The sequence below is a fragment of the Electrona antarctica genome, assembly GCF_951216825.1.
Source record: "Electrona antarctica genome assembly, chromosome: 11".
In the NCBI taxonomy this organism is placed as follows: domain Eukaryota; kingdom Metazoa; phylum Chordata; class Actinopteri; order Myctophiformes; family Myctophidae; genus Electrona; species Electrona antarctica.
Genome location: NC_136792.1, coordinates 912932 through 985020, shown reverse-complemented (window position 1 = coordinate 985020; position 72089 = coordinate 912932). Strand labels below are relative to the sequence as shown.

The window sequence follows — 72089 nt, the reverse complement described above, 5'->3', positions numbered from 1 at the left end:
TTCCAAAAAAAGGTATAACCCTGGCCTTCTTCCGTTAGGGAACCCTCGTCTAGAAGTCTGGTCTCACTCAAGGCGGCGATGTCAATGTCATAACGTCTGAGCTCAGAGGCAACAAGCGCAGTTCTTCTCTGTGGCCTGTCAGGGTTGTTGTCCAAAAGGGTTCTTATGATGTTATTTAACATGAAGGCCGCCAAAAACGAGGAACACGAGAACCTACTTTTGTCTCGTTCTACGCCAAACCCGAGAAAGCCGTGACTGGGGATTCCCCCATTATATGTTAATTTCAACATGCGCACCCATCGCTGTAAACCCCGAACGTCTACATGAAAGGACACCGCCACAGCACGTGATCAAAAACACCATGCACAAAGTAGCCAAAGTAACCAATTGTATCCAGTAAGCGTAACATTTTATTTAGTGTTAGGTAGTTAGTGAGTAATTATATAGTTTTCAATTTTAGTTTATAGTATAGTATAGTATAGTATAGTATAGTATAGTATAGTATAGTATAGTATAGTATAGTATAGAGAGAGAGATAGGCCATTGGTAAACAAACAGCCAAGCTCAAGAATTTGGAGAACGATTCATGATGTGATGAAACTGAACCGTCCTCCGGAGAAGAGAAGTGTCCCCCCCCCCCCCCCCCAAAGAAAGAAGAGACCCCGATTGCCGTCGATCCACCCCGTCCTCCAGAAGAAAAAAAAACGTCCCCGATTCCAGTGAAGACCCCCCACCCCGTCCTGAGCATCCTCCAAAGAAACTGAAGAAAGTGGCAAAAACGTCCCCGATCCCGATTGCCCCCCGATTATCCCCATCGGTGTCGGGAGTTGAGCAACAGCAGCGAGAGGTTGTTGTTCCCTTACCTGTGGATGTGCCCAGCCCCGGTCTGTCCACAAAAGGGCTCCGAAGAACCTCTCGGAAAACCACTGTCCGCCGTGCAAATCTGTACTTTGATGAAGAAACCGAAAGCGAGTTGGACAGTGACCGCGACCCCGATGCTGACACCTCGACCACCTGGATTCCAAGCCCCAGACCCCCATCGCTGTACGACACGGGTATGTATAATTTGTTTATCGTATAAAGTAAAAGTATCCTCACAGCGCGTACAGCTGTGTGTGCATGAGTGCATCTCTCTTCTTTCCCTCGCCCTTCCACCGTCCCGCCTCCTCCACCCAATGAACCTCCTCCGCCGCTACAGAATCAGATCCCATATATGGGGGTCCGTCGGCAAGGTAACCGATCTGCACCGATTGGTTACCAGATCGGTTACCATGCCATTCCAAGCAATGGGATTAGATTAGCCTGCCCGGTGTTGCCAGGGTTTGTGAGAGAAATAAGCAACCAGGTCCAGAAAAGCAAGCCCAGAATAAGCAATACAGTATATAGGTTGAGTGCCTAGTATAATTCAAATACATCAGCTATTTGAAAATAACAGATCTACAAGCTCACAATGCGTCGCGTTGTGACGTGTTGTGAGGAGAGGAGAGGAGAGCACCCCTTTAGGCAAGGAAAATAATTGTGGGGTCCTTGACATGAAAATAAATAAAACAAGCCCGAAGGTAGCTGTTGACAGGCTGAGTGTACCAGGACACAAACTGTACCCCTTGTAGGTTCAAGCTTGGTCGGTCACTCCCTCTGTCAGTTGAAATTGCCTTGTCGGGTTCCCCTCTACCGTTACAGCGGAAAATTCAGGAATATGTTGTGGTGCAGTCAAATCCTAGGGCAATACCGCGGCTCGCCGATAAGGCCCAGGAAATGTACTGTTCAGTTGAGTGAGAGAGCACCACTCTCTCCCTGCTACACGGCTCGCATAGAGAGAGGAGCAGCCCCTTCTCACAGGAAAAACGGCAAGAGTTCCCAGCGACTCGCCTGAGGAGACTACTTGCTGCTACTTCCCGGGGTAGCCTGCTGATCCACTGTCCACTGATCACTTGTCCAGCATACACGTGGTGAAATAGGGTTTGCAATATGGCAGGGGAAAAAAGGGGTTATCATGTTTATACATTACATTATATACATTTACTCACCGGAATAGATGAACAGAAAGCAGAAGTTGTTGTAAATCCAAAAAAGAGTTTATTTCTCCAGAAGATCAGCAAATATACGGTTTACAGGAAAAATTAATAAAAGACAGAAAAAACAAAATGATAGAAAAATACAGCGGGAAAAAAATGACTAAGATCAAATCAAAAAAAGGGACAAAAAGTACAATGTGACTGGGATCCTAATACAGAGAACTGCTCACCCAAGAGAACACTGTTAGAATGAAAAAAAAGATCCCCTCTGTCTCTCGCCTACCTCCTCAAATACCCCCCTATCCTCCCCTTATCTTGATTGATCATCTTTTTTGGGTCTGCCCTCAAACCTTGTTATTATAAACACTTCAACAGGTTAAGCCTTCTCCAAAACTTATTACCCGCCTGTTCACCTTTCAACAACAATGAGTCAGAAACCCCTAGTACACACATTGTAACATACTCCTAACCTACTGATTTAGCATTTTATACAAAAAGCACTGATTAATCACTTAAAACCACTCACTACTCTACTTTTTTTGGCAGGGAGGCGAAAATATCTTCCCCTTTCTTTTTTTGAAATTAAACTTTTAAGCCATTAAAATACAAACAATTTATAAGAACCACCTCCCATTCAGAGGAGATCCGTACATGAGTAACTGTTTGTGCCCTTATACATCACATTGTAACACAAACTAACAAAAAACAACATCTTAACATGCAACACAAATAACTGAAACTAAAAAATACCAATCAACCAGACCGCTCTCTGCTTTGAGACATGGGAGGGGCTGGGGTGCCACCCTTCCTTAAACTTTTGACCGTCAGGGGAGGGGGTAGGGAGGGCGATCGTTAAACCCTAGGTCAGTCATACACACACAACCTGTAACTTTACTATCTATCCCCTTTCTCTCCAGACTGAAGCACAGTAAAACAAAACCAAAACCAAACTTAACACAAACCTCTGAACAAAAGCAAAACCAAACTTCTGTTTCTCTTATTACGCTTATACAAGTTATCATAGTTAAATCCCACCCAACACTTTAGTGAACAACAAAAATGATCTCATCCACTTTAATAGTTGATCACCACTAAACCGTCAATCACTCTGCTATATCAGTGGGCCTGTTTGTGGATCTTCAATAGTCCATGTTCCTGCAGTATGGTCTCACCAAAGGTCCGCCCTGGCTCCCCCCGTTACCTCCCCCAAATCTGCCTTCAGATATGGCACCTTCGACCCTTCTCCTGAGCTGGGGTTCTGGCCTCCTCTGGTCGGCCCTCAGATCTCTATCTCTCCCCCCAACTCCAGCACTGTAATCCCCCGTAGATGGAGGAGGAGATTTACGAGCCCTGTCACCCTGGCCAGATCGACCCTCCTGCCCATAATCCTTTTGAGGTGACTCACGAACCCTGGTGTACACATTGTAAGCCCCGCGACCCCAATGTTGTTGTGCACGTTCACGCCCGGTATACAATCTGGGGAAATTCCCCTCGAAGGGGGAGGGCTGTACCGTCTGCTGGTTAGGCGGCCCCTTCTTCAGCTGAGAGTTGCCCTGAGAGTTCACTGGCCCCTGACCTGTGACCAGCGGTTGCCTCTCGCTACTTCCTCCAACCCTGGCGTCTCGCTTTCCACCCCTTTTGACTTGGGCCCAGGTAACTTCACCGAGGCCTACTGCCGGCCTGTTCACACCCCCTGTTGAAGTTTCTGGGGTCGCTTCTCTCATAGTGCTGGCCACAGGTCCTCTTGCAGCCCCCCTTGACACCTCTACTGGCGCCTTTTTATTCACCTCATCCTCACCCGGGTGAGCTCCCGGGGAGGCTTCCTTCCGGCTCATCACTCCTCTATTGACCTCCTTGATGGACCCCCACCGAGCTCCCAGTATGACTTCCTGCATAACTACCTGGACTTTTCCTATTGGTTTGATCGCCTTCACCTCAGCCCAGTATTGCGTCTCAGAAGACTCCAGTGAATATAGAGTTACCATCGCCTTTAGTTGCCCAGGAAGCAGTGGTACGGAGGGTACCACTGTTGAACATCCCAGAAAAGTAGAGGCATTTAACACCACTACTCTCCCATTCAATGACCAGCTCCTGAAAACCCCTCCCTTCTTGGGTGGCGGGTTAATCCCCGGCCTTATTATAGCGATATCCTGCCAGGTCATGGGGTCGGCCAATTTTCTCATGTCGAATCTGGACCCATCAGCCGCGAAGAACTGCACCCGTCTCGGCGGAGCGGGTGAGGGAACCGCCACTCGCCGTCCTTCCTCGAAGGTCGACCATACATCTGAGTCACATTCCCTCCTGATCTTCGCCCCAGAAAGAGGCACCCCAGGCCAACCCCACCGGCCCATTGGTGCATGAACAGGTGCAGGCCCACTTCTCACCCTAGGGACAGTTTCTATCTCTTCCTCCGAAGACTGCTCTTCCTCAGTTTCGGGAACCTCGCTGTCAACGGCGGGTTTGTCCTGGATCGAATGCATCGTGGGATACTCCGGATCATATAGCATTGTCGTCTCCCTTCGTGGATCGTAGTGCACTGTTTCGTCACTTGACTCCAGGTCCTCCTCATCCCCGAACGAGCTCTGACTGTCTATGATTATTTCCGCCCTCTCTTCCATGTCCTCCCCCATGTCCACCAGGCCCGGTGGAGTCAGGGGCGGGGCCATAAACCTCGTGTCTTTCCCCTTTTTTTTCCGCAGGATGATCTTGATCCCCTTCTCCGCTGGTAATATAGGAGAGGATCTAGTTTCCCCCTGTTTGAATGATGACGGGACATGAGAGACCCCCACTGGAGATCCCCCGTTCCCGGCATCCCGAGCTCCTTCCTCCGGCTCCATCTGCTTGCTTTTTCCCACTCTCTTCCTGCTGTCTGACTGAAGTGGACCCTCCATCTCCTTGTTATTTGGAGATCCAGCTACAGTCCTCCTCCTTGTGTCTCCTGTCCGCTGTCTGGATTGTTTCTTTTCCTTTTCAGCCACGTGTCCGCTACGCTCTCTCTTGCGGCTCTTACTCTCCTATGTAGAAAAGGGAAATTTGATGGTTAGTTTCCTCCTGTTTATCAATATTTACACTTTATAGTGGGGAATAATAATGAAAACCAGCAGATACGGCTCTTTATTGGCTACCGATCCTGCTCCAGCCCCCCCCGTCCTTGTCTGTTCTCTCTCTCCTTTATGCACAGAGAAAACCTCTCCTTATGACCCATTCCTGAATCACCCATCCACCCTTCACTTGACCCTTTCTCTTCCGTTTATTGCACTGCTTCCCCACTTTGCCCTCATTGGCCCACTGCCTTGAGACTAATAATGCAATAGTATGAGGTATAGCACACTCTTCTTGTGTGACAAGGTCCACTCGTGCCCATTTTAACACGCCCTTTCTGTATATGGAGGTTCTGACGTCCTGTCGGTCCTCCGGCTTCAATAATACTTTTATATCAGAATAGGCCGTCAACACGGAGTCCTCCTGTAACACCTGGAGTGTATCATTGGTAAATGGGAAATAAGCATCATGCTTAGGTGTATATCCTGGTTTAACCATCGCAATATCATACCAGGTGGCTACATCAAATAAAGCATCATCTTCTATTTTTACACCATTAACATAGTATAAGTGCATTCGATGAGGCCTGCTCGCTTCTCTATTTTCCACTCTTAACCGTGGGAGCACGGTGGAGACCTGATTTGTTTTTATCTTCACCGACCGAGGCGTAACCGGGGTAATTCCTTCCGGTTGTTCTTCACTGCTCTCCTCCCCTGCTAAGATTGTCCCTTCTGATGGTGTTGCACTCACCGAGTTTCCCTTATCGCCCTGCTCCTGTGCTTGAGTGATCTCGGCTTCTACCACCACCTCCACTCCCACCTGCTGGTCCTCAGCAGCCCAGGACAAATCTTCAGGCTGCTCCGCTTGAGGATTCCCCGATTTCTTGTCTCCACTGCGTCTCGCTTTATTATCACCAGGTGCCATCTCTCCCGCAGCTTGTCCTCCCTGGTCAAAATATATGGTAAGAAACACAGAGAACATTAGTATATTGATCAGAGTCTACACACGGGTTATACTTATGCATACACATACATATATATACTTTTCTGATATATATTCGTCTGAAAACGCTACTGACGACAAACAAACTCCCTTCTTCTTTTTATAATTTTCCCATGACAGGTGCTCCCCTGCCGAGTGCTTTCTTCTTCCGTTTACCCGTCATCAATTCCTTAACTGCATGCTTTATCACAGCAAGGACACCAATACGTTTCATGACGGCCAGCACGATTATAGCCAGGATAGCCAACACTATAGGCAGCACCCAAGCAATGACTTGTACTAAGGTTTCACGCATTCCCTGAATAGTACTCGCAATCCATCCGACTGTATCTCTAGCCAATTCACTAATTCCATCCCCCATCTCGATCGCTCCCGTGCCTATCATGATAGTTGTGGAAATAGTAGCGGCCTTCCACCAATTCCATCCTGCATGTGCGGGCAATGTCGTTCGCTGGGAGCAATTTCCCTCCGTCATGTTAATCATATGACTGTCCGGCCACAGACCCTGTAGTGAATAGTGTGCCGTAGTCAAACCCGCTTCCACTAACCCAGGTCCTGGAGATGTCCATGGGGCAAATAAGTCAAAGTCATGCTCTGCTTCTTGACTCTTCACCCACGGTGCTGTTGGCCTCTCATCATTATTGCAAAATCTATAATTAGCGAAAGACCACCGTCCCAGCAGATATTCGTTCGGTGGTGTGAAATACGGAAATCCCTCGCTGAAGATGCTCCCCCATACATTCTGCAATTTTGAACACCCTGGTCCATAGCTGCAATAATGTACTATTTCGGGAATAGCCCGAAATCTACTTCCGCTTTTGCTGCCCTTATATTCCAGGCCCCTTCGGCCCAATATCACACTCCACCGCTCAACATCAGAGGCCAAACTGATTATAGGGCTATCGTACCAAAACATTCTCGTCCATGCATTCTCTTGTGGCGGGGGATTCCTATCAGAATAATATTCTTCGGAGGGAGGATCTTGGCACCTAGATGCTTTTCCTCTATCATATTTCCTCCCCCAGCCTATCCAAGTCGAGTTATTCCTCAAAGGCACCACTGTGCGGGTCTGCGCCACATCAGCTAGCATTCCTGCCGCTTCCCTGCGAGCGAGTTCCGGAAAATAATCCATATCATAACAATAACTTCGGTCCTCTGTGGTACAATAGTCCCTGCTATAGTAACCAAATTGCGTATTGGGATATAGGCCCAGATAAGCTCCCCTTGCCCCTATGACCGAGTCTATTCCCAGCCTCAATGTCCATTGTTCCTTTCCCGGAGAAGCCAGGACTACTGGAGGTGGTAGAGTCAATGTAGTTCCCGCCGGATCGTCTAGGGGCAAGTGTTCCAAGTTTGGTTCTGCCTGTAACTTGGCCACCAGGATTTTCAAACCCCCAGGCCACGACTCACTGCCTATGTGTCGTGACATGTGCAGGTGAAAACCTGTGAACATCGCAGCAAATTGTTGATGGATAAACATCCGGACTTTATCTTCTTCGGTTTTGTGAGATGACTGCCAACACTGATTTTGATTAATCAGGTTTAACTCGTCATCTGTGAATCCCAGTCCTGCCAATTTGCTCCAACTGTTTTCCTCCCCAGATCCATCCCACACAGCTATTCGGAAACGCCTGAGTCTCTCCCTATATGGCAAACGACAAGTTCGATTTCCACTTTCTGGATCTGACCCACACATAGGAGCCAATGTCCCCTCTCTCATCTGAGAGATGTTGTATCCCAAATTACCATATTCATCCTGCATGCGTGTGATGATATCCGTGGGAGTTAATGCTTCAGCCACACAATCCAACAAGCGGTCCAGGATGGTCGACCCTATTTTCCCTCTTAGGGCTTCTTGTATTCTGGAATTCATAGTGGGTACCCACATGTAGTACAAACTCCCTGTTGATGTGGGGCTCTCCCTTAGCCATGACAACCCAGGCGGATAAGATAGGAGCTCAGAGTTGGCCGTACCATGTGCAATGACCCATTTGAAGAAACCTCCCTGCACCTCTCTGCCACATCCTGCACTTTCCTTCAGTGCGTCGGCCGGGTCACTGGGGTCAACTCTGTGTCTGTCTGCCCCTGCTGATGTATCCCGCTCTATTGTCCTGGAACCCACACTCCTCTCCTTTCGGGCCTTCCTCTTAATAGGTGGTTTAGTAGGCTGCTGTCGAAGTTGTAGCCACAACTGCCCCACGTGAGCTTTATGCGAGTATGGCCACCGTACTGAAGTAGTTATCATTCCGCTTACACTCCTATTCGTCCCTTCGGGTGCCAACTTTTCTTTGTCTTCCATGTTCACTCCCCTGTGACCCTCCACTTGCCGGAAAGAGCAATTTGCGGCTACCATCCATGCACCCCAGTGTAGACTAGGCCTCACTCTTTTCCTCACCAGTGCTTCCATACACCAGACAGGCCTTGGGGCTTCACTTAACATGAGTATGATCTGCAAAAGCTCCCCATTCCTCTTGTGTATGGCACTGTCATCAATCAAGTGGACAAAACTTCCTGCAAGGGCTTCTCGTTGTGACATTTCTATCCCTTCCCAACTCGAGTTATGGTCACATATTCTGGTAGGGTCACGCAGCCAACACATCTCCTCCTCCCGCCGTCCTTTGGTGGATAATAGGCAGAGGCCGTCAGCCACCGCCCTGATGGCCATTCCCCACTTCGCTTCTATCCCCTTGATCCGAGTCCACCTTTCTGTTAGTGCAGTATCAACATCATCTATGGTCACACATGGAAGAGGCCAGGACATCTTTAGTTGGATTATCTCACTTGCACTCTTCTTGAGTGTTCGGATCTGTTGCCATTCCCATTCCACATGAGAGTTAGGAAAGATCACTTGTCGCGTGGTTCCCGCGATCATAGTGACGAGTATTGCTATCACTCCCATCCATAAAGTGATATCTCTGATGACGTCTATTATTCTCCTCTTCATAGGTTTAGTAGCTCTCTTTATCTCAGCCGGTTCCATAGGTGCGTCGTCGTCCTCCATCCTGCGTCTTCACTCCCCTCACACCTGTAGAATAGATATAAATGTTAGTGACCCGTGACCCAGGAAATTCTCTTCCGCTCGCGGGCTAACCATTTCCTCAGCACTCCCCCTTTGACCTTCTCACTGTCAGGTTCATCGCAGGGGCAAAACCAAACGTGCATGGCCTTGATATTCCCTCTTCGAGATACATCCAAGATTATTTGGGTCTCCGTCCATTGATAATCAGATCGCACAGTAGGCTTTCGAGTCACCCCCTCCGTGGCATATACTCCGGCCTTGCCCACTGCTTTGGTCTCTTTTACCCTTATTTTCCACGTCAACATCTCCCTGCTGGTATGGAACTTGTGCGTGGAACACTCCGTGAACCAATCCCACTGACATGATGTGTCGTGTCCTGTGTCGAACAGAACTTTATCCATTTCCTTCCGGATCACTTTCCTGGCTCCCAGCATTGTCTTCAGGATCCCTTGCACGGTCATGTCAATGTCCAAGCCCTTGATTTTGTCACTTGTCAACACTTTGGCTCTTGACTTGGAATCACCTATTGTTAACAGCTCGGGTCCCCGAGAGAAACTGTGTCTCTCAACACGAGATGGAACCATAGGAGGGAAATTCTGGTTGATCATAATTTCCAGCTCTGACAAAATCAACAGATTCACATCTTCACTGCTACCATGGAATTGTATTCCTGCTTCGCTTTTGTGCGGACTACGGACGGGGGCGTCGCACTCCAATAAATTCCCCTGCCCTCGTTGGATATGAATGCCCGCATGCAGCTCTACCAGGCGATGAAGGTGGCACTTTTTCAATGTTATTCCATCCCAGGTACATTTGCATTCTTGTGCCAGGGTCTCATTCATGGATGGATAACCAGCGATCAATATCCGCGCTCCATATAGCAGACTACACTGTCTGCATAATAACACCCTGCAGTCCCTCGGTCCCTCTCTAGGGCCTATCTCTCCTTGGGCACGGAGAATGAACGATGGCCGGCCTTTATCCGGTACGATCTTAGGTTTATTCTTGGACAGTCCTTTCCACCTTACCCAGGCAGTTGGTATGTCACACAGGTTACATTTTCCAGGTGAATATGATCTCCACAGCAACTCTCTCTCCGGTCTGTCCACCCCGTATCCTTGCTGGGCATGAGTGAGTAATTCCTTGTCCCTACTGGCCCAAATATCCGTTCCATCCTTCCCTGGCGCGACAATTATTAAGGCTCGTACTTCTGCTAATCTCATAGCAAAAGGGAGCACGCTGCCATGAGTTGATGCCATAACTCCTTCACTGGGTCTTTCTGATTTGAAAAGGATGTACCAACCCGTAATGCTTCAACCTAATCAGATTGTTATCCACTATCTCCTCCACGCGGTCCTTCCCGTTGACTTTGGCTCCTGGGTTACCCAGCCCAGGTTTCCGTGACACCCAAACTTCGTCTCCTGGAGAGAAAATAGAAGGTAAAAAATGTTTAGTTCCCTTAAAGTTCCTTATTTTTCGACCCATATTTATTGAACAATGCATTTTCAACATGTGATGGGGCTCATCCCATGTGTTTCCGTGTTCATCAATAAACTTCTGAATATATTCTTTAGCGGTCCTCACTGCCCGCTCAGCCACCCCATTAGTGTGGGATTGATAGGGCACGGAATAAACTGCTTGTACCCCCACCTCTTCCAACACCTCCTGTACGGGTCTTGACAGAAAATAGGAAGCATTATCCATGCGGATCGTCAAAGCACCTTCCTCCTCTTTAAACATACGTGCCATTTCTTCTGCTATCTTGGCCCCAGTGGGGGTCCTGAGTGCACTCACTCTTATGGCTCCCGGCCCATTATCGACCAACACCAAAATATAGCGATTCCCCCTCCTGGTCCCCTTGGAAAAAGGTCCGGCTATATCTGCCGAGAAATGTTCTCCTCTTTCCTCAACTGCGATTTTTCCTGGAGTCTGAAAAGGTTTTTTAAAGCCCCCCGCCAAGGCACATTGTGGGCATGCGCTTCTGATTCTCTGGGACAACTTTTTAGCATTTTTTATTAACACGTGGTTATTCCTTAGCCACAATAATAAGCGGTCTGTTCCCACATGACCTAGCTCATTATGAGTCAATTTTATGATATGCTCACTTTCCGTCTCAGGCACTTTCACGTCCCCATTGGCCTGGACCCAGGCCTGCTGCGTCATCAGCCTGACCCTCTTCACTCTGTGCACTGTGTCTGTGCACTGTGTCTGGCCTCTCTCACATGCTAATGCATCAACATCCCGGTTCCCCTCATGCCAGTAATCCTGGAGGTTAGAGTGACTCTCCACTTTCCTCCATGTTACGTTCATGCTTCTGATTTGTTCCAAAATTATCTCCCATTGGACCGCATGTGAGAGAGCTTGGCCTTTGACAGTTTGGAATTGTCTGTCCTTCCAATAATCCAAATCCTCAATGCCTGCCCGGTAACAGTAGTCACTATCAGTAACTACTTCAACCCTCCTTATCTTTTTTTTATTACACCACAAAAAACCTTCTAGCAATCCAGCCACCTCTGCGGCCTGGGCTGACCCGGTCACCCAGCCTGTAGCCTTTTTTATCACTTGATCTTCTTTTTTCACAATATATGCCCATTTAGCAAAGTCTCCATCGCCTCCCTTTTTGCTGCCATCCGTGAATAGAATCCAAGTTGGCTTGTCGACTTTGACCACTTTTTCCGTTCGGATCTGCGGCCTTGCCTGCCCCGGACACTGCATCGTCACATCTTCGTCAATCAACATTAAATCCCATTTTGCCCATCTAGAATGCAAGGCCTTAGCCCCCTCCAATGACTGCTTGGAAGCAGCATGTAGCGCAGGAAAAGGGGTGTACACATACATTTTCTGGTTGGTCGACAGTTCCTTTAGGGTTCGATAGAATCTGTACACTCCACAGAGTGTCTGTTCTTCAGGCTTGAACTTCCTCTCTGTTGGGTTGAAAGAATACGACAAATATAGACACGGAAGCTTACTCTTGTAATTCTTGCATGTGAGGGTCAGACCCCCATCCTCTATTGATGTATACACTTCCAAAGGTAGAGAAACTTCCCTCTTATCTAGGGGCCTCGCTTGAGAGACCTTCTCCTTCACCCTTAGCACCAAATCGGAACAATCAGGACAGGTTGTTATCTTGCTTCTTATCATGTGGCCCTTTAATCTATGCAGAGGGGCCAGTACTTGTGATAACCCCTCCACATGATTAGAAATCCACTGCGCTTTCCCTAGTAATCTTTCCAACTCTTCCAGGGTGACGGGTATAGGTCCCTCGGCTATCTCCTCCAAATAGGACCCATTCACCTCCTTCCCCGTATCTGTGATATTAAATCCCAGATATTTTAGCGAATGTTTTGTGATCTCACATTTCTTTATGCCTACTTTCAACCCCGCCCTGGCAAGCCGCCCCAACACCTCTTCCAATAGGTCCAAATGCTTTGTCTCATCCTCGGTACTCCAATATACGTCATCAATGTATACGGTCACATCTAAACCCTCCAAAATAGTCATTAATGCGCTCTGAAATGCCGACGCGGCATTTTTATAACCCATCGGAAGTCGCGCCCAACCATAACTCTTCCCCTGCCAGGTGAAAGCCGTCTTGGCGGTTGATAAGGGACAAATATTTACACTCCAATAGCCATTAGCCATATCCAAAGAGGACTTCCACTTCAGATTTGGCAGGGTACGCACTGTGGCTGACATGTTCAATAGTGACCGGGTGTCACTGACAGACCGCTTGTTCAAAGCAATCAAATTGTGTACCAGTCTCCACGTCCCATCGGGTTTTGGAACACCAAACACTGGGGTATTCGTAATAGCATGGTCCAGTGGTTTCAAAATCCCCAGTTCAGTCAATTCCTTTATTGTCTGACTCAACTCCCCGACACTATCCGGGTTGATCCGGTGCTGAGACTGACGGGGGGGAACCGATCCTCTGATTGTGTGTGTAAACTCAGGGCCCATCGCCCCACAATCATTTTTAAACTGAGCGTATACCCCCTTCTTTAGGATTTCTCTTAATCTATCCTTTTGCGTACAGTCGGAATTAATGATTAGTTTCTCCATCTCTGCCGCGACATCAACTGGTTTCATATATCTTATATGCTTTATGTGAGGCACTCGCTCCAAGTCCTTCATTGCTAGTAGAGGCTCTTGTCCTGTGTTTACAACCACTCCCTCTATGCCATGTTTATGGCACAAAGGCAATTTAGTTGTTTGTCCATCAGCTAATTCCACCTCCACCAAAGGCCCAGTCTGCACTCCCCCGCTATGCACAGAAATGTCCGCTCCTGTGTCCACTGTATACTTCTCGTTTTCAATGGTACAGATCAATTTCCCTCCCTGCTCTTGGGTCCTCTCTGCCAAAAGTGCTACCAGGGGCTGCTGTGCTGAGTCAATCGTTATTAGGCGGCGGACTTGTCTGGGTCGGCTGTGGTAACTGGAGTTGCACTTTCCCCCGGATGATTGTCCCTCCAGAGCCTTCTGGCCTCTATCAACGCTGTACGTTCCTCGCGGGACATATTTTGCCACGTCTCGTCGTCCACCCGTGGGGGTCCGCGTGTGGATTGTCTTGGTATGGAAAATTTCTGCTGGGTTGTGGTCTGCGCGGCCCTCGGAGGACCGCCCTTGCCGTTTTTTGACTGTTCATTCCTGGGCTGACCTTGCGTTGACCTTTGAGGGTCACTATTCAGCCGAGACTGAGAGGGCCTGGAATTGGGCAGGGCCTGCTTTTTCTGCTCTGCTCCTCGCTGCCTCTTCTCCCTCACCAAAATGGATCTTGCATCATACATTTTCAGATGAGTTCTCAGTTCCTCAGCCGTCCAGTAACTCACAGCGGCTGCAAGTTCCATCCCTCCTGGCACTCTATTGAACAATTTCTCTAGCATCAAAGTATGCCTCTCACTGCGCGTCCGGCCTATCAAGGTATATGCTGCCATGGTTAAAGTTATTTCTCCCGTGGTTACCCGGGAAGCTAACTCCATTGCCAGCTGTTCCCCTAAATCCTGGCCCGGGGTACACACAGTCTCTTGGCACGCCTGCAATATAGACCACCCTTGAGGTATTTGCATTCCGTATTGGTTGTTTAAATAGCTTGATGCCCTGGGGTCCTCCAATATGGCCTGGTCAATATTTGATTCCAACAGTCGAGTCAGGTACTGTGACACCCCCTCCCCGTCTCGTCGCTGGGGAATGAGAGACTTTAAAGTTTTATTCAAAGTCAACAAATCCATCCCTCTCGAGCCTCCCATGCTCTGCCCGAATTGGGGCAAAGGGAGAGTGTTACCCGGAGTCGACGTCACTGGAAACTGAAACGCACTGTGAGTTTGTCCCAAACCTGTCCCATAAGCCGGTGTTTCTGGAGGGGGATTATAAACTTGCCCGGGCATGGCTCGATAGTTACTTCCGGGCAGATCCCTCACAACAGTCATTGTACGGTCTTGTATGGGGCTGTGGGGGCTTTCCTGCTGACCCGCCTGCCATGGCAAAGCCTGCCGCCTAGCCATAGCCTGGTCCCTTTTCAGCACTCCTTCCCTCATATAATCATATCCAGAGGTCATGTAGGATACCTTCCATGTTGACGGCACCTCCCTGGCCCCCAATATAGCCAGCGCACTGGGGGCCCGTGTTAAATTGTAGGCCTCCTCCCACTGTACCGGATAATAAGGATCGATCTGCTCTCTTTTGTAGCCGTCAAAACCAGGGGGAGGTTTTAACCTTGCGTTCCCAGGTCCACTGAGACCGGTCACGACCGGCCCCCATGGATCGCCGTCTACAGTACGGTACACTGGTTCTTCCAGAGGCGGGCCCTCCCCCAAAGGTCTGAACGGAATTGCCTTGGCGCTTTTATTACGCCCTCTCACCGGATTCCCCCGTAGGGGAAACCTGTCATCCTGTGAGCATGGGGCTGGAGTAGGCCTCCTCTCCACCCTGACCTCTCTCCTGGGGTCAGGGTCACGGGCCTCCTGGCAATAAGATACATTGCCCGGCTGCACCTTTGTGTTAACAAAACTCACTTTCAGCTCCTCTTCCGACCCACTCCATTCCTCTTCCTCCTCGGAGACCCCCTCCTCGGAGGAAGCCTTCCCTCCTTCTTGTGTCCCCCCCTGACCTATGTCATCCTTCATTTGTGTTTTATCATCCTCTGAGTCCACCAATATGACCAATCGCCGGGGAGACACCCTGTCTAATTCCAATATCGCTCTGGCCGTAGCTTGTGCCAGCCACCTTCCTCTCAAACCATGATATGACCCCTTTTGTGTCCTCAGGCGCAGAGTCAAAGTGGGCACTGCCATTTCCTGATCCTCCCATACTGACTCGTCATTCAATATGGAGAACAGGACCTCAGCCACTCCCTTTAGGTTAGGTGTATGTCCTCTTTTCACCACCATGTCCCGGTCCAACAAAGTTAAGTGTCTGATCTTTGTGTACCAGCGGTTCAGGCCATATGGTTCAGTCGTTAACAACTTTCCTTTTGCGATAGGAACATTGTCTATGGCACTCATCATCACTGCTTTTCCCCTCTTTAAACCTGCACCACCTAACCGCCTTATCTCGGCGTCATGGGCTTCAGTCAACATGAGGTCAGTGGATGCCAGGACAATCAGAGGTCCCCTGCTGTCCCCTATGTCCACTGCAGGGGAACTCTTGATCAGTATCACTTCCAGATTCTCCAAATTACACACTGAATCGGCTGTTATTGTTTCTGTGCGCTGCCGTTCCCTGTATTGGGGATAATCCTTTTTGAACGGGTTGGTTTCGTGGATAGACAGGTTACCCAGCTTTCCCCTCAGAGTCCTTTCTAGCTCTCCGTGGGGGGCCGAAGCCGCCACCCCACCCCCCTGTGGAGGATGCTGAGCCACCGGCTCCTTTCCCCCCCTCACCCCACCGGGCTCTGTGCTTGGATGAAAAGGGTTGTTTTTTCTCAAGTCATCGTGTCCGGTGACCCTCATCTCGTTCCCTGGGTCTGTCTTGTGTAATATTCCACCCTCTGGGGAAGGTGAGAGCACCCTTTCCGTCTCTTCCCTTCTCCCTTGATCCTGACGTATGGGCGTCCCAAAAGGCTGCCCGTATCCTGTGCGCCTGTCTTGATATTCCTTCAGGCGAATAGACTCCAAATATAAGGAGAGATACCTTGCGTCAAAGGGATCGGGTATCAGAATATCCACACATGCCTCTCCCAGACTGTCCTCCGCAGCCTCCAAAAGAGCATTCACAGATGTTTCCCACGCATGGCCATAGGTCCCGCACCCAAACAGTGTCATCACTATAAGGTGGCCTGCAGGCTCGCTACAGTGCACAAACACTTTCTCATACAGTCTCTTCAGAGCTCTATGACTCTGCGCGGATGTCATGTTATCCTTTTTGGGAATAGGCACATTCACGATGGCCACATAATGCTCACTTAATCCATAAGGCTTGGTTTGGAATAATTCCTCAGGGCCCAAGGGGTTAGAACCGCCTGGACCCACTCTCGTATCGCATTCCTGCTGAAACGCTTCCCCTGCCATATGTTTTATGGCCTCAGCCATTCCTCTGCCGTTCGTGAGCAAAGTATTCGCCGGGTTGATCAATAGCGCACGCTGGTGTGGCCGGTAGTCAGACAGCAAAGTGGGCATCACCCTGATCCTGTTTGCTGTGTCTCCTGAAATGTTCCCATTGGGTGCGGGAGTCCTCACTGTCTGTTCCTTTCCCCCCATGGGAGTTGACCCCGGCAGGAAGGGTCCGGACTGATGATCACCCTTTTCCTTCCTTTTTGCCCCCAGTTTCTCCCAAAAGGTCTGAGTGGTCTCAAATGGGACAGACACGTTTACTCCCAATGTCGCTGTATCCACATACCGAGCATTATCCCCAGTTTTTGCGGTAGTTCCGCCATCAACGTGCAGAGCAGGGACTTCCTCCCCGGCGCTCCGTTGTTGATTCAGTAAAGGGCTCGCTACACCAAAGTCTGATAGCCCAGCCTCTGAACGTGTCTCCCACCCTTGGGAATCAAATTCAAATACTGTCGAATTACTCTCATGTTTCGCACCGCCCTCCGCCATCGGGTGCATTCCAGCTCTTTTCCTTCGGTTTTTATCGCCTCTTGTCCTTCACAAGTTGTTTCTGACGTGATGGTAATTCCTCATTAAATCCACCACGGCCGCCTTTGGTACCAAATAAGGCCTTATTTTCACAAGTTTATGAATGGTTCTCTTCCGGATACAACATCAATTAGGCGTAGAGCTTGTTTCACTTTGGAATAGGGCTTTCCACCGTTTTCCACACTTGACCGGACAGACTGCCGGTGTCCACCCGGCTCTCTGTCCGTGTACTTCCTCACGCTTTACAATCACAGAACACAGCACGACGATCCCGCCTCCTGCGTCCTGTGTCCCAAACACAAAATGACACACTGTGCTTGTTTCCAAAAGACTAGCGGTCCGATTGCAAGGTTACGCGTACCACGCACGCCACCCAACAAAAAAAACCAGGGACGCCATGTTGACAGGCTGAGTGTACCAGGACACAAACTGTACCCCTTGTAGGTTCAAGCTTGGTCGGTCACTCCCTCTGTCAGTTGAAATTGCCTTGTCGGGTTCCCCTCTACCGTTACAGCGGAAAATTCAGGAATATGTTGTGGTGCAGTCAAATCCTAGGGCAATACCGCGGCTCGCCGATAAGGCCCAGGAAATGTACTGTTCAGTTGAGTGAGAGAGCACCACTCTCTCCCTGCTACACGGCTCGCATAGAGAGAGGAGCAGCCCCTTCTCACAGGAAAAACGGCAAGAGTTCCCAGCGACTCGCCTGAGGAGACTACTTGCTGCTACTTCCCGGGGTAGCCTGCTGATCCACTGTCCACTGATCACTTGTCCAGCATACACGTGGTGAAATAGGGTTTGCAATATGGCAGGGGAAAAAAGGGGTTATCATGTTTATACATTACATTATATACATTTACTCACCGGAATAGATGAACAGAAAGCAGAAGTTGTTGTAAATCCAAAAAAGAGCTTATTTCTCCAGAAGATCAGCAAATATACGGTTTACAGGAAAAATTAATAAAAGACAGAAAAAACAAAATGATAGAAAAATACAGCGGGAAAAAAATGACTAAGATCAAATCAAAAAAAGGGACAAAAAGTACAATGTGACTGGGATCCTAATACAGAGAACTGCTCACCCAAGAGAACACTGTTAGAATGAAAAAAAAGATCCCCTCTGTCTCTCGCCTACCTCCTCAAATACCCCCCTATCCTCCCCTTATCTTGATTGATCATCTTTTTTGGGTCTGCCCTCAAACCTTGTTATTATAAACACTTCAACAGGTTAAGCCTTCTCCAAAACTTATTACCCGCCTGTTCACCTTTCAACAACAATGAGTCAGAAACCCCTAGTACACACATTGTAACATACTCCTAACCTACTGATTTAGCATTTTATACAAAAAGCACTGATTAATCACTTAAAACCACTCACTACTCTACTTTTTTTGGCAGGGAGGCGAAAATATCTTCCCCTTTCTTTTTTTGAAATTAAACTTTTAAGCCATTAAAATACAAACAATTTATAAGAACCACCTCCCATTCAGAGGAGATCCGTACATGAGTAACTGTTTGTGCCCTTATACATCACATTGTAACACAAACTAACAAAAAACAACATCTTAACATGCAACACAAATAACTGAAACTAAAAAATACCAATCAACCAGACCGCTCTCTGCTTTGAGACATGGGAGGGGCTGGGGTGCCACCCTTCCTTAAACTTTTGACCGTCAGGGGAGGGGGTAGGGAGGGCGATCGTTAAACCCTAGGTCAGTCATACACACACAACCTGTAACTTTACTATCTATCCCCTTTCTCTCCAGACTGAAGCACAGTAAAACAAAACCAAAACCAAACTTAACACAAACCTCTGAACAAAAGCAAAACCAAACTTCTGTTTCTCTTATTACGCTTATACAAGTTATCATAGTTAAATCCCACCCAACACTTTAGTGAACAACAAAAATGATCTCATCCACTTTAATAGTTGATCACCACTAAACCGTCAATCACTCTGCTATATCAGTGGGCCTGTTTGTGGATCTTCAATAGTCCATGTTCCTGCAGTATGGTCTCACCAAAGGTCCGCCCTGGCTCCCCCCGTTACCTCCCCCAAATCTGCCTTCAGATATGGCACCTTCGACCCTTCTCCTGAGCTGGGGTTCTGGCCTCCTCTGGTCGGCCCTCAGATCTCTATCTCTCCCCCCAACTCCAGCACTGTAATCCCCCGTAGATGGAGGAGGAGATTTACGAGCCCTGTCACCCTGGCCAGATCGACCCTCCTGCCCATAATCCTTTTGAGGTGACTCACGAACCCTGGTGTACACATTGTAAGCCCCGCGACCCCAATGTTGTTGTGCACGTTCACGCCCGGTATACAATCTGGGGAAATTCCCCTCGAAGGGGGAGGGCTGTACCGTCTGCTGGTTAGGCGGCCCCTTCTTCAGCTGAGAGTTGCCCTGAGAGTTCACTGGCCCCTGACCTGTGACCAGCGGTTGCCTCTCGCTACTTCCTCCAACCCTGGCGTCTCGCTTTCCACCCCTTTTGACTTGGGCCCAGGTAACTTCACCGAGGCCTACTGCCGGCCTGTTCACAGTAGCTTATAAATAAGAGGACATGGCAACCCTGGTATTCATGATACTGTGTGGAAGATGGGTGTGAGACTGTGAGTGGGACAACCCTGTGAAATGAAGACATTCAGCCCTGTATCATGTAAGACACAATAAAAAACATTGATTGATCATTTTATTTCACAGTATGTATAATCAGTACATTTCAAACAAGCACACGTCAATACAAAAACTGATATCTCTCCTTGCTTGGAATGTCTCACTCACACAGCCATCTCATCAATACAAAGGAATGTCTTGCTCAACACAGCATGATTGATCATTTCATTTCACAGTATGTATAATGAGTACATTTCAAACAAAAGCACAGGTCAATACAAAAACTGCTACTTTGTGGACGAAACCATGATAAAGCACTTGTTTACAACAGGGCCCACCATTTTCAGTTCATCAGAAAATAGGACATTTACAGCATGATTGTGATAGTAGCAGAGGTAGGAAAATCACATTGCAGTATATAAAAAATAAAATATCTAACACACGATGACAGAAGAGAAGAGCCTTTTGTAAATTGCTTTTGTGTATGTGATGATTTTATTTCAGATGATGAGTGTGCTGATGGGGAAGCTGGTGTCACATTCTTCGCAATCTGTTGGCCGTTGCAGAAGTAGGAACTTTCTGTACAGTAAAAACATTTAGAGCATGATTGAACAGGATAAATATAATTCACAAAAGACATTTGATATACTGCATGATTGCAGTATATAAAAGATACAAGATCTACTACATGATAAGAGAAGATATTTTTGCTAAATGTTTGATAAATGCCTACGTTGTAAATTGATTTTGTGTACTATGATTTATTTATTTTTTCAGATGAGTTTGCTGATATGGAGCCCAGTCAGCCCACGTCTCATTCTGCACATTCTGTTGGCCATAGCAAAGGTAGGAAGGAACCTTGTGTGCTTCTGAGTGTGATGTGCTCAGGGTGGAAACAAATGGATTTTCTGTTCATTATTCCATCTACTACTATTACTACTACTACTATTTATACTGTCAGATCCAGAGGAAGGGGAAGAGGCTCCCACTTCATCCACTGCTGCCGTGCTGGCTGTAGCACAAGTATGAATTTACTTTATTAGTCAGAAATGTAAATGGCACAGAATACAGTCAAATATTTACCACACAAAAAATGTATTTCTATAATTCCAGGTGGTAACAAGCCAGTTCAGTTGTCCTCCACACCTTCTACTGTTCGCCGTAAAGGCAGTAAGAAACGTAAGGACCTTTTCTGCTCATCACACATTTAGCACACAAATAATTTTAAAAAACATGTATTTTTATGATACAAGTATGTATTTCTATACATGTCAAGGCCAGCTGAGCCATCCACAGCTTCTACTGCAGTCCCACCTGTTCGCCGTAAAGGCAGTAAGAAACGTAAGAACCTTTTCTGCTCATCACACATTTAGCACACAAATAAAAAACATGTATTTTTGAGTGGTGCAGCCACTCCAAGGAACAGCAATGTGTGTCCCTATGTCTGTCACATCCAGCTGTTGAGCTTCACAACCCCCCGGGGACCCCCACAGAAACTATAACAATAAAAGTATAGTTGCACCACTCAGTTCACATTGGTGTGATTTTATGGTAAAATAATGTATTTCTATCATTTATAGGCATGCCAGAGACAGTTTGGTCTGACCAGATGACGGACTGGCATCCAACGAACCTCCCCTTCACTGCCACTCCCGGGCATCGTGGTGCTGCTGCTGAGCTCCAGTCGAACAACCCTGTCGACTTCCTAGACCTGTTATTAACCGATGAGCTGCTCACACACCAGACCAACCTGTATGCTGAACAGAGAACCCCGACTGACCTGCCACATTCTAAACACCACGCATGGGTACCAGTCGAAGTGATGGAACTGAAGCGTTTATTTGGGCTGCTTTTCCTGATAGGTCTGGTACAGAAGCCAGAACTGGAACTTTACTGGGCAACGGATGAGCCAACAGCCACCCCATACTTCAACAGGACCATGTCCAGGAACAGGTTCCAACTCATCTGGAGCAACCTGCTGCACTTCGCCGACAATCACAATCTTACAGAAAATGAAAAGTTGCGTAAGATCCGCCCTGTCTTGGACTACCTTCTGGCAAAGTTCAAGGAGATGTTCATGCCAGGCAAGGACATCAGCATTTACAATTTAGGCATTTAGCATTTAGCATTTAGCATAGGGGACTCTTCTCTGGCGTGGTAGGCTAGGCTTTAAAGTGTACAACCCACCAAAACCCATTAAATTTGGCATAAAGTCCTACATTTTGGCAGACAGTAAGACAGGGTTTTGTTGGGCCATGAAACCATACAGTGGCGGGCCTGTTGTACCTCTTACTGGGCCTCGTGACGTACCTTTGGTACAAGAGGTAGTTGTCTTCCTGCTGTAAGGGTTGACCGGTTTCTGTTACCGGCTCTGGATGGACAATTATTACAATTCGGTGCGCCTCTGTAAAGTTCTCCTGGGTCTGCAGATCCACACCTGTGGCACTTTAAGGAAATGGAGAGGGGAACCAGAAGACATCACAGTGTCCAGGCCTTGCTGAAGATGGGGGACACGGTCATGCGCCACGATGACAATGTCATGGTGGTGGCATTGTGTGACAGGAGGGTGGTGAAAATGATCACTACATTCCACCAGCATGCAATGGTACAGGTCCTTGAGAAGCAGGCAGGCCAGAAAGACAAGGTGGCAGCAACAAAGCCAGTGTGCATGTGAGAATACAAGCACTGCATGAATGGTGTAGACAAATTGGACCAGAATCTGGCCTACTATTTCTTTGTGAGGAAGACCTGCAAGTGGACAAAGAAATTGTCATGTAGATTTAAATGTACAACACCTATGTCCTTTACAAGGTGAAGAACCCAGGCAGCAAAAAAGCCCTGTATGGGTTCATTCAGAGTGTGGTGACGTCGTGGACCACCCTGAGAGAGAACAGGAGAGAGGAAGAGGAAGAAGAAGGGGAAGAGGAAGGAGAAGATGAAGGAGAAGATGAAGAAGGAGAGGAGGAAGGAGAAGAGTATGAGGAAGAGGATGAGCCCGAGCCCCAGTACCAATACTGCCCGAGGGCACCACACTACGACCCACCTTCCAGGCTTGATGGCAACCAACGGCTCCATCAACTGTTACTCCCAGTAACAAAAAACAAGAAGTACCCAACTAAGGCGTGCAGGGTACATATCAGACAAGGGAAGCACCGCAGAGAGACAAGGTTCCAGTGCAGCCAGTGTCAGGTCCCTTTGTGTAGAGGCCTCTGTGACATGCTGTACCACACCAAAGCAAACTACCAGGACTATCATGTAGACTAAACTGTTTTTTGTCCCCCCCCCCCCCCCCCCCCCCCCCACACACACACACACACACACACACACACACACACACACACACACAAAAAGTGGTTTTTATATCACTTTTCATAGCAAGGCCCATTATTTTATCCATCCATTAGATATTGCCCACAATTCCATGCTGTATTGATATTGGCACCATAGGAGGGTCCATTGTATTTGTATTTTATTGTATTTATTGTATTGTATTTATTGTATTGTAATGCATCTTAATTCATTGGGGTTGGATTAGATTTCGCCCACAATTCCATGCTGTATTGATATTGGCACCATAGGAGGGTCCATTGTATTTGTATTTTATTTTCCATATATTATATTATTTATTGTATTTCCATATATTATTTTATTTATTTTATTTATATGGGGATCATTGGGGTTGGATTAGATTATAATACATGCTGTATTATTGTTGTTTTATTATTGTTATTGTTGGTACTGTATAAATACAGGCTGCAGCAGTGCAGTCTGGTGCAGTACAGTACAGTACAGTACAGTACAGTACAGTACAGTACAGTACAGTACAGTACAATACAGTACAGTACAGTACAGTACAGTACAGTACAGTACAGTACAGTACAGTACAGTACAGTATGGCACAGTGCAGTGTGGCACAGTACAGTATGGCACAGTACAGTGCAGTACAGTACAGTATGGTACAGTACAGTATGGCACAGTACGGTACAGTATTGCACAGAACAGCACGGTATGGTACAGTGCAGTATGCTACAGTAATAATAAATTATCACTTTGAATGTAAAACTATATATATATAATATATATATTTTATATATAGTAAAGTTGAAGTGTGATGTGGCTAAAATAAAAGGGTCACTGTCAGATGACAGTGCTGTCTATTCTATTCACTATTCTTATTGATTGGACGAATCGGTATTCAACTGTGAATTACATAATGGAGCATGGTAGAAACTCACTTTTTTTTGGATTACAGTATACATTCTATGTATTCTAAGATATAGCATGTTCACAAAGTCCTAACAGAATGGATGTTATGGATGTATATTTCCCAAAACTGTGTCATGTCATAAATTGATTTCTGCGAATGCATCCACAGAACATCCTCTGCTGGGACTACGTGAACATGTAGATTCGGTGTCACAGACCTTTCACTCGTTGAAATACCATGCTGCATTCAGAGACTAATATTTACACAATGGAACATAATGGAATATTTCTTTGTTTTACATTAAAGTAGACAAAATTATCTTTAATTTGATGTGTGTATGTAGCCATAATATAACCTAGCCTAGCTAACTACAAAGCTAACTGAAACTTCAACTGCATTTAACTCTGAATAGTGTTTTCAGGACCATGTTTTTTGTGAAAACACAATGTATTCAAGTGTTGATACCTACATAACAGAACATAGTTATCAACTCAGTTTATTTTCCATTAAAGCAGACATTCTACTTCTTCTTTTGAGATATTCCTTATAGCCCCACCAGAGAATATTCTATACATTTCTAAGAGTAGGGGATTTGCCCCTAATCCCTGGCATTAGAACTACCTATTTTGACACCTCTGGCGGGAAATGTGTTAATTAACCCAGGCCTTAGAGGCAATTTAAATAACACAAGGTTGAAACATTGCAATAACACCAATTGAATATCACATGGTTCAATGGCTTGGCAAGTTAGCTGATCTTATCGTTTATTGTTTATTTGACAAGACTGTCAATAGCGTAAGTTTAATGCCTTTAATCCTGATGTCCAGTTTCCCTGTCTACAATGATGTGACATAAAGAGTGTTTGTGTGGGTGTTTGTGTGGGTAGAGTGTGTGTTTGTGCAGTCACTAGGCTAGGTTTTGTAACCTGCAGTGTGTGTGTGTGTGTGTGTGTGTGTGTGTGTGTGTGTGGTGTGTGTGTGTGTGTGTGTGTGTGTGTGTGTGTGTGCGCGTGCATACATTACATAAATTACACAGATGCATTAAAATACTATATAAAATGTATTCACATAAACACAGCAACAGTGATCATCAACAGTAGGGAAAAGGTGAACTATTTAAACATTTTCTTACATTCACATTTTTCACATTCTACATATCCACACTGCCGGGTGGAAACCGTGTATGTCCAAACTGTCTTTATTTTTTTATTATAATTATATCTCTTGTATGTTTTGAAATATGTTTTTGAAAATATTAATCAAAGCAGCTTTAACCCATTGAAACCAGAGGCCTTCACAAAGTAATGCTGTTTGACACAAAGGCTAAATTTGCCAATTTAAAACCGATACATAATTTGCATCTTACTGTACATACTTTAGTATAGTATAGTATTTTGACCCAAAGATAATGGGGAGTGCACATGGTTTATTGTCAATATAGCTCTAACATCAACAAACAGTCTCTAAGGGAGGGTAATCAACTTCTCCTTTATCCCAGATAATAGATGTTTGTATATCTGACTAGATGTAGTTTAATATGGTAGAAAATTGACTCTATTACTAACAAGGTTATCAGCAATATATATATATGTGTGTGTGTGTGTGTGTGTGTGTGTGTGTGTGTGTGTGTGTGTGTGTGTGTGTGTGTGTGTGTGTGTGTATATACAGTATATATATATATATATATATATATATATATATATATATATATTAATTTGACAGGCAATTTATTTCACATTACAAAATATATATATTATTTTCCAGTTCATTATTTTAAACTAAATATTATTATTATTATTATTATTAGTAGTAGTAGTAGTAGTAGTAGTAGTAGTAGTAATTGAATCTTCTACTTAATCTACTATCAACTTCTACCATCAGAGATCCGATATATCCATATACATAAAATACACACAAATAATCTGTTTTGACATTTAATTTGTGATTCTACGTCTTGGTGGCACCTCGACCCATGATGGACTTCTTTGTGTTTTTCTCAGGTTTCAAAAGGATTATGTAACACTTTGGTCCAAACAGCGCCAGCAAAATGCCCAAACCAGATGCTAGAATAGCAAACACCTCCACTACATCTGCATATTTGCCTGGAGAGCTGATATATGCTGGTATGAAGGCTATCCACACGGCACAGAAGATCAACATGCTGAAAGTGATTAACTTGGCTTCATTGAAGTTGTCTGGAAGATTCCTTGCCATGAATGCTAGGACGAAACTCAGGAGTGCCAGTAATCCAATATAACCTAGTAACACCGCAAAACCATATATTGAGCCAACATCGCACTCATGGACTATCGTTTCAGAATAGTATTGTGTGTTTTTATGAGGAAATGGTGAGGCAGACACAAGCCAGACTATGCAGATTATTGCCTGGATGGCAGTAAGAACCAGAACTGTTCCTCTCTGCTGCATAGCACCAAAAAACTTCATGATGTCTGCACCACCAGGCTTGGAGGCCTTGAACACAGCCAGCACCACCATAGTCTTTACCAGGATGCAGGAGACACACAGCACAAAGCTGATCCCAAATACTGCATGCCTCAGCTGACAAGTCCAGAGTCTGGGCCGACCAATGAACAGGAGTGAGCACAAGAAACATAGTTTGAGTGAAAGCAAGAGTTGGAAGCTGAGTTCTGAGTTGTTCGCGCGGACCATGGGCGTCTCTTTATGATAAACAAAGATCCCCAGGACAATAGCACAGACAAATGTTCCTAGCAATGAGATGGTTGTTAAGGAGATTCCCAGGGACTCATGGTAGGACAGGAACTCAATGCTCTTAGGGACACAGTGGTCATGCTGGGGACTGGACCAGAAGTCCTCTGGACAACTGGTGCACTCTGTAGAGTCTAACAAATAGGACAAGATTAAAGGGACAGACACGTATCTTCTTATAACCTTCTGTACATATACTGTAGCTACATTATGTAACCCTACCTGTCTCATTGCTGAACTCTCCCTCAGAACAAGCAATGCAGTCGTAGCAGCAGACAGGTTCTCCTTTCCTTCTGGCCACACGGGTTCCAGGAGAACAGCTCTCACTGCACACCGACCGAGGAGGCTACAGAGGAAAGTAAAAATGATCAGTTTAAATATAAATTTCATTCACATCATGAGCTCAATTAAAAATTTTAGAAAGCTGAAATTACTTTTGCAGATTGAAAGTTCCAGAAGATTATGTCTTCATCGAGGGTGAATTCTTCATCTCCGGAGGCTGTCATCTTGACCACACCTACGTTGTGAATCTTTGTGCTTCCATCAGGGAGCCACGCCCAGTTCAATATATCGAAGATTGGTAAAGCATCACCATTCTCATCAAAGTATACACGATCACCACCAGATGTGGTGAAGTTGACCTTTTCCAGGTAATAGAGAAGCTAGAAATGGTGATGAGCAGAATCATGAAGAGCAAGAGACTTTAAAAACATACTTAAGGATCATATTATGTGCCCAAGTCACGCTACACACTATTTGGGGATTTAAGCATTGTGCAAGGGGTGTTCCTGTTGCTGAGTTGCTATCTTCCACCACCAGCCTCATTACTAAATCATGTGCTCTACCCCTTACATTATGCATTGCCTTTGAACAAAACCATATTCATAATGTCACCCACATTTGTTGAGAATTAGGAGTGAGGAAGACTTCTGCATCTTGTGTGACTATTGCATAATGAAGAGAGGCATGACCGCATTGTTAGACAAGAAGACACAGCGGTAAACGTGTATTTTATTTAAAATACGACATTCAGAAGAACATGTGATTACCACCTGCCCCCTATACAGACCACCTTCAGAAGAACATGTGATCACCACCTGCCCCCTATACAGACCACCTTCAGAAGAACATGTAATTACCACCTGCCCCCTATACAGACCACCTTCAGAAGAACATGTGATTACCACCTGCCCCCTATACAGACCACCTTCAGAAGAACATGTAATTACCACCTAACCCCCTATACAGACCACCTTCAGAAGAACATGTGATTACCACCTGCCCCCTATACAGACCACCTTCAGAAGAACATGTAATTACCACCTAACCCCCTATACAGACCACCTTCAGAAGAACATGTGATTACCACCTGCCCCCTATACAGACCACCTTCAGAAGAACATGTGATTACCACCTGCCCCCTATACAGACCACCTTCAAAAGTCAGCCTCTTCAATGTAGGAGAGAGTGCAAGTGCATTTTTCGGCAGCGGCATCTGCCGCGGAACACCAGCGGCAGTCGGTAGTGTTTCCCGGCGGTATCAGTCTGTAACTCTACCCCAAACCCTTACCCTTAACCATAACCGCAAGCACGACGCAACGCATGTCGGACCAAACGCACTGCCGCAGAAGTGAATGGCAGTCGAGTGTCATAATCCCCCAGCACATGCTGCTCCTCCACCCCCCCACGGCAGCGCCGCGGCTATTACCGGCAGTTGCGGCGGCTGGACCGCGGCTGCCGAACGGACCGACAGAGCAGCGGAACGGAGCTGTCATAATCCATCCACCTACTCCGGCAGCTGCCGGTCTAACTTTATAAACCCCACATGGTTTTCTAAGTCTCACCTGCACAACCTAATAATGTGTTGTTCTTTCAAATGTGTTGTTTTTAAATGTGCAAATAAACAATAAATAAAAAGAATCCTACAGGTTAACTGAATTAATAACCCACCTGCCATGGCTGTATTGTCTGCAAAGTGGCACAGCTGTGCCCAGGGAAAGGCCCTCTTCCTGGCACACACTGCAACATGTCATGGAGGGCGAGGGCCAGAGAATACACAGCCTTGTACACATTGTACTCTGGCCTGAGGTCAGACACATCCAACAGGGTAGTTTCTGCCAGGTCCTCTTGTCCAGTACACACCCTTCCACCAGCGTCCACCCACTCTGGTGGAGGGGGTGAAAATGTACACTGAAATGTGTGTTCCCAAAACTGCCTCACCTGAAAGAACACAATTCATTCATAAGAATACCTGTAAATACAATTAATCAATGAATGTATTGATTATTCACTTCATTCACAGTTTGCAGATACTACAGTGGTACAATTATACAATGGTGCAAAAAGGTTAACACAACATGTCCTAAGGGCTTGTGTCCATTGTGGTCCTGTATTCAATTCATTGAGACATTTAAAGACATACAATTAAATAAATATACAATCAAATTAAACAAAAATACTTACTACGTTATCCTCCTGGTCATTGTCAGGACGTATTTTTAAGAGAAAGTCCTTGAAACCTGGTATCTCTCCACGACGGATGGCAAAACCCAGGGTGCCTCTCAGGTACGGCAGGTAGTGAGGAGATTCGAGATAACCGTCTTCCCACCAACTTGCAGTGGCAGGTAAGATCCATTGCAGACCTGTCACATTCTGCTGAACCACCTGTTCATCGTTTCGAAAGAAATGAAAGGCATGTCTTTCTTTCAATACATTCTCATTTTAGATTATTCTAATTACGAATCCCTGAATTAACATCCTCCACAGATGTATCGTAACACAAACCTCATCCAAGACATTATACATATAGGGCCCGTATCCAAACATAATGACCACACGAGCTGTGGACGTCTTCATCACAGAGACAATCCTCTGGAGTTTATCCAGGTCATTGTGGAAGGGCAGAGCCTCTGAATAAGCCACACAACCCAGACCAGACTGGTCCAGACCAGAGTGAAATAATCGGGCTGCGTCACGGCCACCATCATCATCACTGAACAACAGTCCTACCCACGTCCACTCGAACCACCTCATAGTCTGGAGCATAGCTCGCACCTGAGTGGACGAACAATGGACGGAAATGTACTTAGGTTAGATCATACAGTACATGGCCAAACGGCGGCACAGGGGCCACATGCGGCCCCGTGTTCACTTATGTGGCCTGCAGGTTAATATTGGAATACTGTTATATTATTGATTTCAGCAGTTACAATTCCAAACATGCAAACATGACCCGCTTTAATTACATCTATAATGGTCAAGATTAGTAGCATAATTACAATTTCAATTGTCTTTTTATTTCCAATGCATTTGAATTTAAGTATACGTTTAATTTAAGTTAACATAAGTATAAATAAATGCATTTGAAATTAAATACAAATGTTAGGCCTACTTTTCAGGATTCCAATTAATCTTAGCAAAAATAGCAAATAATAATTCAGGAGTCTGTTAAAGAATAGCTAAAATAGAAGATCCCAAACTCAAAACGTGTCGCAGTGCAACGCGTGTTGAGCTAGAATGGAGATAAGATATTTCTACCCAACAGTATATGCAATGTGACCCTCTAGAGTGAGTGTGGAAATATAGTGGCCCTCTGGAGTGAGTGTGGAAATACAGTGGCCCTCTGGAGTGAGTGTGGAAATATAGTGGCCCTCTGGAGTGAGTGTGGAAATACAGTCGCCCTCTGGAGTCAGTGTGGAAATACAGTGGCCCTCTGGAGTAAGTGTGGAAATACAGTGGCCCTCTGGAGTCAGTGTGGAAATACAGTGGCCCTCTGGAGTGAGTGTGGAAATACAGTGGCCCTCTGGAGTGAGTGTGGAAATACAGTGGCCCTCTGGAGTCAGTTTGGAAATACAGTGGCCCTCTGGATTAAGTGTGGAAATACAGTGGCCCTCTGGCTTGTCAATGTGGAAATACAGTGGCCCTCTCTCTGGAGTGAGTGTGGAACTATAGTGGCTCTCTGGAGTGAGTGTGGAAATACAGTGGCCCTCTGGAGTCAGTGTGGAAATACAGTGGCCCTCTGGAGTGAGTGTGGAAATACAGTGGCCCTCTGGAGTGAGTGTGGAAATACAGTGGCCCTCTGGAGTCAGTTTGGAAATACAGTGGCCCTCTGGATTAAGTGTGGAAATACAGTGGCCATCTGGCTTGTCAGTGTGGAAATACAGTGGCCCTCTCTCTGGAGTGAGTGTGGAACTATAGTGGCCCTCTGGAGTGAGTGTGGAAATATAGTGGCCCTCTGGAGTGAGTGTGGAAATATAGTGCCCCTCTGGAGTGAGTGTAGAAATATAGTGGCCCTCTGGAGTGAGTGTGGAAATATAGTGGCCCTCTGGAGTGAGTGTGGAAATATAGTGCCCCTCTGGAGTGCGTGTAGAAATATAGTGGCCCTCTGGAGTGAGTGTGGAAATATAGTCTCCCTCTGGAGTGTGTGTGGAAATATAGTGGCCCTCTGGAGTGAGTGTAGAAATATAGTGGCCCTCTCCTACATCAAAGTTGCCCACCCCATGGGTTCGAGTATTCCAGTTTCTGAAACATGAACTATTAGATACCAACACATCTATTGTTATAGAAGTTCACCTGGAAGACAAAACTTGGCATTGTTCTGAAGAAGGATGGGAACTGAATCCGGTCGCTCAGACAGGAACAACCAGCATAGTAACTTATCTGGAAAAACAGAATTAAAACAAATACAAAATATCTATTCTGTAAAGTACTAGATCATAGGTATTCAACAGTGCGTCTGGTACCCTCAGGGCAGTGCTACTCAACCTGCGGCCCCTGCTTAATGTATCTGCGGCCAACAATTAAAATATAATTAGTTCAGTCAGACAACTCACGGATAGATTTACCAATATTTATTACAGAATGAGTAATGAGTGTGCATATGATATTTGACATGGCGTACGGCTCTGCTGGATTTTCTCCCTGCTCGGCACGATTAAGCACCGACATAAAACATTAAGAGCAAGGAGATAGTTCAGTCAGGACAACTCAAGAATGGATGGAATATATATTTATTGAATATAACATGAGCAATATATTTATTATGGTTTGGCGATGTATTGGATCTGCTTTTTAGGTACTCAGATCAAGCGCATCAGTCCCGACCATAGGGACTCTTAATCCCCCATACCTAAACAGTAGATCCAAAACGACAGGTGGTAGCTGGGGTGGAGGTGGGTGAGCAGCAGGTTTGTATACAGCAGCACGCTGATACAGCAGCAGGTTTGTATACAGCAGCACGCTGATACGGCAGCAGCAGCAAGCAAGAGGAGGAATGCAAACCTCCGGTTAAAGTAGCCGGTATGAAGATGGAGTGAGTGTGTGATTGGCTGAGTGAATCATGTGAATGAGAGCGTGATGCTGAGGCGGCCCAATTAACGGCCGGCAGCAACTGCACTGAGGTTCCCTGACTGAACTTGCTCTGCGCATGTCTACGACAGGCACAAATGCTCATATATACAATAAAAACCCCATGAGGGGCTTAAATAACAGAGCCCACCGGTGGTGGTGGGAAAAAACATCACATACAACCAGGAACCATATGCAGAGGAAGGCAGGAAGAGCATGCAGTCTAGTGAGCTTAAGTAGCCCGCCCAATTGGTCAGTTATTTTCACAAGTTTTGAACAAGATTTTTGTTATTGTATTGTAAAAGGTTGTATGGCCTGATGTCAACTTAGTATTAACCACTTACTTTATCACCTGATAATCTGTTCATTTTATGTTCTCTTCACATTTTGTGAATGAAGCCTCATTTTGGTCCAGCCAAAATTTTCATACGTCTCCCCCTTCTCCTCTCCATCTATTGGCTCCCGGTCGCTGCCCCTCCCCCTTATCCGCTCCCTCCATTGGCTCCCGGTCGCTGCCCCTCCCTCCCCCTTCTCCGCTCCCTCTATTGGCTCCCGGTCGCTGTAAGCGTACATAAGGTGATTAATGATAGTTACCTATAAGACAGCCTGTATTGCACTTATTTAATTCATGATAGATCATCCATGTATATGCATAATGTGCTTAGATGCCCAACAAGCAGCTTCTGAAACCGTTTGGTTTATCCTGTCAAAAGCTCAATACGTTTCAATGTAGCATAGGAAGATAGTGGAAATAGCTACTGTAGCTGGCAATCATTTCCTTAATTGCAAAAATGCACAACACTGTGCCCAGGTTTCTTTTTTAATCTGAACTGGTTTTCTGCAGTAAAGACAAACATTTCCAGATGTACAAACATGATTCTTTCCAATATGTGGTGGCGAAAATGCATATACACACTATGGTATTGATTAATTTAATGTAGCCGACTAGTCAATGATACTTACCACTCTAATTACCACCTGTTCTTCACTGACAAACTCATTAGAGACTGCCGACTCATGTAAACCTATTTCAAACTGTGTGAGTTAACTATAGAATAGAGTCCATTTAAGGAATGAACATCTCTTGTTACTCCTGAAACTCTGTACACTGCTAAAAGTATAACATATGTGTGGGACATGTGTTTGGGGAGTGCTGGGGGAAGCTCTGGAGGGAGACACTAGTCTCTCTCCGGTGTGATGACATATACAATAAAATAATGGAGTTCAAATCCTGATGGTTGAGTCCTGCTTCTTCCTGATGTTGTTTACTTACTAATAGTAATATCAAAAGCTGCCAGAACAAATACTGTGGAGAGGATGCTGGCCAGAGAGATTCGGATGTGCTGTTTGAGAACTTTACATGTACTTCCATTGGCAATTCATTAGAATGCAGTGCATTGTCAGAAACAGAACAGTTCAGTAGATTGTCAGTGCATTGTCAGAAACAGAACAGTTCAGTAAGGGGGCATGTCAATGTGTTATATGTAAATGATCCTGAATAGATATTGTTCCTCTGCTGGACACTTATTTTCAGTAGCAAAGCAGTAGCATTAACATTAGGCTAAACTAAACCTGCAGGGAAAACATGCATTTTCAGATTATGTTCTATGTCTTTCAAACGGCAAAAATACCACATTTAATATTTATCATATTATAGATTTGGAAATAGCCAAGTAAGCAAAATTAAATAAAATAGGCTATGGTGAAAGGGGATAGGAAACTTACCATGGGCACTCTGTATACACCTAATATTCTAGAGACGGTAATAGAACTTTTTGAGGTACTAGGACCCACAATTCCAAGTACTGGAGGCGACCCAACACAGCTCTGATCCAGTGTAAACTGCTGCTCTCTCCCACTGATCAGCGACAACGCTGCAGGGACTGCAACTCCAAGCGTTAAACATGTGTCATAGCAACGGTATCCCAGAGTCACATTGGGGAGCAGGCTGGGGTCTCTGTTGATCTCACTGATGGCAAAAGCCATGACCTGAGCCATTCTGAACACTGGAATGTAAAAACTAACAGACACAATTACACTGTTACAATTTACAATTTAGGCATTTAGCAGACGCTCTTAATCCAGAGCGATTTACATTAAGCAAGAACAAAAAAGCATGGGAATACATCACATATATAAAATGCATTTATCAAGAAACATGCGTAAGCTAAGAACGTAACTAGAACATATCTATATAATGACACTATACATATAAACTATACATATAACTATACTATGCTGTACATATATACTATTAAGTGCTATGACTACATACAATGCAATTATTGTGCTGTCTACATGACATGCTATAAGTCTGTTTCAAATGCTATCTAAGTCTAAAGAGTCTAAAAAGTGCTGTCTAAGGGGGTAGGGTAAGTGCTATGGGCCATGATGGAGTCTGAAAAGGTGGGTTTTCAGACTACGGCGGAAGATCGGGAGTGATGCTGCAGTTCTGATTGCAACGGGAAGTGCATTCCACAGTTGCCTTGAATATCATTGCTGTCGGGCAGAAACCATGTATCTCCATATTTAAAACGTTCTGTGTAATAAAATGTAAAACTTTTTTGAAGAAAATATTTAAGTGAAAGTGCTTGTGACTAAATAATAACTACCCTAGATCCATCCAAACACATGTTCTGAGAAGGTTTCCACCCGACTATATATTTGTAGAAATATACACATCAACTAATCATGTTTCTATACATCAAAACAAGGTTGGTGTTGTCTTGCTGGCTATTCGTGATACTCACCGACTGCAGGAGGGCTTCTGTTCCTTGGACTGTGTGAACGTCAGCTCAGGGAACACAGAGCCCAGGTGTAATGGAAACAAACCACCCAGAAGCACATCTCCAGCCTTGTACATTCCTCCATGAAACGGTGCCTGTAACTCACAAGAAGAGGAAGAGGATGAAGACAAAGGAGAGAAGGAAGAGAACATCATCAAGTATGAAAACAGTTGTATGTCTAAAGAAGCCCTCATGACTGTCCTCCTCTGTCTAACAACCCCCCCACCTTCTCCATCCATTGTCCAGTTGTTTTATACACAGTGCTGTGCCGTCCCCTGTGCCTGATGATGACATTACGTAATCTTTCACAACACCGATCTGGGCCTTTAGGCACACACAGAGGCAGGGCTTAACATTTTTAATTTATTTTAATTTAATTTAATTTAATTGAAGTAACAATTCACTGAAGTACTGTACTTAAGTTCAATGTTGAGGTATTTCTATTTCACTTGAGCATTTGTCATTTCCAATGCTTTTACTTCTACTCCACTACATCTCCAATCCCAATATTGTACTTTTACTCCTCTACATTTATTTGGAAGCTTTAGTTACTTTGTAGATTTTGATTATTATTACAAAACATACATTAACCACTTCAGCCTTATATACATTTCGGCCATCTGAAAATAGCCGATTGCGACGCATTGTGAGCTTGTAGATCAGCTATTTTCAAAAGATTTTTTAGACATTTGAAATGGGCTATATTCTATATAATGAGCTACTTTTACTTTTGGTACATTATGTATATTTTGATGCCAATCAGATGCCGGTCAGTGGCAGGTTGGTGGTCAGTGGCAGGTTGGTGGTCAGAGGCAGGTTGCAGGTCAGTGGCAGGTTGCCGGTCAGTGGCAGGTTGGTGTTCAGTGGCAGGTTGGTGGTCAGTGGCAGGTTGGTGGTCAGTGGCAGGTTGGTGGTCAGAGGCAGGTTGCAGGTCAGTGGCAGGTTGGTGGTCAGTGGCAGGTTGGTGGTCAGAGGCAGGTTGCAGGTCAGTGGCAGGTTGCCGTTCAGTGGCAGGTTCGTTGTCAGTGGCAGGTTGCCGGTCAGTGGCAGGTTGGTGGTCAGTGGCAGGTTGGTGGTCAGAGGCAGGTTGGTGGTCAGTGGCAGGTTGCGGGTCAGTGGCAGGTTGCGGGTCAGTGGCAGGTTGCTGGTCAGAGGCAGGTTGCCGGTCAGAGGCAGGTTGGTGGTCAGTGGCAGGTTGCCGGTCAGTGGCAGGTTGCTGGTCAGTGGCAGGTTGCCGGTCAGTGGCAGGTTGGTGGTCAGTGGCAGGTTGCCGGTCAGTGGCAGGTTGCGGGTCAGTGGCAGGTTGCTGGTCAGAGGCAGGTTGCCGGTCAGAGGCAGGTTGCCGGTCAGTGGCAGGTTGCCGGTCAGTGGCACCTGGAAAATGTGGGCACCATAAAAACTGTTCAGCTCTGAAGTTGTTAATCAGAGCAGTGGTCAGTCCTCCCCACTTCTCAGGTGGCCACTCCTGATTACCACTGAAGTGTGAGGGAAAACAAGAGTAAAGCCCAAGGCATCTTCAACTCACCAGTTGTGTCCCAAATGACAGTCCCTTAGTTGAGTGATGTCATGCATGCAGGCACGCACGCACGCACACACGCACGCACGCACACACACACACACACACACACACACACACACACACACACACACACACACACACACACACACAATGATGTTATTTAATTAACCCAGGCCTTAGAGGCAATTTAAATAACACAAGGTTGAAACATTGCAATAACACCAATTAAATATCACATGGTTAGCTGATCTTATCGTTTATTGTTTATTTGACAAGACTGTCAATAGCGTAAGTTTAATGCCTTTAATCCTGATGTCCGGTTTCCCTGTCTACAATGATGTGACATGAAGAGTGTTTGTGTGTTTGTGCAGTCACTAGGCTAGGTTTTGTGACCTGCAATGTGTGTGTGTGTGTGCGCGTGCGTGCGTGCGTGCGTGAATGCATGCGTGCGTGCATACATTACAGAAATTACACAGATACTGTGTAAAATACTATATAAAATGCATTCACATAAACACAGCAACAGTGATCATCAACAGTGGGTGTCGGGATATTTATGGATCTGCGAGATTTATTCTCAGACATTGGAGTAAAAAATATACTGGGTCAAATTGATTGATCAATGTGTAGTTCTCTACTGGAACAACTGTAGAGTGCTGTGGGTCTCTGGGCCACATTCCAATGCATCCAATAGTATGTAACCGGTGAATGGGGGTCTGCGACCTCTTATCACCTTCCTGTCGTCGTAAGAGAGGCCATTTATGACACCTCCCAGAGGAGTGTGAATAGTAGGACATGTCAATGCAGGATGAAGTAACTATCTTTAATTCCTTTATGACACCTCCCAGAGGAGTGTGAATAGTAGGACATGTCAATGCAGGATGAAGTAACTATCTTTAATTCCTTTCAATTGAGTAATGTGTTCTAATAACCCATCATATATTGGGTTGGTAAAAAGCCTAAATGATAAATATCTGTAATAATCTAACAGTTTAATCTAGCCTAAGGTCAGCAGTGCAGCACAGGAAGCTGGCTGCACTGGTAACCTCTCTCACAGAGAGGAAGGCAGAAAGAATGGTGGCTTTCCATTGGCTTAGAGATGTGCAATGGGAGGGATCCTAGAGTTCTCTGGGTGTTTAATATACTGACAGAGACAATGATAGCCCCAGATTCAATCACCATACCATCGTAACATGACGCAAGAAGCCAGCAGAGGCCAGCGGTAATTTAAATGCTATATATAATTGTGCATTATTAATAACTTTAATTACTTTAATTACTTTAATCAGAATTGAACGTATATTCTTTGTCCTTTTGAACTAAGTCTGCATTACAACAAGGAAGCTAAGTTGTACCAAGATCTGATAGTCCTGAGACAGGGCCGATTCTGGTCAGCTTAGAGTGTTTAATAGTAGCTATAATTCCTAACCATCAGAGCAGGGTAGAACCAGACCAATAGGACAAGCTCCAGGGTACTGAATTCATCTTGTGTTGGGGGAAGTGTGAACAGAACGTGTGAATGTATGTTATATGTGTTTGATTAATAATGAATTAATAAAAACCCTATAGAAAGCACGTTTGAGTTCGTCAAAGATAAGCTATTATTGGGACATTTAGTTTACAACTGTGCGTATTAGTCTCTAACAATCTGCTTGTATCTTGGGCTGGTCGGAGCCAGGCTCACATCGCCAAATAACCGAACAGTGGGGACAAGGTGAACTATTTAAACATTTTCTTATTTAAAATGTCCACAGCAGTATTAGCACAAACAAAGTTTTGTAACCCTTCTTTTTAGCTAATTTTGCCCTAAGCCTCCTGCCCGATGGCAACAAGTCAAATTCAGAGCGAAGAGGGTGGGTAGAATCATTGTAAATCTGAATTGCTTTTTTGGTTATGGAGCGGTTGTATATGTCCTGAAGTTGCAATGGTTTGTCTCCAATGATCTTACTTGCCTGGTTGACTACCTGGGTGAGCTTGTTTTTATCTCTAACTGAGAGATTCCCAAACCAGGACACGATGTTAAAAGTGAGAACACTCAGTGAGTGATCTATAGACCATGGTCAGCGTGTATTTACTAGCATTAAAACGTATCAGTTTCCTGAGAAGATAAAGCCGCTGCCTTGCCTTTTTGTAGATGTTATCTGCATTGGTCTGAAAGGTGAGTTTATTGTCTATGGTCGTTCCCAGATATTTAAAGTCACTGACCTGCTCCACTTCCTCCCCACTCATAGTAACAGGCCTAAAGATGGACCCTGAACCCTCTGCTCCTGCCCCCCCTCCCAAACACAGCTCCTTGGTCTTAGTGACATTAAGGTCAAACCAGGTGGCAATACGGTCGATGTGCTGGGAGTAGGAGGGACTGGAAACGTCCTGCAGGCAGGCAACCAAGGCCATGTCATCAGCGTACTTTATGAGAGAGAACTCTTTGTTGTTGTATTTCAACTCATTTGTGTAAAATAACAGAGGGGATAAAACGCACCCCTGTGGAACGCCAGTGTTTAGGACAAGGCAGTCAGACAGAGTGTTATTAATACAGACTCGTTGGGGTCTCTCTCTCAGAAACTCCCTAATCCACAGAATGACATTACTACTGAAGTCCAGGTCACACAGGCGTTTTAGGAGAAGACAGGGTTGGACCGTATTCAAAGCAGAGGAGAAGTCCATAAAAAGGACACGGACATACTGTATGTTTTAGGCTTGTCTAAGTGACTATATGTATTTTATCCAATAAAGTCAGAGTGGCAACCACTCAAAAAGAAGATAGCCACTAGGTGGCACCACCGCACTTCATTCGGTTGCCTTTTGACTCGCAATGTTTTCTCATGCTGCCAATAAAGCCCTGAATAGATTTGTATTGAGAACAGAACGGACAGGACAGGACAGGACAGGACAGGATAGGACAGGACAGGACGCTGAAATGGCAACTTCACATTGTAAATTGTTAATAGGCCTGATACAGTACCAGTAAGACACCTGAGGGAGTACAGGTGTGTTATTAGGCCTATACAGTACCAGTAAGACACCTGAGGGAGTACAGGTGTGTTAATAGGCCTGATACAGTACCAGTAAGACACCTGAGGGAGTACAGGTGTGTTAATAGGCCTATACAGTACCAGTAAGACACCTGAGGGAGTACAGGTGTGTTAATAGGCCTATACAGTACCAGTAAGACACCTGAGGGAGTACAGGTGTGTTAATAGGCCTATACAGTACCAGTAAGACACCTGAGGGAGTACAGGTGTGTTAATAGGTCTATACAGTACCAGTAAGACGCCTGAGGGAGTACAGGTGTGTTAATAGGCCTATACAGTACCAGTAAGACACCTGAGGGAGTACAGGTGTGTTAATAGGCCTATACAGTACCAGTAAGACACCTGAGGGAGTACAGGTGTGTTAATAGGCCTTTACAGTACCAGTAAGACACCTGAGGGAGTACAGGTGTGTTAATAGGCCTATACAGTACCAGTAAGACACCTGAGGGAGTACAGGTGTGTTAATAGGTCTATACAGTACCAGTAAGACGCCTGAGGGAGTACAGGTGTGTTAATAGGCCTATACAGTACCAGTAAGACACCTGAGGGAGTACAGGTGTGTTAATAGGCCTATACAGTACCAGTAAGACACCTGAGGGAGTACAGGTGTGTTAATAGGCCTATACAGTACCAGTAAGACACCTGAGTGAGTACAGGTGTCTTCAGGGTACAGGGTTTGATGAGGTCAGATCAACACATGGAATGTCAGAACAGGTCAGCTCCATATATGGAGATCTAAGGGTGGCAGTGGGGGCACAGGGTTTGATGAGGGAGGGCCCAGTTAGGGCCGGGACTTAATTTTCGGGCCTGTTAACAACTCTAGTTTTCGCCGGCTGCACTAATTATTTTGGGGCAGCAGGCCCTTCTAGAGTTTAAATGGACAGGTATCAGTCAAAAGGGAGACATCGAGGAAGGACGGATGGGCAAGGATCAACATATTGAATGTCAGAACAGGTTCTGACATATATCCATATATTAATATTGATGATCAGGCATCTCCATATATGGGCTTATTCGCGACAGCAGGTCACATTTAATATATGATCCAGATTTACTATCATACCTGATGATGTCATAGTGATGTCACGAGACCTGGGCAGAATATATGGGGATTTTGAGTACACTGACAGACAAAAAACGCACAATTCCATAGTTAACTTCGAACCATTGACATCATCGTTAGGCTGATTTTCAAACAATATTTTAGATTTTTATTATCGTGAGAACGATGGCTTCCATTTTCACATTGCAACTTTTCAGGACTAAAAAGCCTGCATTTTCTATTAGCTTGGATTCCCCATCGATGAAGTCACTGGTGGACGGGTTTCTGAACTGCCCACAGCCCTCCTATGAACACAGACAGAGTAGAAAAACATGGTGCCATTTTATCATGATTATCAGCAAGGATTAAAGCTTGTATAAAATAGCCTACACTATCTGGGTACACATCTGTGAGAACTGTAGCACTTTGAGATTTTGACGAATATAAAGTGCGTTATAAATAAAATCCATTATTATTATTATTATTATTATTATTATGAATGGCTAAGTTATAGAATATAGACTAAAAATGAAAGAGGCCGCACAGGCACAGCTCGTAGTCACGATGCCATACAAATATATTTTTCCAATGTTTCGGCAACAAGTTGCCTTCTTCAGTGTATCCCCTAAGTAAGTTATAGAATATAAACACAATAAAAAGCAAGACAAGTACCTGTTCCGCTGAGTATGGTACTCAGCGTTTGGTTTCTATTAATGATTGTGCACTGCATAAGTTGCCAATAATTCTCAGTACTAAACATGGGAGTGAGGGCCTTTCACTGGGCCTTTCACCCCAAAGCAAGCCCTGACATTGCTGAAGTTAACAGGGAGTTGTGAAATGTGACACCTCTCCATCTCAATCTTAAGGAAAGAGAACATGCAGATGTGTGCATCAATGATTGTCTACTAAAACTCCTCAAGTTATCAATAATACCATTGAATGTCTAATTATTGTAATGTCAGCAGTAATGTCATGGGTTGAACTAATCTATAATCTTGGAGTGGAGTCAGACAAAGGACTGAGGGGGGTTGAAATTCCTTCCTCACAAACTGCCATAGATGGGGAGATAACACCCATGCTTCTCCACTGTCCACATGCACAGTCCAACACTTCCTGGTCTCTCAACCTATAGTTAAGGTTGGCACAGGGAGGGCTGTTGCCAGCAGCCAATGATGTTAAGCTGGTTTAGACCTGCCCACAGGGCGGTCCACTAGAAACAGAGGTTTTAAAAGGCCTTGCGCCGGTTTCAGTAAGTTAAGAGTAAGATTCAGCAACCAAGGAATGAGTCCACGCCTCTCCAGAAACCTGGAGAAGATGAGACCTCGGATGGGGAACTGGTAATTGTTTATACTCTGCCTGCTACCTCTGTTAAATACAAATGATTAGAACGTATTATGGGAATGTAACAATGTATATTCTTTTGTTCCTATCTATTTCAGGTTTAAAATCTATGCCACTATGCCTACGCATATACCACTATGCCTATACCTGACACTAACATCTGTCCATAAGACTACTCATAATTGGTTATAATGGACACTTTTCACTGTCTGTAAATAGCTCAATTAATCTGTTACCGTGGCTATCCAAAACCAGGGCTAACCAAAGGCCAATTCTGTGCAGATAAGCCATCACAGATGTGTTTACTAAATGTTGTTTGTTGTATCCGATGAATTAATAATAAAGTTATAAAATACACTCTGTAGTACTTACGTATTTTGGCGTGAATATTAACTACGCTCTTCTGAGATCTCAAACGGGCTTCTTCTCCCTTAAGTAAAGTGTGATAACCACAGAATGCTAAAAAGATGTACAGTACCTGTTCTATAGACTATGATTTATTAACTCATTATAGCTAAACGGCATCAGCATGTGAGTCATGCCAATGTCATTACAAAGCACGAATTACAAATTACAAAGCGGCTTATCCCAAATGTGGTGAGAAATGTAGGCCTATCGTCACTGAACTGAATATTACTGTTATATAAAAAAAATTCAATGTTCAATCTTCACATGTATTAATTAAATAATTGCCTAATCGCAATTATTTAAGATAATCACAATAATTTGTGCATAATCTTCAATTGTTTCCATGTTGAAAAATGTCCAATATCTCTTGTAGGCCTATGTTTTGAAATATGTTTTTGAAAATATTAATCAAAGCAGCTTTAACCCATTGAAACCAGAGGCCTTCACAAAGTAATGCTGTTTGACACAAAGGCTATATTTGCCAATTTAAAACCGATACATAATTTGCCTCTTACTGTACATACTTGTAGTATTTTGACCCACAGATAATGGAGAGGTGCACATGGTTTATTGTCAAAATAGCTCTAACATCAACAAACAGTCTCTAAGGGAGGGTAATCAACTTCTCCTTTATCCCAGATAATAGATGTTTGTGTCTCTGACTAGATGTAGTTTAATATGGTAGAAAACGGACTCTATTACTAAAAAGGTCATCAGCAATATATATATATATATATATATATATATATATATATATATATATATATATATATATATATATATATATAAATTTGACAGGCAATTTATTTCACATTACAAAATATATATATTCTTTCCCAGTTCATTATTTTAAACTAAATATTAGTAGTAGTAGTAGTAGTAGTAGTAGTAATTGAATCTTCTACTTAATCTACTATCAACTTCTACCATCAGAAATCCGATATATCCATATACACAAATAATCTGTTTTGACATTTAATTTGTGATTCTACGTCTTGGTGGCACCTCGACCCATGATGGACTTCTTTGTGTTTTTCTCAGGTTTCAAAATGATTATATAACACTTTGGTCCAAACAGCGCCAGCAAAATGCCCAAACTAGATGCTAAAATAGCAAACACCTCCACTACATCTGCATATTTGCCTGGAGAACTGATATATGCTGGTATGAAGGCTATCCACACGGCACAGAATATCAACATGCTGAAAGTGATTAACTTGGCTTCATTGAAGTTGTCTGGAAGATTCCTTACCATGAATGCTAGGAGGAAACTGAGGAGTGCTAGTAAGCCAATATAACCTAGTAACACCACAAACCCAACTGTTGATCCAACATTGCACTCATAGACTATCTTTTCAGAATAGTATTGTGTGTTTTTATGAGGAGTTGGTGAGGCAGACACAAGCCAGACTATGCAGATTATTGCCTGGATTGAAGTAAGAATCAGAACTGTTCCTCTCTGCTGTATAGCACCAAACCACTTCATGATGTCTGCACCACCAGGCTTGGAGGCCTTGAACACAGCCAGCACCACCATAGTCTTTACCAGGATGCAGGAGACACACAGCACAAAGCTTATCCCAAATACTGCATGCCTCAGCTGACAAGTCCAGAGTCTGGGCTGACCAATGAACAGGAGTGAGCACAAGAAACATAGTTTGAGTGAAAGCAAGAGTTGGAAGCTGAGTTCTGAGTTGTTGGCGCGGACCATGGGCGTCTCTTTATGATAAACAAAGATCCCCAGGACAATAGCACAGACAAATGTTCCTAGCAGTGAGATGGTTGTTAAGGAGATCCCCAGGGACTCATGGTAAGACAGGAACTCAATGCTCTTAGGGACACAGTGGTCACGCTGGGGACTGGACCAGAAGTCCTCTGGACACACGGTGCAATCTGTAGAGTCTAACAAATAGGACAAGATTAAAGGGACACACGTATCTTCTTATAACCTTCTGTACATATACTGTAGCTACATTATGTAACCCTACCTGTCTCATTGCTGAACTCTCCCTCAGAACAAGCAATGCAGTCGTAGCAGCAGACAGGTTCTCCTTTCCTTCTGGCCACACGGGTTCCAGGAGAACAGCTCTCACTGCACACCGACCGAGGAGACTGCAGAGGAAAGTACAAATGATCAGTTTAAATATAAATTTCATTCACATCATGAGCTCAATTAAAAATTTTAGAAAGCTGAAATTACTTTTGCGGATTGAAAGTCCCAGAAGATTCTGTCTTCATCGAGGGTGAATTCTTCATCTCCGGAGGCTGTCATCTTGACCACACCTACATTGTGAAACTTTGTGCTTCCATCAGGGAGCCACGCCCAGTTCAATATATCAAATATTGGTAAAGCATCCCCATTCTCATCAAAGTATACACGATCACCATCAGATGTGGTGAAGTTGACCTTTTCCAGGTAGTAGAGAAGCTAGAAATGGTGATGAGCAGAATCATGAAGAGCAAGAGACTTTAAAAACATACTTAAGGATCGTATTATGTGCCCAAGTTACGCTACACACTATTTGGGGATGTAAGCATTGTGCAAGTGGTGTTCCTGTTGCTGAGTTGCTATCTTCCACCACCCTTACATTATGCATTGCCTTTGAACAAAACCATATTCATAATGTCACCCACATTTGTTGAGAATTAGGAGTGAGGAAGACTTCTGCATCTTGTGTGACTATTGCATAATGAAGAGAGGCATGACTGCATTGTTAGACAAGAAGACACAGCGGTAAACGTGTATTTTATTTAAAATACGACATTCAGAAGAACATGTAATTACCACCTAACCCCCTATACAGACCACCTTCAGAAGAACATGTGATTACCACCTAACCCCCTATACAGACCACCTTCAGAAGAACATGTAATTACCACCTAACCCCCTATACAGACCACCTTCAGAAGAACATGTGATTACCACCTGCCCCCTATACAGACCACCTTCAAAAGAACATGTGATTACCACCTGCCCCCTATACAGACCACCTTCAGAAGAACATGTAATTACCACCTGCCCCCTATACAGACAACCTTCAAAAGTCAGCCTCTTCAATGTAGGAGAGAGTGCGAGTGCATTTTCTGGCAGCGGCATCTGCCGCGGAACACCAGCGGCAGTCGGTAGTGTTTCCCGGCGGCATCAGTCTGACACTCTACCCCAAACCCTTACCCTTAACCATAACCGCAAGCACCACGCAACGCATGTCGGACCAAACGCACTGCCGCGGAAGCGAATGGCAGTCGAGTGTCATTATCCCACTAGTTTCCCTGGCAGCTGCCGCCCCTTCTCCCGGCAGTTGTTACCGGCAGTTTACCGACAGTTGCTGCGAGAAGCGGCGGCCACGGATAAAGTCCTCCGCCCCAGAGATGAGGACACAAAACTGAGCTGGCATCCGGTTTTGTCAACTGTTCTAGTTTTTCAATGGCATATTTACATTTCCCTTAATATTATTTTATGAGTTTTCCTTATTATTCTACATTTGAAAAAGATATACTGTGATCTCATCAAAGTCTTATTCAATACATCATTTTAACCTTAGAATCCATTTGATGATCAAATCTAGCAATTAAATGTCTTCCACTCTACACACTACACATACATTTTTTTCTACTAATATGTATTTTTTTTCTTTTTCATTTATACTGTGAATCTATGCATTGTTATATTACTAATGTTGCCAAATTATTCACGTTTGATTTTTATGATTTATTTGTATTTTTGTTGTTAAATAAGGTGAGATTAACCTTCTAAACCCCACAGGGTTTTCTGAGGCCTCTTTTAGACGGCGACCATCTCCAGATAAAACGGTAAAGTCCCGTTGCGTTCTCAGTTTTTATTGACCCTTTACACGAGAACGCACACTTTATGAAAACGCTATAATATCGCTAGGTGGCGGTAACGGGCTGCCAAATAGACCAGTCACCCACGTTATGCACAAGAAGAAGAGCCAGCTCCCCCTTCACGCAAGTTTCATTGTTCCCCGTGTCAATCACACTACAACACACACTACAACTTAAGTACACACTTCAACCCCCACTTTTCAATGACTTACATAGCTTGCTGTGTTAGGTGTTAGACTACGAGACCATTGTCTGCATTGGCCGTGAGTTCAAGCCTCAAACCGGACAGTTTTTCGCGATTTTTGCGGTCACTTTATTTTCTCACATATTAAAAACGCTACCAGCTTAAAGTTAGGAATAAATAATACTGAGGTAAATGTAATGTTAATTAATAGGTTAATAGGGGAGGGTGATTCCTTTTTGTTTAATCACCTGGGGAGGGGACTGGATTTTTATTTTCATTCACAGGGAGGGTGATGGTGGTGACAGACAGCCCAGAGCATGCAGGCAGAGTGCGCCACGGGAATTGGTTATATATTTTATAATACATTAGGCTACATAAACGCTGCTGCCGCGGCTGCCACCTATCACAATTAAGGCATTTTATTTACATCATGGTTTTACATTCACCATCGCTGATGAGCAGCGCTTTGTAGGCGAGGAGGGAGGCTTGTTCAGGAACTCCATTATATCATAATTATATGGCTCTGCATCAATGTAATAATATATGCGCTGCGAGCCAACCTGAGCCATGACGTCATAAGTTTTGCGGATTCACCGTTTTGCCTGTTTACACGGAGAAGGGATACAACGGCGTTCTCAAAGATTTCCACTCTGGGAGGTGGTTTCACTTTGATGCGTTTTCACCTCCTGAGAACACCCTTCTCGTCTAAAAGGACCCCAGCAAACGATACTTTATTTTGCCGTTTCTTATGAACACCATCCTCGTCTAAAAGCCACCTAAGTCTCACCTGCACAACCCAATAATATGTGCAAATAAACAATAAATACAAATAATCCTACAGGTTAATTGAATTAATATCCCACCTGCCATGGCTTTATTGTCTGCAGAGTGGCACAGCTGTGCCCAGGGAAAGGCCCTCTTCCTGGCACACACTGCAACATGTCATGGAGGGCGTGGGCCAGAGCATACACCGCCTTGTACACATTGTAGTCTGGCCTGAGTTCAGACACATTCAACAGATCAGTTTCTGCCAGGTCCTCTTGTCCAGTGCACACCCTTCCACCAGCGTCCACCCACTCTGGTGGAAGGGGTGAAAATTTACACCGAAATGTGTGTTCCCAAAACTGCCTCACCTGAAAGAACACAATTAATTCACAAGAATACCTGTAAATACAATAATCAATGAATGTATTGATGATTCACTTCATTCACAGTTTGCAGATACTACAGTGGTACAATTATACAATGGTGCAAAAAGGATAACACAACATGTCCTAAGGGCTTGTGTCCATTGTGGTCCTTGATGGATAATTTTGAATTATTGTAGATCTGTTATTTTGTGGGATTTGGTTACATGTTCCCAATAACTTTGTATCTTCATGCCCTGTGTGCCACTGAGTTTACATCTCACTCTTCCCCAGCTGGCGGGTAGATAAAGAATTGTTTTGTTTCCCGATTGTCTGCCTCTCTGGTGAACAACATGTTTTTCGGCCTTGGTACAGTCCCGTAGCAGACAAATTGTCTCCTACTAACGTTTACTAGTTGTCAGTAACTTGGGCTGTGAACTACATGTACTTAAAGAACTACGATTCCCTTCGGTCACACTTCCGGGATTTTACCGGAAGTATAATTTGCCACGTATCCCAAGTGAACCTCCCGGCAATAGGTGTCGCCATTATTCACTTTTGGTTACCCTCTGAACTCCAAATGCATTACTTCCCCATGTCAAAAGGATGTTATGACTTATGTAGTATAAAATATGGTCACTGATGATGTGTCAGTGAGAGATCTTTTTAGCGCTGTACGGACCTGCCATTTCTCTCCCGATGTAATTGGTAATATATATCAAATGGAAAATCCTTATAGCTCTGGCGTGTACTGGTTCTTCTGTGTCTGTGTCAAAATCCTTCTAAGGTATTCTGGTATACTCTGATACTTTTACTCTGCCTAATTCTCTCATTTTAGTATTGTATTTTTCCTCTAAAGTATTTATCCTTAAAAGGTATTAATATAGAATTACAGTTTAACATTCTAACATTATAGATAAAGTTAATATTCACTTGGTTTAAAAAGGTTTTACAGTCCTTCTGACTTGAGTACTTGTACTCTATTACATGCTTCCAATTCTCCTCAGTCTCCACACGGAGTCAAGACAATTTATTAGTTTATAATTCAAAGGTTATCTTAATAGTTTATGGCTCTTCATGCCGAAAGGGTCTCAGTGTGTCCACTTTAACCACTTAGTTCTTAAAGCAGCAATGTTGCTGCGTCATAAATCGGACACTATGGTATTGGCTATTAATGGTCATAATTAGTAAATAGGTAATTATGTAATCCCTTAAAAATACATAACAGTCCTGTGTATTCAATTAATTGAGACATTTAAAGACATACAATTACATAAATATACAATCAAATTAAACAAAAATACTTACTATGTTATCCTCCTGGTCATTGTCAGGACGTATTTTTAACAAAAAGTCCTTGAGACCTGGTAGCTCTCCACGACGGATGGCAAAACCCAGGGTGCCTCTCAGGTACGGCAGGTAAGACTGGAGATAACCGTCTTCCCACCAACCTGCAGTGGCAGGTAAGATCCATTGCAGACCTGTCACATTCTGCTTAACCACCTGTTCATCGTTTCGAAATAAATGAAAGGCATGTCTTTCTTTCAATACATTCTCATTTTAGATTCTTCTAATTACGAATCCCTAAATTAACATCCTCCACAGATGTATCGTAACACAAACCTCATCCAAGACATTAAACATGTAGTTCGCATACGTGAATGCAATGACCACAAGAGCTGTGGACGTCTTCATCACAGAGACAATCCTCTGGAGTTTATCCAGGTCATTGTGGAAGGGCAGAGCCTCTGAATAAGCCACACAACCCAGACCAGACTGGTCCAGACCAGACTGGAACAATCGGGCGGCGTCACGGCCAGCATCATCATCACTGAACAGCAGTCCTACCCACGACCACTTGAACCACCTCATAGTCTGGAGCATAGCTCGCACCTGAGTGGATGAAAAATGGACGGAAATGTACTTAGGTTAGATCATACAGTACATGGGCAAACGGCGGCCCAGGGGCCACATGCGGCCCCCGTGTTCACTTATGTGGCCTGCAGGTTAATATTGGAATACTGTTATATTATTGTTATATTTCAGCTGTTACAATTCCAAACACGCAAACATGACCCACTTTAATTATATCTATAATGGTCAATATTAGTAGCATAATTACAATTTCAATTGTCTTTTTATGTCCAATGTATTTGAATTTAAGTATGTTTAATTTAAGTTAACATAAGTATAAATAAATGCATTTGAAATTAAATCAAAATGTTAGGCCTACTTTTCAGGATTCCAATTAATCTATTAACGAACGTGTCGTTGAGCTAGAATGGAGATAAGATATTTCTACCCAACAGTATATGCAATGTGGCCCTCTGGGGTGAGTGTGTAAATATAGTGGCCCTCTGGAGTGAGTGTGGAAATATAGTGGCCCTCTGGAGTGAGTGTGGACATATAGTGGCCCTCTGGAGTGAGTGTGGAAATACAGTGGCCCTCTGTAGTAAGTGTGGAAATATAGTGGCCCTCTGTAGTAAGTGTGGAAATATAGTGGCCCTCTGGAGTGAGTGTAGAAATATAGTGGCCCTCTCCTACATCAAAGTTGCCCACCCCATGGGTTCGAGTATTCCAGTTTGTGAAACATGAACTATTAGATACCAACACATCTATTGTTATAGAAGTTCACCTGGAAGACAAAACTTGGCATTGTTCTGAAGAAGGATGGGAACTGAGTCCGGTCGCTCAGACAGGAACAACCAGCATAGTAACTTATCTGGAAAAACAGAATAAAAACAAATACAAAATATCTATTCTGTAACGTACTAGATCATAGGTATTCAACAGTGCGTCTGGTACCCTCAGGGCAGTGCTACTCAACCCGGGGCCCCTGCTTAATGTATCTGCGGCCAACAATGAAAATATAATATTAGTTTTGAACAAGATTTTGGTTATTGTATTGTAAAAGGTTGTATGGCCTGATGTCAACTTAGTATTAACCACTTACTTTATCACCTGTGATAATCTGTTCATTACATGTTCTCTTCACATTTTCAACCAGCCAAAATTCTCACACGTCTCCCCCCTTCTCCGCTCACTCTATTGGCTCCCGGTCGCTGCCCGCACAGAGTATAACCAAAGGTATGGCACCCCCATATACCCCCAATAGCTGCTTTTAACCCTCCACTGTGTGGATTCAGAATGACCAGGTCATAAGCGTACATAAGGTGATTAATGATAGGTACCTATAAGACAGCCTGTATTGCACTTATTTAATTCACAATAGATCATCCATGTACTGTATATGCATAATGTGCTTAGATATGCCACAAGCAGCTTCTGAAACCGTTTGTTTTATCCTGTCAAAAGCTCAATAAGTTTCAATGTAGCATAGGAAGATAGTGGAAATAGCCTACTGTAGCTGGCAATCATTTCCTTCATTGTAAAAATGCACAACACTGTGCCGGGTTTCTTTTTAAATCTGAACTGGTTATCTGCAGTAAAGACAAACATTTCCAGATAAACATGATTCTTTCCAATACTGTGGAGAGGATGCTGGCCAGATTCAGATGTGCTGTTTGAGAACTTTACATGACCTGCCATTGGCAATTCAGTAGAATGCAGTGCATTGTCAGAAACAGAACAGTTCAGTAGAATGCAGTGCATTGTCAGAAACAGAACAGTTCAATAATGGGGCATTGTCAATGACAGGCTCTAAGGGCTCCATTTTTGTCTCATCTTTCTAAAGCCACTATTTGGGGATTTAGGAGTGGGGAAAGGGTGTTCCCCCACTAAAGTTGGTATTTTGGTTACCTGTCTAAATACCTTAAACACCTCCGTTACCCGTTATATTATGCATAGGTGTGGTTTGGGCGTTATATAATAATTAATCCAAATTTAACCAATCACCAGTCCACGTGCCATTGCCTTTACGAGATCCCTTAAGCGTTGCCCGTTAGTGCTATATTGCTTCATAGCCTAAGCCCGTTGCTGCGTTGAGGCACCTTAACATTGAACGACATTATTTTGTATTTATGATGATAAATGATAAATGATAGATGATAAATATATGATAGCCTAGATACATCTTAACATTGAATCACCCAAAGAAAAGGCTGATTTCCCCCAACCCACCCTGGTTGGGGCGATTGGATCCAACTATCACCATTCGTATGGAATGGATGCTTGCTGATTGGAGCCCATACTATGGCTTGATTTCTTGGGGATCGGGTGGTTGAGGTCTCACTTGTGCTGCATGTGCTGCTATGGGGTGATGAACTGAATGAGCAAATGGAATCGCGCACGCCGCACCGTCCGCACGCCTGGCACAAATAACTTCTTTGACTATACAATTATAGAAACACAATGGTCACAAGGAAGTGGCAGGCACTCACTTCTGCTGATTATAGGAAAATTACAAAGAGATGCATAGGAGAATAAGGAGAGATGACGCAGCCTGCCCTGCACTACGCGGACATCTCCATTGAGGCGCGCCGCTCTTTACCAAACTAATTTGGCATACGGTTTACGGGTGCTTTTAAAATCGCTTTCCCAAATGTGTTTGACCAAAATAGCAATTTAGGAAAAAGCTGGAAAGCGTGCCAGCACGCCCATGACCACACCTCTAGGCGCAAATACCGGTGTCGGCAAAAAAGATAGCGGGTGATGCTGGACGAAAATACCATTTAAGGGACAGAGAAAGCTCCTATATTATTAATTTTCGGGCAGCGGCTGAATTGCGGGCCGCGCTGCGGGTAAAGTCGGAGACGAAATTGGAGCCCTATTTGTACAGAGATGATTGACTCTGTACCAACAGACCTGTAAAACACAGGCCAAGGGCAGTTTCTTACCACTTTCACTTAAAACAAAGGGGAAACAAAGACAGAAGAAAGAAAAATAGCAGCCTACAAGCTCAGAACATGTCACACTGTGACCTTGTTGATCGGCTGTGTTTGATACTTTTGTCTAACACGCATAATGAAGAAATAGGGCATTAAAAAAGCAGTACAAGTTGAAATATGGAGACAAGGTTTCTTCTCGACAGCAACGATTATGTTCTATGTCTTTCAAACGGCAAAAACACCAAGCAAAGCAAAGCAAAATTAAATAAAATAGGCTATTGTGAAAGGGGATAGGAAACTTACCATGGGCACTCTGTATACACCTAATATTCTAGAGATGGCAATAGAACTTTTTGAGGTACTAGGACCCACAATTCCAAGTACTGGAGGAGACCCATCACAGCTCTGATCCAGTGTAAACTGCTCCTCTCTCCCACTGATCAGTGACAGCGCTGCAGAGACTGCAACTCCGGCCGTTAAACAGGTGTCATAGCAACGGTATCCCAGAGTCACATTGGGGAGCAGGCTGGGGTCTCTGTTGATCTCACTGATGGCAAAAGCCATGATCTGTGGCAATCTGAACGCCTTGACTATAAAACTAACACACACAATTACACTGTAGCCTTGAATATCATTGCTGTCGGGCAGAAACCTTGTATCTCCATATTTAAACGTTCTGTTTTTGTTTAATAAATTACTTACTTAATAAAACACATTTTTTGAAGAAAATATTTAAGTGAAAGTGCTACCCTAGATCCATCCAAACACAGAGAAGGTTTCCACCCGACAGCCTATATCTTTGTAGAAATATACACATCAACTAATCATGTTTCTATACATCAAAACAAGGTTGGTGTTGTCTTACTGGCTATTCGTGATACTCACCGACTGCAGGAGGGCTTCTGCTCCTTGGACTGTGTGAACGTCAGCTCAGGGAACACAGAGCCCAGGTGGAATGGAAACAAACCACCCAGAAGCACATCTCCAGCCTTGTACATTCTGCCAGGATTAAACGGTGCCTGTAACTCACAAGAAGAGGACGAGGATGAAGTCAAAGGAGAGAAGGAAGAGAACATCATCAAGTATGAAAACAGTGGTATGTCTAAAGAAGCCCTCATGACTGTCCTCCTCTGTCTAACAACCCCCCCACCTTCTCCATCCATTGTCCAGTTGTTAGGTTTTATACACAGTGCAGTGCCGTCCCCTGTGCCAGATGACGACATTACGTAATCTTTCACAACACCGATCTGGGCCTTTAGGCACACACAGAGGCAGGGCTTAACATTTTTAATTTAATTTAATTTAATTTAATTTAAGTAACAATTCACTGAAGTACTGTACTTAAGTTCAATGTTGAGGTATTTGTATTTCACTTGAGCATTCTACTCCACTACATATCCAATCCCAATAATGTACTTGTACTCTTCTACATTTATTTGGAAACTTTAGTTACTTTGTAGATTTTGATTATTATTACAAAACATACATTAACCACTTCAGCCTTATATACATTTCGTCCATTTGAAAATAGCCGATTGCGACACATTGTGAGCTTGTAGATCAGCTATTTTCAAAATATTCTTTTTCATTTCATATTCTATATAATGAGTAGGCTACTTTAACTTTTGGTACATTATGTATATTTTGATGCCAATCAGATTCCGGTCAGTGGCAGGTTGGTGGTCAGTGGCAGGTTGTTGGTCAGTGTCAGGTTGGTGGTCAGTGGCAGGTTGCCGGTCAGTGGCAGGTTGGTGGTCAGTGGCAGGTTGGTGGTCAGTGGCAGATTGGTGGTCAGTGGCAGGTTGGTGGTCAGTGGCAGGTTGGTGGTCAGTGGCAGGTTGGTGGTCAGTGGCAGGTTGCCGGTCAGTGGCAGGTTGCCGGTCAGTGGCAGATTGGTGGTCAGTGGCAGGTTGGTGGTCAGTGGCAGGTTGGTGGTCAGTGGCAGGTTGCCGGTCAGTGGCAGATTGGTGGTCAGTGGCAGGTTGGTGGTCAGTGGCAGGTTGGTGGTCAGTGGCAGGTTGGTGGTCAGTGGCAGGTTGCCGGTCAGTGGCAGATTGGTGGTCAGTGGCAGGTTGCCGGTCAGTGGCAGGTTGGTGGTCAGTGGCAGGTTGCCGGTCAGTGGCAGGTTGCCGGTCAGTGGCAGGTTGGCGGTCAGTGGCAGGTTGGTGGTCAGTGGCAGGTTGCCGGTCAGTGGCAGGTTGCCGGTCAGTGGCAGGTTGGTGGTCAGTGGCAGGTTGCCGGTCAGTGGCAGGTTGCCGGTCAGTGGCAGGTTGGTGGTCAGTGGCAGGTTGGTGGTCAGTGGCAGGTTGGTGGTCAGTGGCAGGTTGCCGGTCAGTGGCAGGTTGGTGGTCAGTGGCAGGTTGCCGGTCAGTGGCAGGTTGCCGGTCAGTGGCAGGTTGCCGGTCAGTGGCAGGTTGGTGGTCAGTGGCAGGTTGCCGGTCAGTGGCACCTGGAAAATTTGGGCACCATAAAAACTGTTCAGCTCTGAAGTTGTTAATCAGAGCAGTGGTCAGTCCTCCCCACTTCTCAGGTGGCCACTCCTGATTACCACTGAAGTGTCAGGGAAAACAAGAGTAAAGCCCAAGGCATCTTCAACTCACCAGCATGCACACACACACGCACCCACGCACGCACGCCCACACACACACACACACACACACACACACACACACACAAACAATGATGTTATTTAATTAACCCAGGCCTTAGAGGCAATTTAAATAACACAAGGTTGAAACATTGCAATAACACCAATTAAATATCACATGGTTCAATGCCTTGGCAAGTTAGCTGATCTTATCGTTTATTTGACAAGACTGTCAATAGCGTAAGTTTAATGCCTTTAATCCTGATGTCCAGTTTCCCTGTCTACAATGATGTGATATGAAGAGTGTTTGTGTGGGTAGAGTGTGTGTTTGTGCAGTCACTAGGCTAGGTTTTGTGACCTGCAGTGTGTGCGTGCGTGCGTGCGCGCGTGCGTGCGTGCGTGCGTGCATTCGTGTGAGTGTGCGTGCGTGCGTGCGTGCGTGCGTGTGTGTGTGCGTGCGTGCGTGCGTTCATACATTACATAAATTACACAGATGCATTAAAATACTACATACAATGCATTCACATAAACACAGCAACAGTGATCATCAACAGTGGGGAAAAGGTGAACTATTTAAACATTTTCTTATTTAAAATGTCCACAGCAGTATTAGCACAAACAAAGTTTTGTAACCCTTCTTTTTAGCTAATTTTGCCCTAAGCCTCCTGCCCGATGGCAACAAGTCAAATTCAGAGCGAAGAGGGTGGGTAGAATCATTGTAAATCTGAATTTATTTTTTGGTTATGGAGCGGTTGTATATGTCCTGAAGTTGCAATGGTTTGTCTCAAATGATCTTACTTGCCTGGTTGACTACCTGGGTGAGCTTGTTTTTATCTCTAACTGAGATATTCCCAAACCAGGACACGATGTTAAAAGTGAGTGTCGTGTTATTTATGGGTGTGCGAGATTTGTACTCATAATGGGAAATTATATATTGGGTCAGATTGATTGGAGATATATGCAGCTCTCTAGAGTGGGAGAGTTTCAGGTCCCCACATTCCATTCTACATACAGACCGGTGGATTCGGGCGTTTTACGGCCTCTTCCTGTTGTGAGACAGGCCATTATGACTCCTTCTCAGAGGAGAGACTCACTAGGCTGGGCACATGTCAATGTGGAATAAGTAACTTTAATCTTTAATTCCTCTTCAATTGTTTAAATGTGTTCTAATAACCTATTATATATTGGGTTGGTAAAAAGCCTAAATGATAGATCTGTAATAGTCTAAACAGTTTTAATCTAGGCAGAAATAGCAGTTGGGCACTAATGGGAGCTGACTGCTCTGCTACCAGAAAGGAAGTTCAGTGGCTTCTGATTGGTTGAAAGTGTTTAGCATGGAGGTGTGATTTCAGTCAGAGGGCTTGCATTAAGTATGCTGTATGCCTGGTATTAGACTAGATTCACCAATACCAACGAACGTGATACATGTAGTAGGCAGACGCCAGCGGTATGTATTAAATGCTATATATAATTGTGCATTATTCATAATTGATGTGATATGATGTTTAGATTGTAACCAAGTGTTCTTGTGTTTCTTGTGTCCTGATCATTTATTAATGAAGTTTAATTCATGATAATGTAGATTTAAAACCACTTAATGTGTGATTGAACTAAGTCTGAAAGTCATCAAGGAAGCTAAGCTTTACCAAGATCCGATAGTTCCGAGACGGAGCTGATCCTGGGACAGTTTAGAGTGTGAAATGATAGCTAAACTCTGCCGAGCAAAGTAGGAGACAGCAGCAAAGTGCAAAGCCATGCAGTGTTGTATTACTTACATATTGTAACGGGGGAGAGTGAACAGAACGTGTGTATGATTGATGTATGTGTTTGATTAATATGAATTAATAAAACCCTATAAAATGCACGTTTGAGTTCATCAAATATAAGCTATTATTGGAACATTTAGTTCACCCTGTGCGTATTAGTCTCTATAATCTGCCTACTGCAGGGCTGGTCGGAGCCCCGGCACAACATCGCCAAATAACCGAACAGTTTTAAATCGTAGCCAGGTGATTTGAAACATAATATAGCCTAAACCGAAACTGTTTGGACATATTACGAGTTTTAAATCGCTGCGAGCAGCGACTTATACTTTAAAGCGGAATACAGTTAAACTGAGACAGTTTAACATATTCGGTTTTAAAGTGCTGCGCTACTAAAATGCGCAGTTAGCTCGATAAGGCCACTACGAGGCCTACTGAAACCAAATTAAAGTAATTCGCCGCCGTGCGAAAGTTAATTCGCCGCCGTGCGAACAGTTTTAAACCATAGAGCCACTAAAGTGCCTAGTTTAAACAGAAAGAAAGTGCCGTACGCTGGGATCAGCGTACAGCTCAATACGCGCCCGGGCAATTTAAGATATAATGTAGTCTGAACCGAAACCGTTTGACATATTACAGTTTAAATTGCTACCGCGTTGTAAAGGGCTTTAAATTAGCAGTCACTAAAAGTATCTGCAATTTAAAGTTGTTTTAATTCAGAATATAGTTCAACTGCGACGGTTGGAACTTATTCGGTCTTAAAGCATTGCCGTGCTGCTTATAAACAGTGTAAATCGGTGTAGTCACTACAGTGACCTCAATTCATAACAAAGTTACCGAGTTGAATTATACCACACTAACAACCAGTTGGTGTGGCTTTATTCAACTGAAATTTAAGCCGTGCGTTGATAGCAGCGCATGTGGATGCGATGCCGCAGTTGTTAGTATCCACAGGATTAAATCAGACAGAATCTTGCCGTGACGGCATGCCGTTTGATTTGTGCTACTAACTAAATGCGACACCGTTAAACCGTTTTGTGTGGTTATGGGGCCATCTGAAACGGACAGTTAAAACCGTGAGCCACAGAAGTGACTGCGGGTTTAACAAATAGTTTGGTAGTCATTGATCGATAGGGCAGAGTTCTAATCGACGGTCAGTTTAGGAAACTGATTATTAAGACTATTTGTAACCAAACATAAAGTTTTAATTGAGACCGGTTAAGACACCGGTCGTTTAAACAAAAGAGGTGCTTTTATACTAACACAATAAAAGTAATTTCCTGCTGGGTGCTGGGTCAGCACTAAGAAACAGCAGTTAAGTGCATGTGAGGGGGGGGGGGGGGTAGATTCCTCATTCTCACTGTCATGTGAGATGTGCTGAGACAGTGCAGGGGAAATCCGTTGGACCAGTCTGTCAGTCACTGGATTGACAGGGGGACTGGTTTAATGATACATGTTTAGAACAGAATAGAGTTTTAAACTCAGCGTTAAAGGCGATGTAATTGTATTACAATCAATAAAGTTTAACGCTGCAAGCGTGCTTTGAAAGTGCGCATTAAAGAAAGGGCGTGTCTATAATAACTGTTGCGTGACGCATCTAGCAAAACCTGTGACAGGTTTCCATTAGGCTATAGAGTTTGACCGCCCGCGGCCAATATAAATCTAGTAGTGACTACTAAAAATAAGGTTTATTTGGTGAAAATGGTTATGAACAGAATAACATAGAGAGTGTCATAGTCATAACTATTCGCAACGAGACGAGGGACTTGTCTAGATTGAGTTGCATGCTTATTGCTCTGTGACTGAGGTCATGGGAAATAAGAGACCGACGCGTTGTGAAATTGCGCCCAGTAAAATAGGCACAGTGACTGTGTCAGAAGTCCGCTAATTAAAGCTGGGCGAAAACTAACTATTTACTTGAGTGAATGAATGAGTGTGAAGTCAATTAACCACTAACCCTGCCTCACTTACTTTCTTACATACTGTTTGTTAAGGGGAGGGACAGAGGGGGTGGAAAATGGCTTCCTTGAAGGAGCTGCAGGATGGCAGCTCTGTAACCAAAGCTATTTTCTATAAATTAGCATTTAGCTTGGAATTGTCCATTAAAGTGGGCGCAGTCTGCGAAATACCTGAAGAGCTTATTAAGCTGCAATTTGCTATGAGAAATGTGATGGACATGTCCACATGTTATACCAGAGCTTTGGGAAAAGTGGGCAGGTTAGTGCTTGCTGACAAAGAGAGACATGAGTTAGAAACTTGTGTGGAGAAATACTCCCAGTTTAGTTTCGAAGCAATCATGCAATCTATCTGTCAAATACAAGATAGGGACACCAGAGGTGTCGTAAACACAGCAGGGTGCCACCAGATAGGCCTCTGTGAGTTTCCTGCAGATAGCAGGAGAGGAGAACAGCCCACACCAGAGGGGGGCGTGCTAAAGCCCGCAGAAGAAGCAGCGCCGGGGAGAGACGGATGTGACATCCAGCCTACCGTGCCAGCGGGGACCGAGTCGACCACCCCAGAGGGGCGAGGAGAGGACACGGTGTCAGCGGGGACCGAGACAGCCCCAGAGGGGCGAAGAGACAGGGCTACCAGCCATCCAGGCTGGGAGCAGATGGAGCCTGTCACAACGGAGGAGCCTGGTGCTTGCAGTAACCATGCAGGAGAGCCGGAACCCTCTACCGTGGGCAACGAACCCACGACAGGACAAGCCCTCAGTCAGTACCCTAGCGGACCAGTGGCTAGGGGCAGAGCTGAGGGAACCTACGAGAACCACGCGACAGTTCCGCAGCCTTCGACAGAGGAGGATTCGCCGAACATCGAAGTGGGAAACCAACGAGCGGCAGACGTCGCACCTGTGAACGACACAGGACAGGCAGCAGCAGCAGAGCAGCTGTCGACAGGAGCGGAAGAGGTGAGCATCTTTCCAGGAACGCAGAACCTGGACGCTGCCTACGCCTCACCGTTCATCATCAGAGCCATGCCCACAAACGCCGTGGGCAAGGCCGACGAGTCATCGAACCTCATCACCACAGAAACGCCGAGCGTGATTGGTGGCATTACTGGTGCCATCATAAGTCTACGCGTTCAACGGGCGGTGGGGGAGGAGCATGACCCACACACCAGGCACCCTGGGGTGACCTTCGTGAGGGGTCAAGGTGAGCCAGAGACCGGTCCGGTCTTGAAATTTGAGTGTGGTTATGAAACGCCACGCCCGACGATTGCCCTCGTGAGGGGTGGCAAATCGGGAATGGCAAAGTCCAGTCTGGTACAGAAAACCCCGGCTGGGCATCCACCAAAAAAGCACCAGACCGCAGTGCAGACACATTTGTTGTGCCGAGTCTGCAAAGCGGCTGAGAAGAAGGCCAAGAAGGCACCTGTCTTGTTAGATCCTGAAAAAAGATGGAAATGGATTTTCAGGCGGCGAGATCAGAGCTGTCTGACACAGAAAGAGTAGCATGTGAAATGCTCTCTCTACCCATTTTGTTCCTACACCGCAGGGAACATTGGGGCTTCAGTGACAATAAGATGTCACACACACAGCACACACACACACACACACACACACACACACACACACACACACACACACACACACACACACACACACGCACGCACACGCACACACACGCTCACACACGAGATGTGTGTCTGATCTGTGCATATAAATGTGATGATGTATGTGGGTTCATTATATCTGTACTATACAACAAGTTGCAGGTAAATGGATTTAATTTGTGCCAATTAAGTCCTTATGGACAAATGTGAAAGAATGCTGGTAAAAATGATTACGTTTCCTTCGATTGGGAGGGGGGAACGCTGTCTCTCAAAGTGCAAGTGGGTTGTGCCTGAGCGCGTGTGCGCACACGCACAAACTAACACACACAGGGACTGCATGTGTGAAAGACACATAATGTGGTTAAAATGTTGCAAGGATTTGCAATTTTTAATTGGGTTGCTTTTGTTAAAGTCAAATTAAAAAATCCAAAAAGTTAAGTCAAATGACACCAAGTTGTTGAAATGCAAAATCGATTATTTTGTTAAATCACAATTTGAAGTAACTAACAAAGAAGTAGCAAAATAGTAAAACAGGTTTTGTGATCATGTTAGTTAACTGAAGCCCATCCTGTAGGCAAAGAGTCATTACAGCAATGGGGGAGCACAGGAGGTCATGTTTTCTTAAAGATAAACTTAAACAGACTTGTGTGTAAGAAACTGTCTTCTTCCTCAAAACTGATGTGTTAAGGGGGATGTGTTAGATAGTAATCTAAACCTTTGTCCAGGCAACAGCCATAAAAATAAACGGACATGGGTGAAACAAAGTGCATGTCGTTCAGGTTGACCCCTGGCTGACATGACATGGCAGAAACAGCACCTCTCCAGAGGGGAGGTGTCAAGATAAAAGGGGGGAGACTTTTAGTCTTACTTCCAGCTCACATTATTACAAGTATTACATAAGTTAGCTGTAACTGAATTTAATACTTGGGATAATTACAAAAATGTCCACGATATCGACGCATGTAAAAACCTTTTATTATTTTCATTTTTTATTGATTTATGCAGTTAATATGTTGTGTTTTATTTTAATGTGTTTTTTAAAGTTGTATAACGTTATAACTTCAGTATGTGGATCCAGTATTATTTAACAGGTTCTGAAATTACTAAAAATGGCATGCGCCCAAATATCAAAAGATAATATTTCCGGAAAAAAAAATATCAAAAATAATCTTTCCGATTATGAAAAATTAATATCCATATCAATTTTCATAATCTGACGTGAGGAGTGTTGTGTTATTTATGGGTGTGCGAGATTTGTACTCATAATGGGAAATTATATATTGGGTCAGATTGATGGGAGATATATGCAGCTCTCTAGAGTGGGAGAGCTTCAGGTCCCCACATTCCATTCTACATACAGACCGGTGGATTCGGGGGTTTTACGGCCTCTTCCTGTTGTGAGACAGGCCATTATGACTCCTTCTCAGAGGAGAGACTCACTAGGCTGGGCACATGTCAATGTGGAATAAGTAACTTTAATCTTTAATTCCTCTTCAATTGTTTAAATGTGTTCTAATAACCTATTATATATTGGGTTGGTAAAAAGCCTAAATTATAGATCTGTAATAGTCTAAACAGTTTTAATCTAGGCAGAAATAGCAGTTGGGCACACATTACAGGGACTGTAATGGGAGCTGACTGCTCTGCTACCAGAAAGGAAGTTCAGTGGCTTCTGATTGGTTGAAAGTGTTTAGCATGGAGGTGTGATTTCAGTCAGAGGGCTTGCATTAAGTATTCTGTATGCCTGGTATTAGACTAGATTCACCAATACCAACGAACGTGATACATGTAGCAGGCAGACGCCAGCGGTATGTATTAAATGCTATATATAATTGTGCATTATTCATAATTGATGTGATATGATGTTTAGATTGTAACCAAGTGTTCTTGTGTTTCTTGTGTCCGATCATTTATTAATGAAGTTTAATTCATGATAATGTAGATTTAAAACCACTTAATGTGTGATTGAACTAAGTCTGAAAGTCATCAAGGAAGCTAAGCTTTACCAAGATCCGATAGTTCCGAGACGGAGCTGATCCTGGGACAGTTTAGAGTGTGAAATGATAGCTAAACTCTGCCGAGCAAAGTAGGAGACAGCAATTAGCAAAGTGCAAAGCCATGCAGTGTTGTATTACTTACATATTGTAACGGGGGAGAGTGAACAGAACGTGTGTATGATTGATGTATGTTTGATTAATATGTGTTACGACTCACCGAGTCTAGGACGGTTATTGTTGGAATAAGGCAAGGTGGTAAAATGCCAAAGTTGTTTTATTACTCTTTGTGTGGCGTACAGATTAGTGGAATACAACATACGTGCTATACAATTGCCATTTACAGGGCGAGCAGAGCTGTGCAGGTCCTAAATCAAAGAACGGATCAAAACATCCTATAACTCTTAGTCCTAACCGAAACACTTCCCGAATCTGACTAACTATTAATGAAAACAAGAGAGCCTAACTGACTACTCTATTCTTATCCTAACTCAAACAAAAGTACAATGGTGAGGAGCCTGCTTTAGCTAACTAACATGAAATACTATATGAATACTACCTGCTCTTGCTCATGACACAATGTTATGCACTTTAACGTTAGATGTAGCAACGGACGGGGTTTCACTCAATAGATAAATGCAACTCTTGCAAACTGGTGTTACTCCGTGAGTTCTCTCTCTCTACACGGAGGGCGCACTGCCTCTAGCTTACTCCACTCTGGAGATCAGCTGACGGGCAGCGGCCTGGAATGAAAGCTTCAGGACGCCTTTATGCTGTCAGGTGGACTCAGGTGTAGATGCCGGTTGGAGCAGCGGGATGCGGAGCGAGCGACCAATGGTGGAGCGACGGGAACGCTCCCCACCAATGGCTGCGCTGACGGATCTGCAGGGAGGGGTTAGGCAACGGGGCGCACGCTGCGCGCACCAACACAGACCCAGACAGAATACAGGCCTGCGGCCGTAACAATATGAATTAATAAAATGCACGTTTGAGTTCATAAAATATAAGCTATTATTGGAACATTTAGTTCACCCTGTGCGTATTAGTCTCTATACTCTGCCTACTGCATGGGCTGGTCGGAGCCCCGGCACAACATCGCCAAATAACCGAACAGTGAGAACACTCTCAGTGAGTGATCTATAGACCATGGTCAGCGTGTGTTTACTAGCATTAAAACGTATCCGTTTCCTGAGAAGATAAAGCCGATGCCTTGCATTTTTGTAGATGTTATCTGCATTGGTCTGAGAGGTGAGTTTATTGTCTATGGTCGTTCCCAGATATTTAAAGTCACTGACCTGCTCCACTTCCTCCCCACTCATAGTAACAGGCCTAAAGATGGACCCTGAACCCTCTGCTCCTGCCCCCCCCTCCCAAACACAGCTCCTTGGTCTTAGTGACATTAAGGTCAAACCAGGTGGCAATACGGTCAAAGTGCTGGGAGTAGGAGAGACGGGAAACGTCCTGCAGGCAGGCAACCAAGGCCATGTCATCAGCGTACTTTATGAGAGAGAACTCTTTGTTGTTGTATTTCAACTCATTTGTGTCTAGGGAAAATAACAGAGGGGATAAAACGCACCCATGTGGAACGCCAGTGTTTAGGACAAGGCAGTCAGAACAGAGTGTTATTAATACAGACTCGTTGGGGTCTCTCTCTCAGAAACTCCCTAATCCACAGAATTACATTAATACTGACGTTCAGGTCACACCGGCGTTTTAGGAGAAGACGGGGTTGGACCATATTCAAAGCAGAGGAGAAGTCCATAAAAAGGACACGGACATACTGTATGTTTTAGGCTTGTCTAAGTGACTATATGTATTTTATCCAATAAAGTCAGAGTGGCAACCACTCAAAAAGAAGATAGCCACTAGGTGGCACCACCGCACTTCATTCGGTTGCCTTTTGACTCGCAATGTTTTCTCATGCTGCCAATAAAGCCCTGAATAGATTTGTATTGAGAACAGAACGGACAGGACAGGACAGGACAGGACAGGACAGGACAGGACAGGACAGGACAGGACAGGACAGGACGCTGAAATGGCAACTTCACATTGTAAATTGTTAATAGGCCTGATACAGTACCAGTAAGACACCTGAGGGAGTACAGGTGTGTTAATAGGCCTATACAGTACCAGTAAGACACCTGAGGGAGTACAGGTGTGTTAATAGGCCTGACACAGTACCAGTAAGACACCTGAGGGAGTACAGGTGTGTTAATAGGCCTATACAGTACCAGTAAGACACCTGAGGGAGTACAGGTGTGTTAATAGGCCTATACAGTACCAGTAAGACACCTGAGGGAGTACAGGTGTGTTAATAGGCCTATACAGTACCAGTAAGACACCTGAGGGAGTACAGGTGTGTTAATAGGCCTATACAGTACCAGTAAGACACCTGAGGGAGTACACGTGTGTTAATAGGCCTATACAGTACCAGTATGACACCTGAGGGAGTACAGGTGTGTTATTAGGCCTATACAGTACCAGTAAGACACCTGAGGGCGTACAGGTGTGTACAGGGTACAGGGTTTGATGAGGTCAGATCAACATTATGGAATGTCAGAACAGGTCAGCTCCATATATGGAGATCTAATGGTGGCAGCGGGGGCAGTGTCTTGAGTGTACAGGGTTTGATGAGGGAGGGCCCAGTTAGGGCCGGGACTTAATTTTCGGGCCTGTTGAGAACTCTAGTTTTCGCTGGCTGCCGGCTGCACTAATTACTTTGGGGCAGGCCCTTCTAGAGTTTAAATGGACAGGTATCAGTCAAAAGGGAGACATCGAAGGGGAGTTTCCGGTGACGCTACACAAGATGGCAGCTTAGTAACAGAGCTCCGGGTATCAGCCCATATATTCCCCTAATTTAGTAAATTTTATACATCCAGATTTATACAAACTGAGTGAATAATGAATGGGGAAAAGAATCAGGGTAAAAAAGGAAAATATGAGTTAAGAAACACCGCTGTTGAACAGAGGAACGAGGAGGACGCGAACGCTGGGAAAACAACAGCAGGACAAGATGGAGGAGGCGGCAACAGCATAGCCCGGTGTCCCGACATGGAGACGGTGGATTCACTTCGCAAAGTTGTGAGTGAAGTTATGACCGCGGGTTTGGCTACAATGCAAGCCGAACTGAAAAAAGATCTCGCTGAATTCCGTATAGGCTTCCGAGAAGATATTAAAAAACAAATGGAGGAGTTTAAGACTGAAATAAACCAGAAAATACAGGATTCGACGGACCGGCTGGACGGAGCAGTGAAACGTGTCGGGGAAATGGAGGAAGGCCTTGCTAATATGGAAAGATGGGACATTGGTGTCAAGGACACTCTTCTTCAACTGCTATCCGACCAACAGGTACTACAAGATAAAGTTTCTTTTATGGAAGGGTACTCCAGACGCGAAAACATAAGAATATACTCCATTCCTGAAGGGGCTGAACTGGCGGAGGAGGGGGGCTCCACAATCAAGTTTGTTGAAAATTTGATAAAGACTGAACTTGGGGACTTGGATTTGGGTCAAAACCAGAGCTTAGGAATTATGCGAGCCCACAGGGTCGGACCAAAGCCCCCCGCGACCGCCCCGCCACGCTCTATGGTGATTCGATTTCTTCAATTCACAGTGAAGGAGAGAGTCATCCACACCGCTTGGAAGAAAAAGCCTGGGCCGTGCATTAATGGAAAACGGGTGTATTTCGATCATGATTACGCAGACGAAGTGCAAAAAAAGAGAAAAGAATATGTTCCTGTTAAAAAAGCCCTACTACAGAAGAAGATACGATTTCAAACCCCGATGACCAGAATGAGAGTTGAATTGGACACTGGTGCCGTTGTTTACGACAGCGCACTACAAGCAGCGGAGGACTTGCGGAAGAGAGGAATCGACATCGGTGATATCGTCCCGGCCACCACCAAGAAGAAGAAGGGCATGACTGCGGAGGCGCTGACCCAACTTCTGCCTTGGGAGATAGTGGGACCCAGACGTGCGTCGCAAGGAGCTAAACAGCGCTTTCAACAACAGGTTCGAGAGAGGCTGAGTGAATACCGCAGGACGGACTCTGACGATACAGGAGAAGTTGGAGTCTTGGAGAAACGTCCTGATAAGAGGTGAACGACCTATCTCCGACCTCTTGGAGCACGGTGTGTGATACAGTTAATCATACAAATGATAAATATCCTTTGAATACGTTTAAAAAAGTAATGATTACGGGCTGATACTTGTACTGTGAACTGACGCCACTTTTTTTTTGCTTGTTCTATTAGCTAGAGAGGGGCCCCACCTAGTGGCCAGATCCCCTCATTACTTTAAAGACATACAGATGTCTTTTATTTCCCTAGGAAATTCTCTGTGTTTTTTTGTTCTGTTTTATTGTCTTTTTGTTTTTGTTTTCTGCTGAGGTCCGGGCTGTTGTTGTTACAGGTACAATGTATGTTCTTTGAAATGCAGGTTTTTGTTGGAACCACAGGCTTGAGGTCTAGGTTACCTATTTGTTCAAAATCTAGATTACAGGGCTCGCTTGTTGGGGCTGTAGTATTACTCACACAGGGTTCAATGCAAAAAAAAATATGACTCTTCAACATTATAACTTATTATCCCTAAATGTAAATGGGTTAAATAGCCCCATTAAGAGGAGCAAAATTATATCAAAAATGAAGAGGGAGAAGATAAATATTGCTTTCTGGCAGGAAACACACCTGTCTGATGCAGAACACGAAAAATTAAAGAAAATGGGGTTTAGGAACACTTATTTCTCCTCATATAAAAACGGTAAAAAAAGAGGGGTTGCTATCCTGATTTCTAACTCGATTCAGTTTGAACTCATATCCAAATTAATTGATAAAGAGGGCAGATATGTTCTATTGAAGGGAAAGTTGGACCAAAAAGAAGTTACATTATTTAATGTCTATGCTCCCCCGGGCAGTACTATGTCTTTCTACAAAAAAATATTTGATTTGATCGCAGCTGAATCATATGGTACTTTGTTTTTTGGTGGTGACTTAAATGCTACGCTCCATGACTCGGACTCAACAAACAAAAAGAGAAAGAGAACCCCTACAGAAAAACGCATTAAAAAGGTATTAGCAGACTTGGGTTTAATTGATGTGTGGCGTGCCATGCATGGATCAGCCCCAGGGTACACTTTCTTTAGTGCAAGACATTCTGTTCATACAAGACTAGATTATATATTTGTGTTCAATGCAGACTTGCACAGGTTGAAGGAGTGCAGAGTGGGCCAGAGAGACCTTTCTGATCACTCAGGGGTATACTTGACTTTTCATTTAGATGGTAGAAGGAGAAAAACACTTTGGAGAATGAATACCAGCCTTTTAAATAATGCTGTATTTAGAGAAGAAATGGAATCAGACCTAACTGAATATTTACAGGATAATGACAGGGGAGACGTGGACCCAGGTATATTGTGGGATGCAGCTAAAGCAGTTCTCAGAGGGAAAATTTTAGCCCGAACAGCTAGGATAAAAAAGGCAAAGGCTGAACATTTTTCGAAACTACAAGAACAACTGAGGGAGTTAGAACAAGCGCATGTTACAAACAAGGAACCTACAATAAAAAACCAAATAAAAAATATTAAACAAGAAATAGACAAAGTACTGAGTGAAGAAGTGGAAAAAAATCTAAGATTTATGAAGCAAAGATATTACGAGGCTGGCCCTAAGGCGTCGAGGCTTTTAGCCTGGAGGCTTAGAAAACAACAGGCCGAAAACACCATATATAAAATTAGAGACCCAGTTACAAATAAAATTACCAGTAATATGGATAGCATACAGAATGCATTTGAAACACATTTTAAATCACTATACTCCCAACCGGACAGGGCAGATAAACAAACAATTGTTGATTTTTTGGAATCACTAGACCTCCCCTCAATTGACACAATGATGAATAAAAAACTAATTTCACCAATAACACAAGAAGAAATAGATGAAGCCATTTCTAGCCTAAACTCCAATAAATCCCCTGGCACTGATGGATTTCCACCTGAGTGGTATAAGGCTATGAGGGAACACTTACTCCCCCTACTGCAGAAGTGTTTTAATTTCACGTTAAAGGAAAGTCATCTTCCACCATCATGGAATGAAGCCTTTATATCTGTTATCCCCAAGGAAGGAAAGGATAAAACGGAATGTGGGAATTATAGACCCATAAGTGTGTTAAACACAGATTATAAGCTATATACCTCAATTTTAACAAGGAGGATGGAGGAGGCAATGACATTTCTCATCGATGAGGACCAATCGGGTTTTTTGAAAACTAGGCAAACCCAAGATAATATAAGGAGGGCTTTACATGTTATTGAGCAGATTAATAATGAAAAATCCAGCGCTATCGTAATCAGTCTGGATGCTAGGGCTGCCTTCGACAGCGTGGATTGGGACTTCCTCTACTTAGTAATGCACAGATTTGTTTTTTGTGAGGGTTTTATACAACGCATTCAAGCACTCTATTCTTCCCCTACAGCAAGGATAAAAAATAAATGGTAGTCTTTCCGATCCCATAGCCCTGGAACGTGGATGCCGTCAGGGCTGCCCAAGCAGTCCGAGCCTCTTCAATCTTTTCATCGAGCCGCTGGCCCAAGCAATTAGAGAGGAAATAAGATTAAAGGGGATATCCATAGGTGGAGAAGAATATAAAATCGGGTTGTATGCTGATGATGTCCTTGTCACAATCATGGACCCAGGTTCGGGGCTACCTACACTGATGGAAATATTGGAAACATATGGTTCTTACTCAGGGTATGCCCTTAATGTAAATAAAACCCAGGTATTGACATTCAATTACAATCCTACACAAGAAAACATAACAAAATACAATTTTAATTGGTATTCATCTCATATTAAATATCTAGGTGTGAATTTGCCCAAGGACCTGTCGCAATTGTTTGACGTAAATTACAAAGGTGCAACGGAAAAAATGTATGATGATCTTGGCAGGTGGAGCGTGCTTCCTCTCGATTTAGGTGGCAGAATAAGAGCAGTCAAAATGGTAATTTTACCCAGATTACTATACCTTTTTTTGTCACTGCCAGTGGAAATACCTTTAAAACAATTCAGGGAATGGAATAAACATATCTCACGTTTTATTTGGGATAAAAAAAGGCCAAGGGTGAAATTTTCTACCTTACAACTGCCCCGAGAGAGAGGAGGCATGTCTCTCCCATCTTTAAGGGACTATTATCTAGCAGCTCAGCTAAGACCCTTGGTATATTGGTGTAACCGACCCTACATTGCAAAATGGAAAAGCATAGAGTTATCCCTGATGGATATACCAATGCAGTCACTATTGGGTTGCACTGACAGAGAGAAAGGACTGTTTCAGACGAGGAGTCAGTGGGTAAATTTATCGTTCAAAATATGGCTGGAAGTTGTTAAACGCTTCCATCTTCAGAGGGAGGCAAAACTTTTAAGATGGCCAGCATATGACCCTGACTTCATACCAGCAGTATTAGACAATAGGTACAAACAATGGCACCACAATGGCATCACCTCTATATGTACTATGATTAGAAATGGAGATATTGATAGTTTTGAAAACTTAAAGCAGAAATATGGGTTGGCTAACCAGGACTTTTTTAGATACTTGCAGGTAAGGGATTATTTTGGTAAAAAGGTAAAAGGGTCTACTCCAGGTATTACAACAAGTCTAATCACTATATTTACAAATGCTTATGGCTCAGGAAGTAATAGGGGTCTTGTGAGTAAACTATATAATGGACTTATGTCGTTGAAAAAGGATTCTACAATGTATGTGAAAGAGAGATGGGAAAAAGAGATGGGCATTGATATAAGTGATGAAGTATGGATGAATACATGGAAAACGCAATCAACGACCACTAATTCCTTGATTTGGAGAGACTTTTGTTGGAAAAACCAGATTCGCTTCTTTATTACTCCAAAACAGAAGTCCAAACAGACTGGCAACCACATGGACTGTTGGAGAGAATGTGGAGATACAGTGGTTGATCATGCACATGTCTTTTGGTCTTGTCCTGTAATTCAACCATTTTGGAAGGAAGTGACAACACTTATCTCAAACATTATGGGTTTTGGAATAGATGATACATTCACATCTTTGTACCTAGGACAACTCCCAGATGGGCTAAATCAGGATGACTCCTACTTACTTAAGATTTTACTTGTAGCAAGCAAAAAAGCTATTACAAGAAATTGGTTACAAAAGAATTGTCCTACTGCTGACCTATTTATCAACATTGTGAAACAACTACATCTCCTAGAACAGATGACCTATTCTCTGAGACTGCAAAAAGAGCTGGGTGAAAGAAGATGGGAGAAATGGATAGAGTATTTGGCTGGGGGGGCGGATATGGAGTGAATATGGGCTGTGTCTTTCCGGTTGTCAATAAATCCAAGTCTGTAATATGTATTGTTGTTGCTTGTTGCTGTACATCCCGTGACCTCATTTGTTTGTTTGTTTGTTTGTTTTGTTTTTTATTATTATTCTGTTTCTTCTGTTGATGTTTTTGTTTTAATGTATGCCTTGTTTGTCTTTTGTGTCTCTTGCATATTCAAAAATTCAAAAAATAAAGAGTTAAAAAAAAAAAGGGAGACATCGAAGAGGAAGGACGGATGGGCAAGGATCAACATATTGAATGTTCTTGACATATATCCATATATTAATATTGATGACATCAGGGATCTCCATATATGGGCTTATTTGCGACAGCAGGTCAAATTTACTATATGATCCTGATTTACTATCATACCTGATGATGTCATAGTGATGTCACGAGACCTGGGCAGAATATAATGGGATTTCCCCATGTATGGGGATTTTGCGTACACTGACAGACAAAAAACGCACAATTCCATAGTTCACTTCGAACCATTGACATCATCGTTAGGCTGATTTTTTTTTAAACAATATTTTAGATTTGTATTATCGTGAGAACGATGGCTTCCATTTTCACATTGCAACTTTTCAGGACTAGAAAGCCTGCATTTTCTATTAGCTTGGATTCCCCATCGATGAAGTCACTGGTGGACGGGTTTCTGAACTGCCCACAGCCCTCTTATGAACACAGACATAGTAGAAAAACATGGTGCCATTTTATCATGATTATCAACAAGGATTACAGCTTGTATAAAATAGCCTACACTATCTGGGTACACATCTGTGAGAACTGTAGCACTTTGAGATTTTGACGAATATAAAGTGCGTTATAAATACAAACCATTATTATTATTATTATTAATGGCTAAGTTATAGAATATAGACTAAAAAGGAAAGAGGCCGCACAGGCACATCTCGTAGTCACGATGCCATAAAAATGTATTTTTCCAACGTTTCGGCAACAAGTTGCCTTCTTCAGGGTATTCCCTAAGTAAGTTATAGAATATAAACACAATAAAAAGCAAGACAAGTACCTGTTCTATAGACTATGATTTATTAACTCATTATAGCTAAACGGCATCAGCATGTGAGTCATGCCAATGTCATTACAAAGCACGAATTACAAATTACAAAGCGGCTTATCCCAAATGTGGTGAGAACAGTAGGCCTATCGTCACCGAACTGAATATTACTGTTATATACATTTTGTTCAATGTTCAATCTTCACATGTATTAATTAAATAATCGCCTAATCGCAATTATTTAAGATAATCACAATATGTTTTGCATAATCATCAATTGTTTCCATGTTGAAAAATATCCAATATCTCTTGTATGTTTTGAAATATGTTTTTGACAATATTAATCAAAGCAGCTTTAACCCTTTGAAACCAGAGGCCTTCACAAAGTAATGCTGTTTGACACAAAGGCTATATTTGCCAATTTAAAACCGATACATAATTTGCCTCTTACTGTACATACTTAGTATTTTGACCCACAGATAATGGAGAGGTGCACATGGTTTATTGTCAATATGGCTCTAACATCAACAAACAGTCTCTAAGGGAGGGTAATCAACTTCTCCTTTATCCCAGATAATAGATGTTTGTATCTCTGACTAGATGTAGTTTAATATGGTAGAAAACGGACTCTATTACTAACAAGGTTATCAGCTATTTATTTCACATTACAAAATATATATATTATTTTCCAGTTAATTATTTT

The 72089-nt window shown here is 44.0% G+C and overlaps 1 protein-coding gene across 1 annotated transcript; it reads right to left on the bottom strand.

The window, feature by feature from the left end:
* Positions 1-43157: 43157 nt before the first annotated feature.
* Positions 43158-59376, bottom strand: LOC306932969 (extracellular calcium-sensing receptor-like; the record flags this gene model as incomplete). The annotated part of the gene is made up of 7 exons (XM_079514940.1): positions 43158-44071; positions 44158-44281; positions 44370-44597; positions 48947-49216; positions 49959-50045; positions 58945-59075; positions 59310-59376. 7 exons carry the CDS (start codon positions 59374-59376, stop codon positions 43158-43160), a joined length of 1821 nt encoding a protein of 606 aa, XP_079371066.1.
* Between the last annotated feature and the right edge of the window lie 12713 nt (positions 59377-72089).